General features: G+C 35.6%; 4 protein-coding genes and 1 pseudogene across 4 annotated transcripts; all 5 read right to left on the bottom strand.

Moving 5' to 3' along the window:
• Positions 1–6601: 6601 nt before the first annotated feature.
• LOC143536301 (axial regulator YABBY 1-like) lies at positions 6602–13022 on the bottom strand. Its single transcript, XM_077030326.1, has 7 exons — positions 12400–13022; positions 12034–12210; positions 11646–11757; positions 10372–10420; positions 7576–7651; positions 7402–7476; positions 6602–6867 (listed from the first exon to the last, which is right to left on the bottom strand). The coding sequence occupies exons 1-7, from the start codon at positions 12502–12504 to the stop codon at positions 6799–6801; spliced, it is 663 nt and encodes a 220-aa protein (XP_076886441.1). The 5' UTR covers positions 12505–13022; the 3' UTR covers positions 6602–6798.
• Positions 13023–45098: 32076 nt separating this feature from the next.
• On the bottom strand, positions 45099–46996 carry LOC143536298 (pectinesterase 2-like; annotated as a pseudogene).
• A 5811-nt stretch (positions 46997–52807) lies between these two features.
• Positions 52808–61846, bottom strand: LOC143536328 (tubulin-folding cofactor D-like). Its single transcript, XM_077030348.1, has 16 exons — positions 61428–61846; positions 60100–60647; positions 59901–60003; positions 59099–59275; positions 58843–59016; positions 57981–58097; positions 57630–57905; positions 57334–57549; positions 56693–56891; positions 56394–56599; positions 56087–56311; positions 54778–55272; positions 54438–54704; positions 53826–53870; positions 53547–53732; positions 52808–53243 (listed from the first exon to the last, which is right to left on the bottom strand). Exons 1-16 carry the CDS (start codon positions 61755–61757, stop codon positions 52962–52964), a joined length of 3846 nt encoding a protein of 1281 aa, XP_076886463.1. The 5' UTR covers positions 61758–61846; the 3' UTR covers positions 52808–52961.
• A 3197-nt stretch (positions 61847–65043) lies between these two features.
• Positions 65044–65692, bottom strand: LOC143536297 (pectinesterase inhibitor 9-like). Its single transcript, XM_077030325.1, has one exon. The coding sequence runs from the start codon at positions 65668–65670 to the stop codon at positions 65071–65073; it is 600 nt and encodes a 199-aa protein (XP_076886440.1). The 5' UTR covers positions 65671–65692; the 3' UTR covers positions 65044–65070.
• A 1952-nt stretch (positions 65693–67644) lies between these two features.
• Positions 67645–68220, bottom strand: LOC143536288 (pectinesterase inhibitor 9-like). The gene has a single exon (XM_077030320.1). The coding sequence runs from the start codon at positions 68218–68220 to the stop codon at positions 67645–67647; it is 576 nt and encodes a 191-aa protein (XP_076886435.1).
• Positions 68221–72089: the final 3869 nt, after the last annotated feature.

Genomic DNA, 72089 nt, shown 5'->3' with positions numbered 1-72089 from the left:
TAAATGGCAATTCTTGAAGTAATAGTATCTATATTTAGCTAAGAGTAAATTGCGGTTTTCATCCATGTGGTTTGTCCAAATCTGCGGTTTTAGTCCAATAGTTTCAAATTTACAATTTTCATCCATGTGGTTATTAAACCCGAATTCATTAACCCCGTTAAGTCTGGTCGTTAAACCCTTAGCGTACCCTTCACATGAGGGCAGTTTTGTCCTTTTTTTCCCAGATACACCCCAGTCCCTTATGGGGGGGGGGGGGGCTTGCGAATTACGACTAGGGTTTATTTGGGTAAAAAAGGACAAATATGCCCCTCACGTGAGAGGCATGCTGATGGGTTTAACGACTAGACTTAATGAGGTCAATGGATTTGGGTTTAATTGCAAGTGAAATGAAACCACAGGAACGAAAATTGCAAATTTGAAACTATTTGACTAAACCGCAGATCTGGACAAACAACTGGGATAAAAACCGCAGTTCACTCTTTAGATAATATCATAAATTTTAGTGTCAAATACATGTATCAAGCGTTCTTCTTTATCTTTCAAGTAAAGTTTTTTTAGAAGTGAGGCTCCTCAAAATGTGTGTGTAACAACAAAAAAATCCGAAGAGAAAAAAAAAACAGTTGGCTACACTTATAACCAATCAAAGCTTTTTCTTAACTAACCATAAATTCCCTACCTACTTCAGTTCTCAACATAATATGTGTGCTCAAATTATCCTAAACACTTAACACAAATCTTAAAGATAAAACTGAAGATCTATGGACAGTGGCGGACCCAGGATTTTTGTCAATAGGGTCCCAATTTTTCCGGTTTACAAAATTTTTGGGTCGGTCGTTATTCGGGTCGGGTCGAGAGGAGGAACATAATAAAACACGAAAATATGGTGTCATCGGAAACAAGTAAGTAGAAAGAATATAGATTAGAAACTAGATAGAACATACACTTTTAATTCATTTTTATTCATACCCGAAAAACATAAGCGTAAGCTATATATATATGGTCTTACATGAATAACCAAGACATGAAAAACTAACTCTTACACAAATAAATGATTAATTATAATATACATATACAAGATAAATAATTTAAGTATATGTAAAACTCATGTTGTCATTATATATGTTGCATGGTGATAATGGTTATATGGGATAAACTAAAGAAAAAACACAAATACCCTAACTAAATAACTAATATTGACTAGAATATTTAAAAACAACAAAAACTGGGTATGGTGAGGCTTGAACCTGCAACCTCTCAAAGAAAAAACAAGAGACTTTCCACTAGACTAGTTCAGCCTTAATAGTATGGGTTCCAATTATTAATTTTTATGGGGTCCTTACAAAATTTAATATATCGTCTCTAAGTAATTTTTAAAAAACATTAGTGTCCCGGGATCCCGATGGGAACTATGTGGGTCCGCCCCTATCTATGGAGATGAGTAATCAGTAATAGTAAATAACACCAAAAAAAATCATATGTTTCTTTATATTTTAGAGAATTAATGTTCTTGTAATGCTACAAACTTGGTTTAAGTCAAAGATTCCAATGTAACGAGGATTACCTCTGGTATTCGGAGGTGTACACTGACGGCCGGAGTTGTTTTGGTTCGCCGGAAATATGAAGTAGATGATGTTATATGTATAACAATAACATAATTGTAAGGTGGTTGGTGAAGTAAAGTAAGTAGTTGGTGCAAGATAAGATAATTTTATGTTATGTATTTATGTTTTATGGTTTAAGTTTGAAAGTGATGGAGGCTAAGCATGCATAACTCTTTTTGTGTTTAGTCACTATCCAGAGAACTTTAACCATGGTGGTACTATGTTGAGTTAGATAGGTAACTATAGTTTTGTAACTTTATTATATTGTTCAACTTGGCCTTATAGAGTACATTTTTGTCTAACATTATTATTTTAATTTTAAAGTTAATCTACCGTTAGAATTTTCCGTGGCTGCCTTATTCTAATTCTTGTATCAAACTGATAAAAACGAACACGACACGATAACTAATGTATTATTTTTTTAAAACACGAACATGAACATGTTTAGTAACAGGTTAACCTGTTAAGACCTGTTAAGGGACATGTTTGAAGAAACAATGAATTATACATGTGTAATGAAACCAAAATTTTCAAAACGAGCATAAAAGTTTTAATTAGTAGATGATCCATAACATAAAACATAAAACCGCAAATCCATAACATAGTAGAAACAAAACACGACAAATACATAGCATACTTGAAACAAAAAACCATAGAAGCAAATCATAATATACATAAAAAATATAATATCCTTTTCTGACGGCCATTAATGAAATTTCTTTTGTAAGGATGACTTTAGGTTTAAGACTTTAGGAGTGTATATATATTTGTTTTTTTAAAAATAAAAATCTACATAGGCGGGTAACCTGTAGACACGAATTTAAACATATCTTAAACAGATCGACCTGTTTAAGACACGAAACATGTTAAGCTCAAACTCAAACCTATTAAAACACGTGTCGTGTCGTGTTAACATGTCAGTGTCATAAATTGACAGCCCAACATGTTTTGTGGTTGAAGAGTATATTTTATTTTATTTTAGGTGGAATGTAGTGTTGTTTATTGCTGGGTTTGAAAATTTTAAATCTTCAAAATTTGGATGTCTTTTTTAATTATTTGACTTGTTGATTATAATCTAGTCAAGTTTACCTATTTCAAAACAATATATTGGCTTTATTCTGTTCTATGGTAAACAGTACAAATTATTTATATGTATTTGGTACTTGGAAGTCATTTGAACTGGTCAGCTGCCTGCAGCTTGAGACACTATTAAGATTAAATTAAATGCATCAATATATGTCAGTGAATATAATAGTAGTTGAGATTTGTTGTATGCACTTAAGCAATGTGTAATGGGCGAGAAAAGAGGACGAATTTGGGCGATTTTGGTGGAGCACACCGCCCCTCTGGGCGAATTTGGGGCGAAAAGGGGCGGTGGCGAGATGTATTTGTCGCCTGTTCTTCCTTTCTTTTTATTATTATTATATTCTAATGTGTGTGAGTGATATATATACATACATATATATATGTATATATTATTATTATATTACTATTGTAGCCCCTACACCATTACACCCCAAAAACAAATTCTCACCCTTTGTTGACTGGGCGCCACACGGCGCAAAACGCCCCAATTTGTAGCCCCTCTACTACACATAGCCTTATTAAGGTTGTATATAAGAAACACAACCACCGTAATGCAGTCAAATTGGACTCTTTTCTATATTATTAAACATGTAATTATTTTTGTATATGATATAAAGAGGATCAAAAGAAAAGACATTCATAGCCATGACATGCACGACAAACATGTTGAGTATACGCACTTTTGCTAATGTATCACGTGGATCTTCTATGCGATCATTGGCCGTGCATCAACTTTCACTAGCGTATTTTTCAATATAATACTTTTTTTTAAAAAAAATTATGCAAGTATTTGTATGATATTTTCAAATCATTCAGATACACACACTTGGTAGCTTTCTTTAAATCTTCATGTTTCTTAAATTTGATCTTGAATGATATGTTCTAAGTGTATATATGTCGATAAAATAAGTACATGATTGATAGTTTGTTCCACTGACTCATAGAGGTCTTTAAGAGTTATAGAGAGAAACTTGAACCTTATACTTCAAAAGAAATAATTTCTAGCATGTCACAACAAAGACAATGCACTTACTTATTCAAGCAACCGAGGTTTATAATCTAGCAATAAAGCGTACACACGAAGAAATCAATGTCTACATCAATACAAAAACATCATAACCCACCTTACTAGAATTACATGCTTCTTAATGTAACTGGCTATGTAACCCAAAATATCCTTTACAACTTACAAGTGGTAAATCATGTCATTCTTGTATTTTCATGACCCAATTAAGTTGTCACTTGGAAAATTGCCTCAAACACCAAGTAGTTTGGGTATTTAAGCATGATTCATTAAAAAGGATTAATATGCTATCAATTGAGAGAGTATCGGAAGAGAAGTTACCAATCATCATAAAAAATATAACGGCTAGAAATCTACTAGCGGGCAAGGTGGCCTAGATTATTTTTAACAGCTATGAACAATACTCTCTCTGATCATAATTCTAAATCTACACTTTTGTCCACCGTATGACTTAACACACAATCACAAGTTGTCCTATATACTATGATTTTTGTTGCTGGCAACGTTAGGATCCTTTCTTGTATCGTGTGCAACGTTGATACTTTGCAACAAGTGTCACTTTCCTTTTAAAATTTGGTGGGAGGAAAATGCTCAAAGCATCACACCTCAATCTCTTGATGTATTCGGGCACACGATTTGCCAAGAAACCTCCTAGCTAGTTGTTTTTGTACTGGGTTGATCTTTTGTTCCTTAGGTCGTGGATTTTCTTGATTTTGCTCAAGTTTTTTGTTTTTTCTTTTGAACGCATAGCCATATCGATCGATACAGATAAGTGGTGTTAGACTTCTATTCGGACTAGCTAGATAAAGGAAAACAGAAAATGCACAAAAACATAACTTGATTAGTGAGTAGAGTAACATAAACTTTGACAGGTTATATAAAGTTATCTTAGTCATATAATATGTGTTTAATAGGTAAGCAAATATGGGCTTTGGGGCCGAAATGTTAACCCAATAGATCCATGTTTATCATAATTGATTCTTTCATGAGAAATTATCTTGGGCTGCTTGTATAAAATAGTTCTCGGGCTTTTTGGGTAATTAAGCTATTGGCTAGCCGTAAGCCCAATAAGCACACAAAGGTGAATGTTATGTACTTATGTTTAAATCAGTTGTTTGCTTAAATATAAATTATATTTTAAGTATTTCTTGGGCTTTTGATCCAAATTAATATGAAAATGGATCATTGGGCTGGCTTGACCCACTAAATCTTTTAATTAACAAATCATTGTTTTAAATGGTCCACTTTACATGTAAATCACTTAGAAGCAAATAATTTTTTGTTACGTAGTTCACGGGCCAAAATATTCTGTCCAAAATGAACAGTCCCGACCTATGAGCTCGTTGGGCCATTTTCGGCCGAAATGAACCATTCGATTAAAAGGTTTACAACATAAGGTCTTTGATGCATTTGACATTTTGAATCATTTTACCAAGTATTTCAAATCTTGTTGCGTGTATGTTGTGGTGTAACGATCTTAAAAATCTATGAATTGTGTAAAAGTAGTTATCGGGAATTTTTCTAGTAACTCGGGTGGTTTTCCTCATCACTCATAAGGCCTTTGATGCGTTTGACATTTTAAATCATTTTACCATATGTTTTAGCTTTTCTTCCATCACGCATCATATCGATCTTGCCAGGGTCATTGCCCTTGGACCTCACTGTTGGTAGACCGGACATTGCCACGGGTGTTGCCCCTTGGAAGCTTCACGGTCTATGGTCTTCTCCCCTTAAAAACCATTGAGGTTCCATGGTACTCGAAAGAATCAAAATAGTATTGATCGAGTATGAACGTCACACCTCTTAAAACTCAATATAATGTTTATTCCATTTTCTCATCTGTTAGTTACATAAATCCACATTTCCCAAATAGCTTCATAGCACAAAAATGACCAACAACCAACCTTGTGGTTCGATAGTTGTCAAGTATAACTTGAAATCATGATGTCTCAAGCTCGAGCCTATTGGTAGAGGAAGAGCGAGATAAAAGAGACAAAAATGACCAACAACAATGGGTCCTTCAAGATGAGTGGCCGCCGGCCGGGCAATGTAAAGTCTATTCTCATTAAATTTGAAATGGGCAACGATGATGGTGGTAAGTTTAATATTTCAAATGCAAGTCCTAGCAAAAGAATGGGTACTCATAAATGCTAGCTAGGTATTCAATGACATAAAAAGATAACCTAGCACATGCCCATATATCCATCTTCTATTAATGCCATCACTTAAAAAGAAACATAAGCCCCAAACCAATGTCAAAAACTAGGAGATCAATTATAATACAAATTGCATGAGATCATGAGTTAGGGCCGGCTCCGAGAAGACAATTTTTTTGGGGTCAAAAGCGAAATTTTTTTAGACCTTAAAATAAAAGTAACATATACAAATAACTTTGAACTTGAAGCTCCGTGCATTGACTCCACATATACATGAGTTTGTACAAAACGCGTGTTCTGTTCATGTCAACGTTTTAAAAACCAAACGAGCCATCATACCGATTTTGTTCAAATACTATGGGTTGTCAAAACTTGAACTTTGCCGGTTTTGGGTTTAAACAATTTAATTTTAAATAGGCTTAATTGATTATGATTTGAGTTGTGTAAAAACTTTTGTAAAAAAATGAACTTAAAAATGTCTCAAATAAGACTACAACCCCACAACCTTTTGGTTAGATTTCATACCCCTTTATCACTAGAACAAACTAGTAGTTATGTAATTTTATTAAAACATTGATTATATATATTATTTTCCAAAAAATACATATAATTTTTTTTGAATTTTTTTTTTCAGGCCTAGCAGGGTGTCGGGTCTGCGACCGTCGACTACCATGTCATAGGCCGGCCATGTCATGAGTCATCATGGAAAGGCTTTCAATTGTGACTAACTACTAAACCTTACATATGATCCTCCTATTAATATGAAAAATTATTAAGAGACTACTCTAACATGAAGATGATCATATATTATATTATAGGATAAAACAAGAACCCCTAATAATTAGGTCTTTATTAGACTTTCAAGCAAAAGGACACACCAAACTTAAAAACCCTAGCTAGCCATTTTATCTTAGCACTTAATCCATTTCTTTTAATAAGGTGTAACACCCACATTGGCAGTGCTCAGAAATCCATCTTTCATGAGCAGATCCTCTCCTTCCTGCATAAAATCAAACACAAAATTGTCAAGCAATCCAAGACAAGAAACATAAGAACATAAATGATAAGAAATAAAATGTTTAACGTAGGACCAAGGCGGACCTACCCTAGTGATACAGGGTCGGCCGCACCCTCTGAAAAAAAAATTAGTTCTATTATAGTGTAAAAAAAACCCCTGACGTCGTGAGTAGAGATGTACAGAAAAACTGGTTTGAGACCAGTTAACTGAAAACCGGTTTCACCCAAACTAACCCAGCCCGCCGATTTTGGGACCGGTTCCCAAATCGAGTTGGACCAGTTCGACCTCTCTTGTTCCTAAACTGGTTTTTAAACCAAACCGGTTTGGACCATGATTTGACCAAAAAGGTTCGGTTCGGAAAAAAAACCGGTTTTGTACACCTCTTTGTGTGAGTATACATTGATAGTTAATTGACAAAAACTGGAACCCTTATGTATGAGAAAATTTTCTGGAAACGACACTACGCAGGACAAAAGATAAATGCGTATGAGAAGTGGTTGTGTATAAAAGGAATACCTGTTGGCACACATTGGGTTTCTTCACGGGTTGATCAGGCATGAGTCCGAAGTGGATATGAGGAAAATGGGCCCACTAAAAAACAAATTATTAAATAAAGGATTTAGATAAAAAAGGAAACCCTAGTTCAAATATTAAACCTAAGGTAAAAAATCAAGATTATTTTAATGCTACATTCTTTGCAGCTGCACTGAAGGCCTCTCTGTGACTGATATCAGGGTTTCCTGCTTTGATACGTTGGATCTCTTCCCTGCAATTTATATGTTTGAATTAAAGTGTTTAAATTTATTTATGGTTTATAATGCAATGGGAGAGTTGACTTGCTTTTTAGCTTGGATCAATGTTAAATGAGTCGGTTTGGTTTGACTCGTTAATTATTTCTTGATGAGTTAAAATTTGAGCTTGAACTCAGCTCGTAAGACGGTCGAATTAACCAGCTCATTTAAGTTAATGATATATATTAATATTGAAGTGAAACTTAATATTAAAATGGTCTTTAGTAGACTCATGAACCACATTGTTATGTGGGTTATTTTTAAATATAAGTAGGTGATAATTTATAAATATTTAAATTCAGGTTTAACTTAAACAGGTTAATTGATCGAGCTAGCGAACAAACATTTACAAAACACCTAAACGAGCCGCATCAGAACGAGTTTCAAAGTAAAAGGCTCTGCACAACACCAAGGAAGATTAGACTGAGGGGTGTGGGGCTTCAACGGGGGCGCTAGAGCCCCTCCGCTCGCGCCCCCAGGCGCTAACACCACACCACCAGGGCGCTAGCGGGGGCGCTAACGGGGCGCTAGCGGGAAAAACAAGGCAGGCGTGAGCCGGTTAGCGGGAGAAGAGAGAGAGAGCTGCACATCTTTTTATGTTTTTTGGACCGTTGGGGAGCCAAACAAACCAAAAAAAAATATTTTTTTTATATAATTATACTCCATTTCACCCATTTTTATACCAAAACTTCAAACCTTCATCTAAAATCAATTCATCTTCTCAACTTTTTTTTTTAAAAAATGGCTGGAAATTGGTTCCCAAACCTTGATTCAGATTATCTTGACGACGATTTATGGTCGTCACCGCACCAACTGATGTTTTATTCGGAGCCGCAAGAATCATCCGGTTTTCAACCATCCAACACACAACCGTCTCCTAACTTTGTTGTTCCGGAGACACAAGAATCACACAGTGAAGCTACGGGACCAAAAAGACGCGTCCACCGGAAAAAACCAGTTGCAACGGACGGGTCGGGACCGGCTTCGACTCCGAGGACGAAACGGAAAGCCACTCCGTGGTCATCGGATGAAGGAAGCCTTGTGTCGGGCTTGGATAGTCATTTATGAGGATCGGCGTTGCGGTAATTGTTTTAACGTTTTTAAAAAAGATTTTTAATAAAAAAGTTAAATAAAAAAGTTAAATGGAAATCTAATTTATTTATTCATTTTGCAGCCGACTACCAACAGAGAAAGATTTTTTGGACAAAGGTTAGGGAAACGTTCTACATGCTCGCTGGGAGTACAGAGCGAAACCCCGATATGATTTCGGGTCGGTGGTCCGAAATCAGAAAATTTGTCGGCTTGTTTACTAATCTTTTCAACAGGAACAGCGGTCGTATGAGACCAAGTGGCAGTGATGATTTGGCGGTTTACAATTTCACGGTCGAAGAGTGGAAGCAGGAGTGTTTGCGGAGGTATGTGGTGAAGACGTGGGATGATTTAAAGTTGCGGGACAGGTTGAAAAGGTGTTCCAAGTGGGTTGAACTGGTGGCGCCGGACTTTGATGCGGAAGTAGGGCCGAAACGGACTAAAACTAGTTCGTCTGGAGCGTATAGCACTTCAACCGGGTCGGATTGCCGCGTTAGATTCGACCTAAACATTGCGGAGGAGGAAACATCTTCACCACCGAGGAGGCGGCCATTGGTAAGGGACGCCAAGGGGAAAAAACCGGCTGAGGGGGAAGCCGTAAACATCACCAATCTTGTTGAATCCCTCAATAAATTCAACAAAACCATGAAGGTGGTCTCTTATGACAAAAAGGAAAAAAGTCGAATGAGAGATTTGGACTTTCTTACTAGAGACTTCAGTAACCTAAATCCGGTCGATCAAATGCTAATGGAAAAACAAAATGAACGTATCCGAAAGAGGTTGATCGAAGAAGACCAAGCCGAAGAATAAGAAGAATGTTTCTTTTTAGTACTTTAATTTTTATTTTATTTTTTAGATATTAATTTTTTTTTTTTTTAAATGTTTTTTATTTATATAATTTACTATAAAACGATTACAATAAAGTGGCAGGCAAACGGGCAACAAGCTGCGCCGCAACCCCCTTTTGAACAGCAAAGCCCTGATATTAATGTGTTTTTTAATAATTTATGAGTTTTTTTATTAATACGTTGTTTGAATATATTTATAAAAAAATAAAAAAAAAATTTCGCTGGAGCCCCTCCACACCAGGGTCCAGGGGCTCCACCAGGGGCTCCAACACCCCCCTTATTCAGTTTCTTTATCTGCCACACGTCATAATATTATTGGTTCTTGGCTCTTAAAGCCTCCACTAGAGCCCCCACTAAAGCCCCCCACACCCCTTAGTCTTAGATAAGTTTTGTAACCTCTGCACAGTACAAAAAAATCTTTTTAAAAACTGTACCATGCTGTCTAAACAGTACTCATTTAACTTTTAAAAAAATAATAATCAAATTATGGGTGCTTCAAAATATTTAGATTTGAAGTTTGTTTTTGTTCTTTCTGTTCTAGTATGTTCATCATATGTTCTTTGATCTGAAAAGATTATATTTTGTACCAAAAAATAATAATAAAAGAACTCATTTGATCAGCCCTTTATATGACAAATAATATTAAAATCATAATTCCCTCATTTTTTATACACTGCTATATATGATGTATTTTGCCCTTAAATTTATAATTTTATTTTATTTTATAAAAAAAACAAAAAAAACAAAAAAACACTTACTTTATGAATCTGTTGTAAGCAGAAGGCACTCTTTGGCGTTTCTCTGGAGCTGCAAATAGAAGACAAAGAAAGCGACAAATTAAACAGACAAGACATTAAAATCGTTTCACTGCTGACTACTTCTTAACCCCCTATCATAACATCATCATTATTATATCTTTATCCATCACCATTATATTTTCTCGGTAGTAACACTTTCTCATTTTAATACACTTTATAACTTAACATTTTTTTTAACAACTAATTTTTTTACTTCATGTCAGAACTCACGACCATTTGATTTTATGACATACACATTTATCCTTAGACCAAAACTAGTATTTGTACTTTAAAACATAAAATTGATAAAAGGTTGAAAAAAACCCTTTAAAAGCGAATATTATTAATTAAGAGGTGTTTGGCCTAGCTTTTATTTTTGGGCTTATGTTTCTATCCTTACACAAATAAGCTTCTTTAAATAAGTTAAAAAACTATTTTCAAACAAGCTTCTTCAAATTAGTCTATATAAGCTAATAAACTTAAGCTTAAAAAGCTAAACCAAACACCAGATTAAGCTTATTTTGTAAAACAGTTATAAGCTTTGTTAAAAAAGCTAGGCCAAACACCCCCTAATACCACGGTTAAGGTACAAACCGCTTTAGAAAAATTAATTTAATTAATGTAAAAATATGAAGAGAAGTGAAGAACATTATGTCATGATTTTTTAAACAAGATCAACGCGTTTACTTATGTTCGTATGGAATATATGTGAGCTGCTTTTTATCAAGGGCACCTCGCCTGTTTTGAGTAATATTAGGGTTTCTTCAACAAGTAGTAATGTAAATTGGTGCATATTTAGTTGATGAAGAAAAGTTGCCTTTTGGTTGCAGAAATTATCAATTTCATAACCAACAAAGAAAGGAAAGACATGAAATAAAATCCAGAGAAAGAGACACTTTTTTCTTACCAAAAACATAAGTTTTTGAAAGTACCATTACCACTGTAATAATTTAGTAATTATCTTGCTTCATTTTCTCAAACTACTCAATATTATTTAGAAGCACAAATAGTATAATTTTGTACATTATTATTAAAACAAAACAAAAAATAATTTGGTAATTATCTTGTTTCATTTTCTCAAAATTATCAAGACTAGAAGCACCAATAGTTTATCATTCACATTATTAATTTACTTTTGTATCTTGTTATAATAAGTTAATGAATAAGTTAGTAAAACAAAAAAAAAACAAAAAACATTGAACTCAAAGAACAAAAGTACTGATTAAAAGTCTTACGTCTGTTTGCCACCGGAGGCTTTGGAAGCTCATCAACTTGAACAGGTGCAAAGTGCTCATTTGGATTTGGTAGATTCATAAACAAGTTAGATGGTGTGTTTCTCATCTCCTCCTGAATTATTAATATTATTAATATTATTATTATTATTATTTTCATAATTTAAATTTAACATTTATACACTTTAGGAAATTAGGTCATGATAATATCAGTTTACAATTTTAAGAAATTCCTATGATTCCAAGATTCCAACAAAGAAACAATTTAAAAAAAAATCCATAAGTCAAGAAAACCCTAACCCTAGATATCCATTTTTTTAAAAATAAAATAGAGGCTATATATATATATATATATGTTGATGATAATATTAATAAACTATTAAACTTATACCATAATATTTTGAGGGGAGAAGAAATTATGGCCAAGGTGGAATTGAGTGGCGGCAGTGTTGGCGGCGGCGGCTGCCGGAAAGTGAAGGCCACGCATGTTGACCGACAAGAGATGAGTGCAGTGACCACATCGGACTGTTACAGTAGTCATGTACAAACTACTTGTAGGAACACTCACCTACAACATCAACAAAGATATCATTAATAATATTATCCATTTGTCTTTAACAAAAAAAATCATTAATAATAATAATATTAATAATAATAATAATAAAGTAATTTATGGTTTACTTGTCATAATCCATGATATGCAACTATGCATCTGATACAGAAATTTATATCGAAACATAGATAAAAATATTTATACCGCGAGAACGGTTTCACAAAAGTTGCATTGGACATAGCAAAGTTGCTCGGAAGGAGGAGAGAGGTGGTGATGGTGGTCCGGTGAAAAAGAAGCTGAAGATGACATATTTTTTATCACTTTCTACTCTCTATAATTTTTTTTTCTCTCTCCTGAATGATTCTCTCACAGTGTGATTTGATTGATTGATAGGATTGACTGAACAATGTATAATTTGGATTTGATTGATGGACAGATTAACCACCTTTGGGATCTGACTTCCTTCTGTTTATGTTTATGTGTGTGTGTTCTCAAAGACATGTGAGAAAGAAGTTGCAAATGAGAATGTGAGAGAAAAGAGAGAGACACATTATATAATGAATATTATCAAGCCCTACAATCCTTTCATCCTTGTTTTTTTCTTTGATATATTATTATTGTTCTTTTGTTGTTTATGACCCATGAATCATTGTATTATTATGTTTTTTTTCAAACTGTTTTTTTTTTTTACTTTACCCCTTCCACTTGCATCTTATATATATCTTCATTGCCTAGCTATAAGGCTACATACAACCTCCACATATCAACAACATGGAATATATTATATTTGTCAAGCCTATATATAACTAAGATGAACAAATTGATTAACACCATCTAAATATTGTTGTAAGTCTGTAACGTTTTTAAAGATTGCATTCTTTCTAAAAGCTTGACATAAGCTTTATTTGTTTTTTGAGATAAAAAAATACATCTCGACATCTAAGTTGTAAGCTTTTGAGCCGAACCTAGAAGGGTTATATAAACTAATATGACCATGATATAGTGAAGGAACATATATTGAAAATACCAAAGTATTAAAGTTAAGTACTTGATATGATCCAAGCATCATATTAAACCAAACGATAGGCACGGTAACAAAAAGATATTAGCATCAACATAGTAGACAAAATTAATTAATCTAAATCGTGTTCTTTCCCTTTACTATATATAATTAAGGTTTGTGAGAAACACATTTTTATTGCTCATTTGGTTAGAAAATAAACATTAATTGAACATCACTTATAATGATAGAATTCTATGTAACAAATTACTTTATCACACATTCAAATTGGAGAATAAAAAATGACCGAACTTGTATTTAACTAGTTAGCTAGGTCTACAAAATAGTAATGAAACTGATTATTTGTTAGTTATTTCCGCACTAGTAATTAATATCATAGAAACATCCAAATGATTTACAATGAAGTGGCAGGTAAGCGGGCAACAAGTTGCGCCGCAACCCCCTTTTGGATAGTAATCAATCAACTGTACAAATTTATCTCAACCATGGGGATTGGCTACGAATGAGAAAACTATATCTTCTACGAATTATAGAATGAAGAAAGCCCGTTTAGGTGTTCAATATATGGATAATTCGACTTGAATGTGCCTTAAAGTTTTCTTGTTAGACTCACTACAAGAAATTAGGGTGTTTACCCACACAAAATTTACCTACGTATGTAAATGTGTGGGTAGTTACCTACACATATTTTTATATGTGTGGGTAATGGTTGGTTATATCTTTGCGTAATAAATAACACTTAATATGTGTTGGTAATACCGTTTACCAACACCTAACGTTGGTGGGAAAATTCTCCCCAAAAATTGGCGATCAATAAAATACTAAATTACCTACGCATGTGGCAAAATTTTGTTATGTGTAGGCAAGTTATCTACACATATATTCAAAACTAATATATGTGTGGGTAATTGGATATGTTTACCAACACATAATATTTATAAAAGAATGTGTAGATAAATTAAGTAGATAAGATTTTTATATTATTTTTTGAAAATGACGTGGCAATATTATTACCTACACATATTTAAAATTGTACAATATGTGTAGATGTTTGATACATATGAATTAAATATATTTTATTTTATATTATTTTTTAAGAATGATGTGGCAAAATTATTACCTACATATGTTAAAAATGGACGATATGTGTAGATATTTGATAAATATGAATTAAATAAATTTTATTTTATATTATTTTTTAAGAATGACATGACAAAATCAACACCTACACATATAAATTAAGTAAAAAAATATGTGTAGATATTAGATACATATAAATTAAGTAAACACATATTATTTTAATATTAGTAGATATGGGATACACACGCAATAAGAAAATGACTATTATGGTCGTTATTGGTCATTATTGGTCAACTACGGTATTGGTTAATTAGAATAAATGATGGTCAATTGGGTAATTAAGATCATTGGTGGTTAAGTGGTTTGACTTATTGAAGAGGTATGCACCCGCCTTAACATCGAGCGGGGCGGGTCAACCTACAAGATATAGACAAGAGGCTTGAAATCAGGATGTCATGAAGGCACAAAACCAAAACCTATGCGCATGGCGCATATCACATATGCTCACGCATATCACATATGCTCACGCATCACATATGCTCACGCGTATCACATATGCTCACGCATCACATATGCTCACGCGTATCACATATGCTCACGCACCATATATACTCACGCATATCACATCTGCGCGTGGCGCATCTGCGCGTGGCGCATATCACATGCTCACGCATCATATATGCTCACGCATATCACATCTGCGCGTGGCGCATCTGCGCGTGGCGCATATCACATATGCTCACGCATATTACATATGCTTGCGCATATCACATCTGCGCATGAAACATCTGCGCGTGAGAATAAAGAGAAGACTTCGCGCATCCCCAGGATAGGCGCATATCACACATGCACATAATCAATCACATCCTTATCCAAATCAGGATAAGGACAACCATGATTGTGCTCATCAGACAACCTTCCAGAAGGTATCCTTTAAGGAATAAAGAATATGCCGATGTTGACAGCTGCCAATGAAAGGTGGACAACTCAGCAAAACCCATGTGCTACCACGTGATTGCACATGGGTCAGGTGAAATACCTTGGTCAGAGAATAATAAATGAAAAAGCACCAGGTGTCCTAATGACACGTGGCGCGAAGCAATAGGAGGAGGCCAAAAAGGCCCTAATTGGGTCTGAGCCCAATCATTGGAAACCCTAACACTATAAATACCACACCACCTCCACAAGGGGAGGTAAGCAAGAAAATACACTCTAAATCCTTACTCACTCTCAGATTATTATTATTATTCTCCTACAATCTCTTATTCTCACACCGGAGGGTTACCCCAAAGAGGACCCCTCTGTCCCTTTCTGAGGGGTAAGTTCACGGTGCTGCTCGTTTTGTAGGTGGAAGATTTCATACTCCGGAAAACCATCGGTGATATAGCACACTCATACCCGAGGAAAGTTGATCGTCTACTAGCGAGTCGATCCACGTTTCTTCATTGGCGCCATCACCTGTTACAACGGCAACAAAACCACTATCTCATCAGTTCTCTCTGAAAATCTTCACCATGGTTTCTGGTGTTCGAAACAGCGATCAAGTTCTGGAGGATAATGAGCTTGAGGATGTTAATGAGGGACATCAGTTTCTGAGGTCGCCGCGTGATACTGCGCGCACCACCAGTAACCATCCCTTCATCACAACACCTCATAGCCAGACTGAAACTCCTCCAGACGATCTCACGTTTCCAAATCTGACTGGTGCAAAACAAAAAGGACCAATGGGTCCAGAAGTTGAAACCAACGACCCTAAAGAATGGCTCATAAACGAACAACGGCGTTTAATGGACAAATACAATGAGCTGGTCAAACACAAAAAGTTAGCCGACTTAACACAAAGGCTCGCATTTGATAAGCAAACCATTCAGGGAACAACAAAAAGGGCGCGCGCGCCGGAAGATGGTCACTCTGTTCACACTGAACACGCTGATTTTAGTGATGAGGAAGAAGTGCACAGCATGAGGAAGACGCGAGATACTCATGCAGGAGGTTCACAGCTTCGCACGCACGTGAACATAGCGCCTGGAGCCAAAGTTGATATGGATCTATACACACCGTACAACCCGCCAGCGAGAGGGCAAGTGGACGTAACCACACCATATAGGCCAGCCATCTTGGTGAAGCATTCAAAATTCACTGAGCGCATTGCGAAGGCTCCCATTCAACACAAAACCAAGATGCCAAGTGGTCTAGGCAAGTACGATGGTACAACGGATCCAGATGATTTCTTACAAGGTTTTTACAACACCGGAAAGCTAGAAAGCTGGACGATGCCAACATGGTGTCACATGTTTGCTCGCTGCCTCACGGGCGCAGCGCGTGTCTGGTTCGAAAGCTTGCCGACTGGACAAATCGATGGGTTCGAAGAGCTATTGGAGAAGTTCCAGGCTCACTTTGTACAGCAACGCAGACACACGCGCGACCCCGATGACATCATGCACTGCGTGCGCAGGAATGATGAAACCATTGAAGACTACATAACCCGTTTAAATCAGGAATCTCTTGCAATTGGAGGTATCACTGAGCAACTCTTGCGCGTGGCCTTTATACAAGGTGCGCGCAGTGATCAACTCCGCAGAGCTCTCGTGAGCAGAGATGGCATGCCAACCACTTGGGCTAAGCTAATGGAAGCATCGCGAGTCTTCGCACGAAATGAAAAACAAATTGCCCAAGATAAAGCAAGAGATAGAGGGCATCAAACAGAAGCATCACGCAACAATGAAAGGAGGGGCAAACAAAACTCCGTATGGTCCAGGTTGCAACAAACCAGTTTTTCTCCCGCAGAAAAGCAAGCGCAATAAAGTTCACCCCAGCCCCAAAAAGACATTCGTAATCGCGGAGAAGGTGACAAGAGGGAAGGCGGCAGAGAGCCTAACAGACCTCTACCAAGAATATGGACTCCCCTCACCAAAACGCCTTCGCAAGTGTTAAGCACAGAGAATGTCCAGTTTAAAAGCCCCAAGCCATTACTCCATAAGGGACCACCAAACAGTGGCAAGTATTGTGAGTTTCACAAGTCCACAGGGCACAACACCGATGCATGCCACCATTTGAAGGATGCGATTGAAAAAGATGTGAAATCAGGCAAGTTGGCTCACCTGGTGAAAAACCCAAGACCAGAGAATGAACAACCAGATGGAGCCTCAGCCAGTAAAAAATTCAAAATAATCTGTGTAGCCGAGGGAGGAAGGCAAGGGCAAAGATCGAGAAAGAGAAGCGCGCAAGTCCAAGGAGATTGGCGCGAGCAACAAGTAATCTTCCCAAGAATCAGAGGAGGCCCGTCTATCAGCAGTCCGCTAGTCATCACTACACACATTGCTCATTATGAGGTGTCAAAAGTCCTGGTGGACACCGGCAGTGAATCAGACATCATGTGAGCAATGTTTCAGGAAGTTGGATCCAGCAGACCAAGCAAGGCTCGAAATTGTGAATGCACCAATCTCGGGTGTCTCAAATGAAATTATTCACCCCCTAGGTCAGATACAATTCGAACTAACTATGGGGGATGAGAAACACAAGCGAGCTGAAATTGTCAACTTCTTGGTCTTGCCCACCACTTCATGCCATAATATGATCTTGGGTAGAGGAACGATTGCCCAATTCAACGCCATACCGTCACCAGCGCACGGCGCATTGGGGTTCCCAACACCAACAAGTGTAACATTTGTATACCGAGATCATTTGTGCGCAGTAACAAGTATACCGCGAGAAGGGAGAATGAAGCTTCCAATGGCAAACAACGCGCCAGAGGAATGGATTCTCAACCCAAAGTTCCCAGAACAAACAATCACAATTGGAGCTACGATATCAGACGACACAAGGGTGAGAATGAAAAGATTGCTCACAACGTATATATCGGTCTTCGCGTGGCAACATTCTGATATGACTAGGGTTCCGCGAGACCTAGCGCAGCATTCTCTCAACACATTCAAGTCTGTAGAGCCAATTGCTCAAAAGAAAAGAGTCATGGGGGATGAGAAGGCAAAGGCCATGAATGAGCAAGTAGAAGATCTACTGCGCGCAAATATCATCCGCCCAATACGATACCAAACATGGGTAGCCAATCCTGTGATGGTAAAGAAGAGCAATGGGTCATGGAGAATGTGCATTGATTTCAAGGACCTCAACAAAGCGTGTCCAAAAGATTGTTACCCCCTCCCAAACATTGACGCGAAGGTAGACTCTGTGGCGCCATTCAAGCTCAAATGTTTCCTGGATGCCTATAAGGGCTATCACCAAATTCAAATGGCACCACAAGATGAGGACAAGACTGCCTTCAGAACTGACAAGGGTGTTTTCTGCTACACAAAAATGCCCTTTGGTTTGAAGAATGCAGGAGCCACTTACCAAAGACTCATGGATGCAGTTTTCAACGAGCAAATTGGAAGAAACTTAGAAGTCTACGTGGATGATTTGGTGATTAAAAGCAGGGAGGAAAAACAAATGCTCAAAGACATCGAATAAACCCTTTGGCGCCTAAAGGAAGTAAACATGAAGCTCAACCCGAGCAAATGCACATTCGGCGTAGAAGAAGGGAAATTTCTCGGTGTAATGGTCACTAAGGATGGTTTCAAGGTGAACCCAGAGAAGGTGGAGGCTATCCTTGACATGCCCTCACCATCCACCATGAAAGAAGTTCAAAAGTTGAATGGTAGATTGGTATCAATTAACAGGTTCCTAGCGAACCATGCAAGCAAATCTACCCCATTCGTTAACACATTGAGAAATTGCTTAAAGAAAAGCCAATTCAAGTGGACGCCTGAGGCCGAGCAAGCTTTCAGTGAGATAAAAGAATGTCTGATAAATCTGCCTGCGCTCACAGCTCCACTACCTGGCGAAACTCTAACGTTGTACCTGTCAGCAGGAGAGCGCGCCATTGGCGCAGTGTTGTTGGTGGATCGCAAGGGAATCCAAACACCAATCTATTATGTAAGTCGGATGCTGACAGATCCTGAGACGCGCTACACCATCATAGAAAAGTTAGTTTTATCACTAACACACGCGTCGCGCAAGCTTCATAGATATTTCAATGGTCATCCCATTGAAGTCCTGACTGATTACAACATCCAGCAAGTCTTGCGACGTCCCGCGCTCTCAGGAAGGCTGACAAAATGGGCGCTGGAATTAGGAGAGCATACGATCGCCTATAAGCCTCGTCCAGCAATCAAGGGACAAGTCTTAGCTGATTTCATCGCAGAAATCCCTGAAGGAAAAATTGAAGAGGCTCAGCGCGAGGTAGACCCTCCGCAAGCCAATAATGAAGAAAATGTTTGGAGATTATTCACTGATGGAGCTTCAAACAACGAAGGGTCCGGCGCAGGCCTCAAACTGGTGGATCCAGAAAATCATGAGTATACTTACGCAATCAGGTTGGATTTCAAGAGCACCAACAATGAAGCTGAGTATGAAGCCCTGCTGGCTGGTCTGCGCATCGCGCACAAGTTCGGAGTTAAAAAGCTAGAGGCCCATGTTGATTCATACTTGGTAGCAGCACAGGTCAATGGCCTTTATGATGCCAAGGAGAACACCATGCCTCTGTATCTAGAGCAGGCGAAAAAACTCATCGAGCAATTTGACTTCTTCAGAATCATACATATTCCGCGCAGTGAAAACAAGTCTGCCGACGCGCTGAGCAAGATGGCATCAACCAGTTTCGATCACTTTGGCAAAGATGTCAGGGTAGAAGTAATGAGCAACCCGTCGGTGGGAGCGAAGTCTGTCCTTGTAATTCATACAACACCTTCATCATGGATAACTCCAATAATGGAATTCTTGAAGGAGGGAAAGGTACCGGACGATCGCGCACAGGCGAGGAAGATAAGACACAAGTCGCAAAACTATGAACTGCTTGATGGTACGTTATATCGACGCTCTTATCTTGGACCGCTCATGAAATGCCTGGATGCCGAGGAAGCAAGCTATGTGATCAGAGAGATACACGAAGGAATCTGTGGAATACATGCTGGCCCGCGCATGGTGGTTGCCAAAGCAATGAACGCAGGTTACTATTGGCCAGGCATGTACTTGGACGCGTTAAAAGAGATCCAAAAATGCAAAGCGTGTCAGAGCTATGCGCCAAACACCATGCGGCCAAAGAACAACTTGATTCCGGTGACCTCCGCATGGCCTTTCCACAAATGGGCAATCGATATTGTGGGTCCCTTACCACAAGCGCAAGGGCGAGTAAAGTTTTTGGTAGTGGCAGTAGACTATTTCACAAAATGGGTTGAAGCCAAGCCACTAGCAAAAATCACAGCCGAGGCAATGAAGCAGTTCATTTGGAGCCACATCATATGCCGTTTTGGCCTGCCAATGGAAATTGTGAGCGACAATGGCAAACAATTCACTGACAGGAAGATATCCAGTTGGCTCAAGGAATTGCGCATCAACCAAGTCTTCACTTCAGTATACCACCCTCAAGGGAATGGCCAAGTGGAGGGCGCGAACCAAAGCTTGCTGAATGGGCTGAAGAAAAGGTTGGAGGGAGAATCCCATTCATGGGTCGAGGAGCTACCTAATGTCCTGTGGGCGCACAGGACATTAAGCAAAACCAGCAATGGCGAATCCCCGTTCAGCCTAACCTATGGAACGGAGGCAATGATCCCAGCAGAAATTGGATGCCCATCCCATAGAGTGCTCATGATGAGTAAGATGGATAACGAGCGCGAAAGGAGGTTGGATCTCAACTTACTTGAAGGGCGCAGAGAGGCGGCTATCATCAGTGAAGCCAAATACAAGAAAAAACTAGAAAAATATTACAATCAGCGCGTGAAAGAATGCCATTTCAAGAAGAATGATTTTGTCCTTCGGAACAATGAAGCTAGTCGCGCGATACCCCCGGGAAAGATGTCCCCCAACTGGGAGGGACCTTATCAAGTCTCGGAAGAATTGGGAAAAGGCGCATACGCTTTAAAAGATTTGAATGGAAAGAAGATCCCGCGCGCATGGAACGCAGCACAGCTTAGAAAATGTTTCATGTAAAAATTGTCAAGTTTGTAATCAAGGCTTTTTAAGCCATTATGAATAATGATACGCGCTATTTTCTCTTAATGTGTGTTCTATTACCTTTTGCATACATGTTTCACACTTCCCTTTATTAATTTTGAGCAATATGACAACATTGTATTGACATCAAAACTAAAAATAAAACGAAGTAAAACATACATGCGCGAGCTCCAAGCTCAAACGCGTTAACGAGTTTTAACTCTAAAACGTCATGGCCTTTGCCCAATAATATGAGCCTTAGCTCAGGGCCTTCGCCCAATAATATGAGCCTTAGCTCAAATTACTCACAACATTCATCCTACATGCTGCACAGCTAGACCATAAAAATACCTAAGCACAGCTAAGGCAAAGCGCATGCCAAAACATAGTTGTTAAGGTCTCAGGTCGAGGTCGCGCATGAGATTGTAATGGATATCAGAGTAACACATACTGACACGTAAAGGCTAAAAAACTCATAATTCCCTATAATAAATGCGCGATAACGTCGCGCAAAAGAGGAATAATGAAATGCCAAAGCACGTGTCAACATATTCGGAATATTGCAAAATAACTTGAAATATGGCAAGGACTAAGTAAAATAATTTCCTTACAACCTTGTTCAAGTTTCAATGTGCAAGCATATCTTATATTCAACAAGCAAACACATGCAATATAAAGAGATGAATTAGGAATGCGCAAGATGCAAATAAGGGAAAAACAAAATCTCATTCCAAAACATAGAAGTTTACAAATTTACAAAATGATGAGATAAAAACTACAAAAAAAAAAAAAAAAAAAACATGAAGGGCTCTTCAAGTCTCTATATCAATATCAGCCTCTTCACCGTCCTCATCATTACCCCCTCCCTCAGCATCTGGCGCAGCCCGCTCCTCGTCATCTCCAAACTTACCATAATCAAGCTGTTCGTCTTGAATGGAGTCGTCTTCTATCACGATAGTGTCAGGAGTAGGTCCTTTGGCCACGCCAGAGCCGCTAGCAGAGGCAGCATTGCCCGCGCCATCATCGCTGCCACCAGTCCCTTCACACTCGTCAAGTAATTTCTTTAGCGCGCCGAGATCGGGCTGGTCAGCAAGCGCGGCTATCTGCAAGTCATAAGGAAAAGTATGACTACAAAAGACTAGGAAAATAAGTCAAGGTAAACTCATTAAGGTTAAAATACCTGCTCAAGGATGGGAATTGGAGTATTCAAGTACTTCTCCCCCACCTCGGCCATATCAGCGCAGACAACGTCGAGCTGATAAGGGTAGTCAGATGGATTCTTCTTCAGCATGCTATATTCATAGCCATCCTTAAACCCTTTAGCTCGACCCACCAAGCGCGACGCAGCATTGCAATCCAACACAAGGGTCTGAAACTCGTCTGAGTATTTCATCGCGTAAGCGCAACGAGTCACACCCTGTGAAACTAGCCATTGGCGATCCTGCGCGAGGGAAGAAACAGACGTCTCAAGAGCAGGAATCTGAGAGTTTAACAACTCAACAGTTTCCTTGGTCTGTTTTAGCTCTTCTCTGTCGGACGCTGCTGCCGCCAAGGCCTCATTTCTTTCCGCTCGCGCAGCATCGAGCTCTTCGCTGTTAGACGCTGCTGCCGCCAGGGCTTCATCCTTTTCTGCCCGCGCAGCTTCGAGCTCTTTCTTCAGGCGCGCAACCTCACTCTCTAATAAAGATTTGTCAGTGATAGCCTGCACAAGAGTTTGATCACGCGCCTCTGCCTCCAACTCCAAGTCACGCGCTCGGCGCGCGTACCTGGCCGCATCTGCCTCTGCCGCCTGCAGCTTCTCCCGCGCAGCCTGCAGCTCATGCCCGCGCTTCACAAAGGCAGCGTTGGCACTTGCTCGGTTCTCGCTAAGTTCTGCTTGGAGTTTCTCAGCTCTCTCTCGAGCGTCAGAAAGATTCCAAGTAGAAACCTTAGCCTCTTGCTTGGCCTCCACAAGGGCATCACGCACTTTTATATAATCATTGCGAAGCTCTTGGGAGGCAGCAAAGAACGCAGACCCAGCAAAAAGGTGGTCATTGAGCAAGTCCACGCGAGCGCGGTCCTCCTGAAACCTCCTTTCAGCCGGAGGCACAGAGTGAGCCCAGAAGTCTTCACACACACCCATGGATTGAAATGAGCTATCCTCAGTAATATTCCATCTCGGGCGGTATATGTGATCGGCTTCCTGCAAACACAAAGCAACGCAAAAGCAACATTTTAGTCATCTAAACATTAATATGGAAGTCCGCATAGCGGAGCAAAACAAACTTATACCTGCGGAGAGCCAGCAGAAAAGTCAGCGCCAGCCCCACGAGAAGGCTGCGCCACGAAATCTCGTGGCGCTACAGGGCTTGCACGGCCGCAATCGGAATCTTCAAAATTGACCTCCTCATCATCCTCTGTAACAGGTCTTTTCTCCTGCGACTTGGAAAAATCAAAAACAGTCTCGCGAGGAGGGCTGCGCGCAGGAGGAGGTGAGGGAGGTCTCGACGCCGTTAGATCAGCGCGTAAAATGGTCTCCTGCTCCTTAGTAATCCCAATGAGAGGAGATTCAGTGCTTGTAGAAGCAGGAGCAGAACTAACGGCGCCGGCGCTGGCGCCAGCAGTGCCACCAGCAGCTTGTGTGCCAGCTATAATTCCTATGAAAAAACCAAAGAGAAATGATTCATGACTTGATCTAAAAAAAAAAAAGTCAGAAAATCAAAAGCGCAATAAATACCTTGGCGCACCGCCGTCGGCGAATTGAGCATCGCCATGAAGTCCATTTTCCCCCTTTTCGAGGGTAAAACAGGGGACTTCAAAGCAACCTTCGGCGCAGCCTCGGTACCTTGCTGCTCCTGAGGTTGATCCACAAGGTCGCCGACTCTACAAACATTTGAGTGAGCAAAGATTCATTAATAACTCTATCGGAATCACGCTCATAAAACCACAAAATATAAACAAAGTATACCTGTTGGAGAAGATGAAACAGCAGACGCAGCGCCGCTTCCCTTGTCCGCCGCGCGAAGAGATGAGGTGGCGGCACCATACCTCGTGTGGACAGGAGGATTGCCCACACCTCGAGGCAAAGAAGACGAGGAAAACTTGGAGGTAAACCCCTTGGTTTTCTCAAGTCCCTTCGCTTGAGTAGGAGGATCCGGAGCAACAGGGGCAATATTTTTCTTCTGTTTTTTACTGGCCCCTGCGCCAGTTTTGCCTTTAGCTTTGCGCTTGAGTTGTGGCGCCTCAGCTTCTTCCTCCACCTCTTCTTCCGCGAGCTCCAGCTCATAGTTCTCGAGCGCATCTACAATACGTGCAACAGAAATGTTAACCAAATTTGGTATTCTAAAGGCATAAACATAAGTACAAAGGCTTACCAGGCGCTGTCAAAGCAAAATCCCAAATCAACAGGGATGAACATATCATCGAAGCGATCGGGGAAAGCAACTTCCCCAGCGCCCAGCGCGACAGAGCCACCCTCCATATGCTCATCATAGGCGGCGTGGACGTATTCCTTGCTTACTGCATAATACAAGACAAATGATATCAGCAAAACGAATTATATTCGCGCAGAAATAATGCAATGAGCTAATAACTCACCTAAGCCATCAACTTGAATGACAGGCTCAGTCGCGCTGTCGGTCCACCTCTTGCTCATACCAACCCCCACCAGCGCCTCCTCGCAAATATTCTTGGCGGGGGATGGTTCAGCAATTAACTTGTTAACCCACATGCCCGTGGGGTTCTAAAGAACATTCTCATCCGCGGGCGCAGAAGTGATTGCGCGCATGGTCATGCGGATGGGAATCACACCAGCCTTAATATAAAAAAATTTCTCAGACCAGTCATGAAGGCTTTTGAAGGAAACAGTGCAGCACTTAACCTTCTGACTGCGAGGTATGAATGAGAACCAAGAATCTTGGATTTTTGGCTTGTAAAAATATTGAAAGCGCCGAGGGGTGGGCTCCTCGCGCTGAGCTTGTCATGCGCACTAGTCCACAAGGATGGACTTGGGATATGTGAATCCCATAAAACTGAAGCAGCGCACCCATAAACCTTGTCATCGGGAGACGAAGGTTACAGTGAGTGAAAAAGTGACAGTATAAGGAGATATAGCCGGTGGGCGGATCTGCCGCCGTTTGCCCGGCCGCCGGGAGCAGACAGCCGTACTCAGGGAGAAAACCCTGAGAGGCGATGAGATTGTCAAAATCAGACTGTTTCAGTTTGCAGGGAATCTCATCCCATCTCTTCACTGTTTTGCTCTTCCCCACCTCCTCCGACGAGGCCTCGGCAGCCCGTTTTCCCTTGCCGGTCTTCTTCAAAGTGGACATAACTAATGATTTTACACGGCGTTTGCTGGGGGAGATTGTGGTATCTGGGTTATCAGACATACAACTGTGAATCAAACAGCGGTTACTTCAAGAACGGAAATCTAGAAGCAAAAGACAAAGGCTCTTAATCGGAATGAAAATTGAAGAAGAAAGAGCTCTGAAATAACAATGAAGATGAAGAATAACAACTCAAAAGGCTTGCTTTTATAGGCCCAGGAGAGAGAAAGAAACAGGTACTGATCAGAGTTTACGCGCCCCCACTCGCAGGTGCAGGCCAACACGAGCGCGACACGTGTTCCTGACACTGTGTGAGGAGACATGAAAGGCAACTGTAGCACCTCGAGCACACGAAAAGTCTGACACATGTCTCCATCTCTGACGCATGTCAGCACCAACCAACCACGTACATGGACGATTCATTTCAACCAAAAGGATAGAATTTCGCACAACGCACATATGAGAAACAAAAAAGAAAAGACAAACCCAATTAAAAGAACAAACTATTAAGTCTAATATCTATCTTACCTCGCTCGCGCGAGACAAGACACACATTAGACTGGGGGGGCTTGAAGAGGTATGCACCCGCCTTAACATCGAGCGGGGCGGGTCAACCCACAAGATATAGACAAGAGGCTTGAAATCAGGATGTCATGAAGGCACAAAGTCAAAACCTATGCGCATGGCGCATATCACATATGCTCACGCATCACATATGCTCACGCATATCACATATGCTCACGCATCACATATGCTCACGCGTATCACATATGCTCACGCACCATATATGCTCACGCATATCACATCTGCGCGTGGCGCATATCACATGCTCACGCATCATATATGCTCACGCATATCACATCTGCGCGTGGCGCATCTGCGCGTGGCGCATATCACATATGCTCACGCATATTACATATGCTTGCGCATATCATATCTGCGCATGAAACATCTGCGCGTGAGAATAAAGAGAAGACTTCGCGCATCCCCAGGATAGGCGCATATCACACATGCACATAATCAATCACATCCTTATCCAAATCAGGATAAGGACAACCATGATTGTGCTCATCAGACAACCTTCCAGAAGGTATCCTTTAAGGAATAAAGAATATGCTGATGTTGACAGCTGCCAATGAAAGGTGGACAACTCAGCAAAACCCATGTGCTACCACGTGATTGCACATGGGTCAGGTGAAATACCTTGGTCAGAGAATAATCAATGAAAAAGCACCAGGTGTCCTAATGACACGTGGCGCGAAGCAATAGGAGGAGGCCAAAAAGGCCCTAATTGGGTCTGAGCCCAATCATTGGAAACCCTAACACTATAAATACCACACCACCTCCACAAGGGGAGGTAAGCAAGAAAATACACTCTAAATCCTTACTCACTCTCAGATTATTATTATTATTCTCCTACAATCTCTTATTCTCACACCGGAGGGTTACCCCGAAGAGGACCCCTCTGTCCCTTTCTGAGGGGTAAGTTCACGGTGCTACTCGTTTTGTAGGTGGAAGATTTCATACTCCGGAAAACCATCGGTGATATAGCACACTCATACCCGAGGAAAGTTGATCGTCTACTAGCGAGTCGATCCACGTTTCTTCACTTATGGTCAATAACAAAGCCAGTTATAGCTAACTATTGTTATTTTGGCTTGTTTTACGGTGAATTTCTTAACGTTTTATAAATGTTCATTTTTTTTATTAGTTTTTGTTGACGGTCAGGTAGGATCAATTATGTACGAGTGTGCATAGTTAGAACTTAGAGCCATTTATGATCAGTGTTTGTAATTGTTCGTTATTTAAGGCCAAATATCATCAATTATGGTTAATAATGATCAACTAGAGTCGTTGATGATAGCCAGTCGTTAGTATATAATTAATCATGGTTACTGACTGTTACGTAAGACCAACTACTGTCCACTGATTATATTTGTTTGCCCATGTTAAGTTTGCATTACAAAAATTATATTTGCAAAATATTCGAACCCCTTTTAACCATGAAAATGGTTTGAGATATTTATGAATCTCTTTTAAAGTCATAAATAGTTATAAATTTAAATAACCATATGTGATATAACATATCAAATAAATCACAATATGATACGGGTAATAAGTTACATAACAATAAAAATATATATATTTGAAAGAACATAACATATAAATAACCATACAAGTTTACTTGTCTTACGATCTATATTTGGGTTTTAATTTGAATCAAATAAATTATAAATTATTATTCAGTTGCCAAAAAAAATGATTTAATTGCCAAGAATCCAACCTCTATACGAACGCAATGGTGACTAAAGGAGTGATTTTCTCTCTTTTCAATTATAAGCGATTTTGGTATCTGCCTCCATATAAGGAATGTATTACGATCAAATGAGGTTCTATATTGCCTCTATTTCCTCTTCTTCAACAATAGAAGTTCGACTCCAGAAACCCTAGTTTCTATCCTTAACTCTATTCAATATAGAGGTTAGTGGTTTCAGTTTCACATAGTTCAGTCCGAATATTTGTTATGATATATCATCACGTTGCATGTGTTTTTGATTGGCATAACTGTCATTTCTTTGGTTTAAAATTAAGTCTGTTACTCAATTCGAATTAGGGTATTACATATGCGGTTCATGTAATTTAGGGATTATTTGTGTTTCCTGGTGATTGATTTTGGTTTATTTTATACTACAAATTGGTTTGGGTCATTTCAAAGAATGGAATGTGCAGTGCAAGATTTTTTTTTACTTACTTGTCAATTAGTAATCACTGCAAAATACTTATTTGTTAATTAGTAATCATTTCAAATTATCTTTGCTGAATAGCCATTGTTTATTATTCAGAAAAACTATGTTGAATATTCATGTCTTTCACCCTAACTGTTGAATATTCAGAACCAGAACCATTAGGAACTATCCCTACACAAGCAAATAATACATGTGCAATCTTGAACAGTTCTGTTACTAATGAAATTCAATTGATCATATTGTTGCAAATCATTGAGATAGGTATAATGTTTACTCAAACCAAGTTATTAAAACTCCTTTTTCATTCACACAGAATAGACCGACATCTAATATTTTATTTTGTTATGTTTATTTAGAAATGGGTCATCAATAGGTGAAGAATGAGAATCGATTGTCGACCGAGTATGTAAATGGAGTAAAGGAATTACCTGACGCGTCTCGTATAGTTCGAAATGATGTAGAACCTGAAATATTACCATTGGAGGACGTTCTTGCAACACGTAACGCGAATTCCCACGTGGATGACATAGAAGATACTGATGACGAATTTAATGATGGGGTAAAATTTTTCAAAATATTGAATCTCTACTTAATTCCGAGACCGATTATGATGATCCAAATCGTAATAGTGATGATGATGACTCTTTTGCATGATTTTCTTAGTATTTTTTGGTTAGTTTTGTGCAACAATCTTTTTTTCTTCTTATTATTAAATTTAGTATTATATGTTGTCTTATAAATTGTTTTCTTTGTTTCGTATTTCCAAAGAGCATAATGATAAGTCGTGGTTGCTGTGGTGGAAGACGAGGTGGCTGGGGTGGACGGCTTAGAGAAGATTGACAATCTGCTGGTATGTGACTGTGTATATGATGGTTTGTTTTTTTTAAATGGTTACATAGGTGTCTAAATGTGTATTTTTTTAATAAATTAACTAAATATATATGCTCCATGCAACAGATTCAATCATTGCATTCTCAAGCCATGAACCTCACCCAACAAACATGGTTACCAGAGAAACAAATTCATAATGGTATGACAAGCACAAAAAAACATATTAATACTTTTCTAGGAAACGTCGTAAATTTATACTTTCTTGTACTTGCTTGTAGACACAGTTTTTGAGACCGAGGAAGAAATTTGTATGAGGATAAAATGTGGCAGTACGTGTAGCAAGGGAGCTCTAAATGTAAGGAAAGCATGAAAGAAGAAATATGTTTTTGGTAGTTTAACTAATTCAGTTTCTATAGCTAGTACTTTCTTTTATTGTTTGAACGATTATGCTCAACATTTTAATTATGAATGGTACTTTGGGTCACATTTGTTTATATTTGAAGCTACATTTTTTGTATTTGTTTGTTTGTATTTGACGATCATTACTTACACATATTGTGACTAATGTTTACACATAAACATATTTTTACCAACACGTCTAATATTATTTCTACACATGTTGAAATCAACGCCTACACATAGACAACCTTTACCCACACATAATATTACTTTTACATACACATATATTTATGACATGTGTCAACGTCATCATCCATCACTGTCCACATCACCTGCCATGTCAGCGTCCACGTCACCTGCCATGTCACATGCCACGTCAGCATCCATGTCACCAGCCATGTCAACGTCCATGTCATCCGCCACGTCAATGTCCACGTCAACAGCCATCCACACATCTAACCACACATATTTATTAGTTTTAGCCACACATATATGTGTAAGTAAGTATGATATATACCTACACATAACAAATGTGTGGCTAATAATCTATATCTACATGTCTGAGGCAACACATCATAACATTTAATTTATGTGTAGGTAAAGACAATTACAAACACATATAGCTTTTTACCAACACATACTATATGTGGCTAATGACCCAAATTTCTTGTAGTGACTATTGTTGCCAAAGATTCGCAAGATGTACTTTTCATAGTTGTGACTCTTGTCAATTGTAAAGCCTAAACCTTTCATCTAATCGGCGATGTATCACTATCTTCAATTAATAACTTTGTGAAAGGTCTTAGCGCTTAAACTCATTTTCTTTCCGTATCTATTACGATGATCATAATATTAGTATAAAAACTACAACCAGTCATATCAAAATTCACTCAAAGGCTACTAGTAGATTCTGGGAGTGAGATTGGAAAATGATTCCAGAGAGTCCCCGACTCCAAACCATATCAAAAAATAAAAGTATCAACATTTGTATCCCAATGACATTTAGCTTACGTGCATGTGCCTTCTTGATGACCTAATAATATATTTGTATATCATAGTAGCCGAACAACAACATTACTAAATTTCCTTTTTAAATAGTTGGGAACTCATATTGCGCAATACCCATATAGTTGTTCTCCTCTTACACCATCCTACATGGACGCGGTTGTTCTTCTATCATTTTTTTACTTTAAGTAAAGTCTTTCAATCAAATGCCTATTATAACATGACTTCTTTAATCTGTCGTATAGGTCTTTTCTATCTTTATGCTACTTCACATCACTGCCACGAGCATTTGCAAGCGTCAAAATGATTGTAACGAATAGCTGATTAAAATTTTAAAAGCCATGCGTATATATGGGAAATTTATTAAGATGTAAAATATCATTTAGATATTGACAACCCTTAATAAAGATGTAATTTAATTCTCATAGTTTAGGCATATATGGGAAATTTATTATTATCATCTAGTTAGAAAGAGGGCTCATTTAATTTGTTCTTTATAATGTTTCTATTGAATTTATAGAATTCTTGACTTACAATGACAAACTTAGCAAAGGTTTGATTAGAAAGATGATAGAGGCAAATGGTGTGTTAGATGTATCAAACCCTAGACTTTGGGGACCCTAGCATGCTTGATTTATAAACAAAATCTTTGGAAACTATTAAGGTAATGCTAAGATATTAATGATTACGAGGAGATAGGGTGACACAGGACTTTAGAGAGTGAAACTTATAGAGAAAAAGAATTGAGACCAATTAAGAGAGCAACATTTTTTCTTTGAACTTATGTTAAATTAATAATTAACGGTGGTTTTAATCATCTCAAATGTGGGTTCCAACCTCTTGAGATCTAGGGATCCAAGTGGATTTAAACCTAAATGATAGTTTATAGAAGCTAACATTAAATGTTGCATCCGTTTTCATAGAACACGTACTTATAACGATGATTTCCTAAAAGACCGGAATGTTCATTTGACTAGACAATATGATCAACATAAGAGAGATAGGGGTGCAACCCGCACGTACCCAAGAATTCATCCTATCATGATTCGATAGGACGTAGGTCCCTCTTATCCAACCCCCGATGGTGTTCCTTAGGTACCCGCCCTTCTCTCTCTCCTTTCCACATGACTCAAAAGCTCTCTCTTTCTCGTCTCAATTGATCATGTTATATAACCCGTTTTGTAAACTTAACTACGATGACTACCCTTGGGGTCGTCGGTGGTTTTCCCGCTGAACCCACATAACCCCATCCTCACTACCCGCAAGAGCTCCTACTTTCCTAAGCGATCGAGTCAATTGGTTTAAACTTTTGTATGGATAGTTTTAAAAAAAAAACATCATGTTTAACCGTATATTCTGTTAATTTTGACTAATCAAATGGACATTCATATCATTTTCCCTAAAACATTCTAGACTACCTTCCATCCTCTTGTTTGTTTGTTTGTGCTATCAAGATAATAATAATTCAATAACTATTATGTTTGGAACAATAATAATTAAATTATGATGACAAGTTTCAGCTGATGTCAATGAAGGAGATTGGACAATATCTTGTTGTGTATTTGGTCTCTTGTGGTCGCATAGATCGAAATAAATGAAGGATAGATGGTGAAATGTACAAGTTGTCCGTGTACCCACCACCACGCACCACCATGCATGAGCTAGAGAGAGAGAGAGAAATGAATGTATGGTTGACATTTCCGATGAATGTGTGTTTGTGGGGGGTTACAGATGCGGCAGAGGTGGTAAGAAAGGGACCTTTGCATGGTCTCTCACCTTCACCTGTTGCTTTCAATACTTAACACCTTCCATCCTCTTTTATTTTTCACCTTTTTTTCTTTTTTTATTATATTATAATAATAATAATTATTATTATTATTATTATTATTATTATTATTATTATTATTATTATTTGGAATTGAACCCTGATTAGAGTTAAACACCAAACCCTCCTTGCCAGTTGTCACATATATATAGGTTTTTCTTTTTAAATAGTTATGTAAGTTTTTTTTCTCTTATTGGAATATGAAAAAAACCAGATATAAGACCTGAAAACCGAACCAGTTTGAAACTGCTTGAAACCCAAGGTTAGAATCGTAGTTTGAAGGTTTACTAGTTAAAAGTTAAAACGATTCACTAGATACCTGATACTGGTTTAAAACCATTTTAATGTGTTGTAAATTATAATGTTACTGGTGAGGATCGATTAAATCTATGGGGCTCGTGTGGTTTTTTTATCATAACAATGTCATCTTCGAATTAGCCATTAGGTTCGTAGCTTGAAAATGTGAAACATATATAGGAGCAATTTTGTATTTTACAGAAGTGAAAGCGGTGCATGTAATTAAACCTATACTTCCAAGAACTATTTATATAATAATAAAAGTGGGAGAAACATGCATTAGTGTTTTGTACATTATACATCTAAGTTTGTACAATGTAATATTTATTTTTATACAACTTTCGTTTTTTTTTTATTTTTGGTCCCTACACTTTTTTATAGTTTACAAGTATGTTACAAAATATATTTTTCCAATTTCATATTTGATGTCCTATATTTTTCATCATTTACATTTTTTTTGTTTAACGTTTACGTTTTTAACGAGTTAACACGCTGCAACACATGTGTGTGGTTGAACGTCATGTCTATTTTCCCATTTAACAGCCCCATCGCAACGCGTAGATGTTAAGTTGACTTAGTTATTTTTTTATATATATTTTATGTTTCAGTCTAATTATCGTGTGTTAACACGATGCAATGAGCGTGTGTGATTCAACGTTTTTACGTCTATTTTTGTCCAGTTTTCTTAATGGTTAACGTAAGTTACTGACTGCGGGAGAGGGGATGACGAACGAAGGCGGTGATGGTGATAATTTCATGCATTCGAGTGGAGTGGATATGTAAATAAAAGGTTTTACACCTCCGCCGCAACGCGGGGGTTGTAAATACTAGTTTATACTAAATTTAGGAGGCTAAAATGGTCCAAACCCGGTTTAAAACCGTCACAAACAGGTAGAGAACGTTGGGAACGGATTCAACTATTTAAAGCATTTTTTTTTAATTAAACCGGTTTGAAATCGGTCCATCGGCTCTATATAGAAACCGTTTTCGAATAGACCTTAACCGGTTTCATTAGGTCCAGTTTTTCAGTATCTCAAACCGGTTTGTTTTTAACGATTGTTTGGAACTGGTTTGGTTTCAACCCGAACCAGTTTACGCTAAATAATCGGTTTGTGCACCTCTGCATTACTTGAATGTTCCCCACTATTAAAGCTAAAAGATGAAAAGTTTTATAGAAAAAAAAATCATATATTTTTTAATGTGTATTGTTATAGTTTTTAGTTCAATATACTAGCTAGTTTAACTTTTGTATGCACTTGATCTAAAAATTAGTTAAATCATAAATAGAGAAAATTATTTCTTTATTTTATTTTAATAAGAGCGGAAACTCTTAACTCTTATCTATTTTTTAATTTTAAGAACAATAAATTAAACCAAAAAAACTATATTTACACCAAGGCAATATATATTTAATGTTGACACATAAAGAAGAAATAAAGCCTTATTTGGCGGGCACCTATTACCAGCAATCGCTAGTCCTATATATTTGTCACCTTTTGTACGTCTGAAATTGCCAACTTATCATTTAGCCCTTGAGTGCTTTATCTATGGTCCAAACAAACCTATCTATATATTTTGTATTTTCTGTATATTACAATTAGTTATTATTTATTGAGAAAACTCTCAAAATGTCCTTTTGAGAATAGAGATTATAAAAATGTCCTCGCCTTTATAAAAAATTCCAGAAAAGTCAATTACAAACCCGTCGCTTGCGACAATTTAGTATTAGCGACGGTTGTTTTTAACTCCCAATCAGAAATTGGCGCGTATTCGCAACCCGTCTTCTCTGGCAAGATTTGAAACAAACTCGTCAATAAAGGAAAGTTTGAGAAAAAAATTAGAAATCTTTGACGTCGACAACCTTAATTTGGTATTTTCCCATTGTCGACTGGTTTACAATCCCGTTAAAAAAAAGATTTTCTCTAAAGTTTCCGTCAAAGACACATTTAGATTAAAACTTACATTTTACGTCTAGTTTTAGTTTAGAAGTGTTATAAAATTTAACATGAATATATTTGAATCAGTTCTTTAAAATCTCACATATGATCTTTATCTACAACAATGAAATTCAAGAGGGACGATAGAATTAAAGTTCATGTGGATATGAGATCTGGTTTCCTTGACATCATTGTTTTTTCGTTTGCCACCATACAAACTACTACCTTATCAAAATCCATGTCTAATGAACATTAGCAATAATGAATGATACTTTCTTACTAATTGAGACAGATAAGTTAAGATGTCAAGATCTTAGAACCCTTAATTGAAATTAATTTGATAATGATGCAAAAACGTCTTCATCGACAAATTTGGATTCAAATGCTATTTCGCCGACAAGTTTGGAGAGAATAAGGTTATCGGCGGGATTGGGAAACCCGTCGACGTCGTTGAGAACATTCCAAAGACAGTCGCATATGACGGTTTTTGAATCATCCTAAGAGTTGCCTTTATTGACGGGTTTGGTTCAAATATTGCCAAAGAATACGGGTTACAAACACGTCTTAAGTTCTTATTAGGAGTTAAAAGCAGCGTTGCATGTGAATGGTATGAAAGGAATTTTTTCCAAAATTTCAAAAAAAAAATGGGGACATTTTGAGAACCTCTCCCCTGATAAAAGAGACATTTTGGAATTTTTCTCTTATATATATTGTTTTTCTTGATAGCATTAAAAGTTAATTAGGTCAAATTTCCTAGAAGTGGAAGCTTTAAATGATTGTACTAATACAGAAAATTAGATCGACTTTAACTCCGATTTGGTTAGTTAACTAACCTTCTCTGTTCTAGTTTATATACATATATACATTTCAAAAGGCAACATCTATATGTCGTCGTTAGGAATAGAGACCTTACCTTTTAAAAAGACAAAGTTTTATTTAACTCATTGATATTTATATGACATTGTTATCATTACGTAGTTCTCAAATTACATTCTTGTTTTATATATACTTTCCTTATGGTACGCACGTATGTTCTCCGGTACAGTACTCATTAGCCTGGCGTTGTATTCTCACTAAATTTTTAATAAAATTTCTCAGTATTATTATATTTACTTCATAAATTAAAATAGAAAATCACTTTCAAAAAGCAGTTTTGCATGATTTCCACATGTGTTTCAGATGTTAATCTTGCATGTACTGACCATCTGAGATGTCGCTACTTTATGATTATGGTGTCTTTGGACACACTTTAATCGAATTTGAAATTTATTAAAAATAAAAAATGTTTTTTTGAGATCCATATATAACTTAACTAATAGTCACGTAAAAGTTTATAATTAAAAATAAAAATAAGAAAATAAAACTCTATTCATTGTGATATGAAGATGTAATTATTTTGTATATTTCATAAAACATAATAATATAAGGATATAAACCTTGAGGAATATGTAAGAAATTTATCAGACCTATAAAAATACAAAAAGTGTTTATAGATAGTTGTAGCTATGGGTGGTGGGCCGGAGTTTAGTGTGTCTTGTAGTGATGGGGAAAAGTGAATAGTCAAATCAAGAAATTTTTGTACAAAAAAAGTTATTTTCTAAATATATATGATCTTTATTGTATTTCCAATATTACAATCAACATCTTTCTTCTTTTTTTAAGCCATAAAACTTATTGCACATAATCACGTTTGCTTCACTTGAAGATGTGGATACGTGGATCAAGTTTCTCTAGACTCAATCTACATTGTGCCCATTCTGTATTGTGGGCGTCGAATACGTGGATCAAGTTTTTCTTTTTAATTCGAAGCGAGAATGATTTCTCAAATGCTATATTCATCCATAAACTTGTGTACAATATAGATAGTTTACACGGGTGAACATCAAAAAAATAAAATAAAAAATTCATGTACGCGACCGTGTTTCTAGCTCCTCTCTTTGAGTTGTAGAAATCTCGTGATACCTTGATTTTCCATAAGCTCAAGTTTCCTATTTCTAAGACTACTAAAGATTTCATATTAATTGCAACTTTTCTCATTGGTGTCTCGGAGTACATACTTCTCTAGTATTATTGATCGTCTTCCTACAAAATAATAACTTAAATAGTTATAAGTTTATAACTACGAGTTGAAATGTTGTAATGGTTCGCCCATATAAAAGAATAATCTAGTTTTTTTTAAGATATCAAATTCGTAGAATCACACAACTTGAATGTTACATAAAAGAAAAACGTGTTCTTCTAATTAATGGTTTCGTGTACGTATGGCATATATTAAAGAAAATTTCTCAAAATAGCCTAATTTGATCAAACTTTTACACAAATAGCTTAGATTATACAAAAATCCCCCCAAAATAGCCTATTTTTTCCGTCTAATCTAACGGAATTTCAGCATCGTCTGACGGAATTTTTGAACATTTAAAATCGCGTCATGTGTCAACGTATTAATGGATCCGACAAAATTTCTTAAAAACCGTCGGATCTGATGAAATTTTAGTGGGTCCAACGAAATTCTTAACCCTAAACATTTATAACCAACTTTAATCTCCATCTTTTTTATTTCTCCACAAAATCAAGCAAATCAATAGTGTAAATCGCTTAGTTTTTTGAGAAGAACACAACCATAGTATTCAATTTCACTCTGAACTCAAAATCAAACACTCTCGAACTGAAAAATCTAGGGTTCGTCGAACAAATTAAACAATCGGGTCTGACAGAAGCATGAAATGAACCATCAGATCCGATTGTTTATTATTACCTCGGTTTGTTTTATTAATCCATCAGACAAAACCGTAAACCATCGGATCCGATGGAATAATATGCTTAGTGGCACGTCCTGATAGGGTCATTAATCCGTCGGATCATGAACGGTTTCCGTCATATCCGACGGAACTTTAAGCTAGTTTTGGAATTTTGACTGATTTTAGGATATTTCTGGAAAACATCGGTCAATAAAGGTTACTTTGGTATTTTCCCCGTATTTTAATCTGAAAGTTAAATAAACAAGACTCACAATTCACAAAGCTATCTAATTAATTAAGTAGATTGAAATTGCGAAACCTACATATTTTAAGAGCATGCACTAGTTTGATCTATAACTTCAAGATTTATGAGTGTTCATAATCACTTATAAATTCACCGAATATTTGTCGAACTAGAAGTTGTTGGACACCGGAAAAATATTGTTGTTGTTACATAAAAACACATATTCCAGTTACTTTCCCTGTCAAATTTTGGTGAATATTTTTACTTAAGATAGTCATGTGCATATATACCTTATTGATGGGATTGATTTTCCAACATTCTCCTTCTATTCATCATTCATTTTCCTTTGTTTTCTTAAGATCAACTCAAAGGCATCATTGTCTTCTTATACACCATTAGGCATCTTTCTGTATTTATGTTTTCCCATCTCAATTTAATTAAGGTACACATTTATAATTTGCTCATTAATTAGTTTTTTTATTGTTTCGTTGAACCTGAAAAAAATATTTTAATATGCATAGAGCTTTGTTGTTATTATTATTATTATTATTATTATTATTAGGGAAAGGAGTTTAAGCATGAAATATATAAAATCGATTTTATAACTAAAATGGACCGAAAACGAGCTATATAACCCGTCCATTTGCGTCTATTTGACCCACTAATTCACTATATAACCCTAAAACAGGCTGGATCCGTTGAACTGACGAATCGCACCCAAGGGCGTAGCTTAGTTGGGGCCTGGCCTCGACCCCCTCCGTTTTTTCGCTCAGTGGTGTACAGATATTCTTTTTCGGCCGAAAATTTTATACATAGTGTCAATTTACCCGTTTTCGACCGAAATTTTAGAATTTACCCCCTCAGTTTTTTGCTCGGTAGTGTAAATTTATCATTTTTTGCCCGAAAATTTTTATACATAATGTAAATTTACTAGTTTTCGGCCGAAATTTTGAGCCCAGCCTCCTTTTTTCGCTTGACAGTGTGAATTTATCATTTTTCAGCCGAAAAATTTTATACATGGTGTAAATTCACCTGTTCCCAACCGAAATTTTGAGCTCGCCCCCCTCTAGTCTATGAATTTTTTTTATAAATATTAATTTCGGCTCCCTCAACGTGTATGTCCAAGCTTCGCCACTGATCGCACCGATGTTGGAAATGATTTTCACATTCTTTTCTTATTTCTTTTAAGAAATCACATTAACCATTTAATTTACCATATCTAATTCAATACTTTGTTTTCTTTTGGCTTCATATATTATATAGCAAATCCGTATAGCATATACAAATATTATATAGCAAATACATATAACATATACAAATATAATCTAAATATTATATATATAGCAAATACATATAACATATACAAATATAAATTTTGATATATTATTTTAACAAATACTCAGTTTCTTAAAACCGGTCGGTTCAACGAGGGATGAAGTTATAAAAACATTGGTTTTAAAGTGAAGACAGCTTAGGATTTCCTAGTTGTTTTATTTGTCATGTAAAAAGAAGTTTAAATAAAGTGAGCTAGATCCACCACATAGCAATGAATGTGACAACAAAATTGAGTAAATGAGTTTATACCAGTTTGATGTTTAGTGGTTGATGGAAGTCAGATTAATAGATGTTGGAGCTTCTAGGATGAAAGCTTTTGTCTGCTTATGTTGTTAGAAAATTGACAAGAGAGACAACACTTTTAGGATTCAGTTAAAGCAGCCATTGTTACAAGTCTACATGGTGTATAGCTACTTCTGTATAAATACCTATGCCGCCCACTAGCTAGCTATATTCATGTACATACATACATACATACATACATGTGTGTGATGAAGAATCAAATTAGAACCACAAATTGTTTTAGAAGAACCAGATATTTTAAGTGAACTTGACAATAAATATATAAAGCATTTAATGAATTAGAAAAAAGAATGAAATATGTGTAACTAATTAAGTTTCCATGAATTGTTCAATGATTCTATTAATGTCTAAAAGATAATAGTATTTGTAAAATTAAATGTTCGTGAATTGTTCAACGATTTTATCATTGTCAAGAAAAACAATGAAATTTGTGTTACTAAATAGACGATTATATGGAAGATGAAAAAACAGTATGGAGATTTTAGCCTAAGTTGTTCTGTTTGTTTTTCGGGTTTTAAATCTTGACCTGAAACCCAACCCAAATCTCTAACAGGTTTTTTGAGTTCGGTTTTTCGGGTTGGGTTACTCGGATTTCAAGCATCCAAGAAAATAAAACAAAATTTTTTTAAAATTTATAACGCTAAATTTAACCAACATATTTTTCTTTGCTTGTAGCATAAATAAGCAAATAATAAACCAACATAAGCTTAGAAAACATTTCAAAAGAAGAGTAAAACAAACTCCAACCATAAACGTCTTTAATTAGACGTGCTTTGCCTATTTGATTACGGCTGTTATTAGTTATATACGAAAAAATCATACATTAACAATAAACAATTGATCCATAATATGTGAATGACAAAATCGATTAGGGTAAGATATCGATAACTATAGTGGCTAAAGTTTAACCTATTATACCTAAAATTTAATTTAGATATCGATTGGTTTTAAAACTAAAAGTTTATTCGGGTTGACCTATAATTCATAAATCAGACCCAAGAACCAACCCGGTAGTCTTTCTAAGATTCGTCCGTTTGGGTTTTTCAGATCATGTTAGTTTAGGTTCCGGTAATGTTCAATAACAAAATATGGATTAAAATGCACATGTTTTTTTTGGGGATGGTGACCAAAGCTTTTTGTACTTAAAGTGGACACTGAGATGGTCATTGATAAAAAAAAGTAGTACATTATTATTGCATAAAGTACAAGATAGTGAAACAACATATCACCATGGAAAGTAGGATTTCTTTTCTTTCCAAAGGGATGAAATTGAAATAAATCATTATATTTCAAAATTAAATAATTCTTTTAGTAAAAATACATGTTTATGACATGCAAACATGTACCCATAGTTCTTCCATCTATTCAAACCTATGAACAATAGTAACAAAATAGAGCTATCGATGAGAATGAGATTTCTAAGCCCTAAGCGAGTACTAAAAAAGGGAGCCTTATATATAACTTATTTTCCTTTGAAAAATCAACGATAATTGTGATAACATTAAAATAACAACAATCGATGTTCTAGCTTCTGGTTCGCATAAGCGCATGTTTGTTCGATCATTCTCAAGCCAGGGCATGAAACAAAAAACAGGTTCGTTCAATCTAATATCTTAACAAAATGGGTATTCAATTTTCACTATTGGGCCCTATTAGTTTATTAAAAATCATATTGGGCTTATAAGTATGTTAATTTATTTGCTATTGTTTTTAAGATTTTAATTTTATCTATATAAAACTATATACATACACATAATTTTTTTTAAAATTTCAGGGCTCGGCGATAACAGACCTAAGCAACGGCATAGGTCTGGGCCGACCCTACAATATTGTTAGCTTGAATTGTACTAAAAAGAATCATGTCTACCATAAAATTATCTAGTTCTATCATCTACTCACGATTGAGAAACCTAGTTTGTCTATATTTACAAAAATGGAATATATATTTCGGGCATGTTTGTAAACGCTTAACATCATTTGCTACAAGTATCAAATCTCAACCACGTGGTTTTAACTATCAAGCATTAAAAAGAAGCACATGATGTTTGGTAAGTTCATGTCGATTATAAGATGATAAGAGTTTGGGCTAGAAAAATGTACTATTTAATATGAAAATGACAAGAAAGAATATATGATATTAACCCCAAAAAGACTTTTTAATTTATGTATTGATCAAGATCTTTTTTTGTATATGAAGTTATATATTTTATGGATAAGGTGTAACTAAACAGGCCAAAATAAATCTATAGTTGTGTGATATGCAACGTAAGAGTTAGCATCCACAACCTTAAAGTTCTACAAACTGACACGTTAGATTTCTAACTTCTTAAAAACACTCATTTTTTCTGCAATAACAAGCTCCATAAACTATCATATCAGCACCTACTTTTACGATTAATTTATATAAATTAAACTACTTTGTTCAAGTTTAATATTTTATATTTTGTTTATATTTGAATGATAGAATAAAAATAGCTAAAAATAGAAAAGTGAAAAATAAAATAAATGTTACATAAATAAAAATAAAATGCTACATAAATTAATAAAAAATTTTACATACATGAATAAAAAATAAAACACCGCATAAATAAAATTCAAACGTTAGATAAATAGTTAATTACTTTCGACGGTAATCTACATTAAAATATGAATCTCATTAATAATAATACCAACCATATGTATTATACAGGACTATCGTAATCCGACTCATCATCTGCTTACCATCTTCTTGAACCGCAATGTTGTAAGGTTTAACAACCCGTGCTTCGAGTAACTAATGGGGTAAGAAAACATCTTTTTGGTTGTTTAAAATCAGTAATATATTTTGAAACCTTACAAAAAAAACATCTTTAGGAAAGGTTTATAGGTTAAATCTATATATTTTACAATTTTACAAAAGTAGGTCAAGATGATAACTGTATACAGTTTTAAGGAGCTATGATGACTTTTTGAATAACAGAACTAGAGAACAAGCAGATCAATGACTCGTATATTGGACAATTTTGTAGGGCTGTAATAATGGACACATGTTTAGACACGATAAAACTTGTTTAGCAAAAAAATGCGCCATACAATTTTATACATTTTTTAAAATAATAAAAATTAAGAGGCTAGAGTAAATCATTTTCATCTTGGTACATTAAACGTGTAGTGCACTGTCATGCTCAAATCACCAAAGTCAATTGTTAAACAAGTCGTTTTCATGTTTGATACTTGTGTTAATCGCGTCGTCTCTAGCATGTTAAACACGTTAAGTCACGAACCGGCAGCCCTACAATTTTGTTCAATAATCAAAACAAGAACATGCAGACTTTAGATATTAAATAGTAATAAGTGGATCAACTTGAACATAAAACTAATACGAAATAGATAACAACAACTAAGAAACTATCATCCTTGATTTTTACGCATGATCCAACCTTTAAACCGGTGCTACTAGCAGTTTGAAGCGGCCAAGTTAAACGACAAGCGAGTAGTCCAACTGCAGCTCCCACATCGAACGATAAGGGTATCAAATAAACTGCTAGGAGGAACATTCACCTACAACACCAACATTAAAGATATCATCAAGAATATCCATAAAAATTGTTTTATGAGTATCTGTTTTATACCGCGAGTACAGTATCACAAAAGTACCTGATCCGGTGAAGAAGAAGCTGATGACATATGTTTTCTTCACTTTCTATACTTTACTCGACTCTATTTCGTGGTGCTATCATTTGGCCTTCGAGTGCTTTTATTTATGGTTCAAACAAAATCTGTTTAATTAATATTTGTATTTTTTATTAACAAAGTACTTTTAAATTCACCATATTTTCTATCACGATAGGACTTGAACCATTACTATTCACACTATGTTATGGTTTGGTTATTTAAAGTGTCACGTCATTGTCACACAGACAGTGGGCTTTAATTAACCAATTCAAAAATAAAATACTTTATTGAAAAGGGAGAATTTCAATGGCTCTTTGCATGTTTGGAGCATCATTCATTTGGTGTGGGTCATTGGCGGCTTGGCGCCCACCTTGCCCGTGTGGCATGCGGGTGGCGCCCAAACAACCATGATCCACCATAACACTTAGTCTCATCCCAACTTTTTGATACAAGACTACGTACGTTATTATTTATTGTTTTTCTTTAGGATGTCTGAAGTTAGGTTTAATTTCCTGCAAGTAGAAGCTTTCATTAAATTAGTGTATACGAATATAAATACAAGAAAGTACATAGTCTTTAACCCAATTTGATCATGTAACTACCTGCCTTCTAGTTTGTATTATTGCATTTATATATATATATAATTTCTATATTGTTCTCAATTTGCATTTTTTGTTTCATTCTTTGTTAATAAAACATTTGTTAGAAGTATTATTCTATTTACTCAAAATTCAAAAATCAGTTTTGCATGAATTTCACATGTGTTTTAAGATGTTAATCATTTTCTTTGTAAAGCAGTTTTCCTTTGAATTTAAACTTCTTTTCTAAAAAATAAATTAAAAAACAATTATATTTGTTTTTAATAAAAAGGTCCATAATTTTAAAAGTACTGTCATGAAAAATTATACTTTAAAAAAAATTGTATTCACTATAAACTTGTAGTATGAAGATTACACTTAACCTTTCTACCCAATAGTTAATGTATTTATTTTGTATGTTTCATTAAATAGAATATGAACATGTAAAAACTTTATGAGACTACAAAAAGCCACACACACGCGCACATCAAAAAGCTTATAACTAAGGAGCTGAAATATTGGTTTAGCCAACACCACGCTTCATTGATGTAAAGTCCAGACATCCAGTTTTTTCAATTAGTTTCGATCAAGAATTATTGGTGATTTTGCATTTTGCTAGTACTAGTAACAATAACCTAAGTACGATACACGATTTAATATCTACAGGCACAGTTCTATGTTAAAATTAAATATGATGATGGGGTGAAAGAACAACCATATATACTACCTGCCAGGCTGCCAATGGCACATGAGTTGTAAGTTGGATCTATTAATCTTTTGAAACTAGAATGTTGGATCAATTAATATTCGCTCATATGCACACATTTTATGATGTTCGTACATATTCATTTTGGAATAAAACACTAATTTTACTAAGTAACTTATTATTCTTTTAACATGAACAAGTCATCAAAAGAAAATAAATGAAAAAAGATATTAGCTTTTACCACAATACAAATGAGAGTAGGGCTGTAAATGAGCCAAACGTTCAGTGATCACTATTCGGCGGGAAGTTTGTTTATGTTCGTTCGTTTAATATATGAACGAGCATGAACAAAGAATTTCATTTGATTAGTTAAACAAACGAACATGAAGAGAGCCCCCGTTCGTTCGATTGTGTTCGTGAACGTTAACGTTCGGTAATGTGTTTATGAACGTTTTTGAAAGTGTTTTGTACCTTTATTTATTTTAGGTAAACATTTTGCATTCCTTAATTTATTACCCCGAACATAAAATTGGAAATCATATTCTCACATAATTTTCGCACTGTTCCCATTACCTTCCTTATTATTCACATTGATGAATACACCAACCTCAATCTTTTTATAGCACGTTGCAGATAAAAAAATGTAAATCAAAAATATTGTTTACATTGCAAATATAACATAAATCTATTCAGTATGACCGACAAATATTAACATGTCTCATTTTAGTTTCTTGAAACAAATCCGTAGTTTGAAGACAAATGCAAGAAATTTACTTAAAACTCATCATTCAATGAACACAACCTATAAGAAATAATTAAATCATTTGTATACTCTTCATAACAAATACATATTACAAATAAATTGACCGCATAATAAGAACAAATAAGTACAACATATAAAAAAAAATTGAATTACAAACCAGAAGTAAATGGCACATTGGTTGCTGGCAACCAATTACCTCCACCGATAAACTTCCCAACGGAGAACTTTGTCGCCTCAGCACTACTAGTGATCACATGAAAATCTTTCCAGTCAACCCGTTTCGAGGTTGATGAACCCCAGTGTTCTTATACTCACCATAATACAATAATTTAAGCGCGGAGTCATCACCCAATGACATCCACCCCGCGGGGTCTATCAATCTATCTAGATTCAATTTCATAAAAATCGCCCTAGAGTATGGCCTCCATGGTCGCCCGAGGTATGTTCTAACTCCCGTGACACCTTTATGGTCACTAGGGGCCGCAGTGATACGACAATTGTGGATTGAAATGCCTTTGTTTTGGTTTTTATCTGATCGTCCTTGAGCGGTCAACGTGTTGGTCTTCGTTGGTCCTTTACGAGAATAAATGTTGCAGTTTTGAAAAACGACGGCAGCATTGCCGAAAATGAAGTCAATGGTGCCGTAAATGTCACATTGGCGGTAAAATTGTCGGTTTGAGTGGGCGTATATTGTGTCTTGGTAACCCTCGAAGCTGCATTGGTAAAAGGCTGAAAGATCAGAGCCGCTTCGGACTGCCACAGCTTGGCTTTTTGGACCCGCGGTGTTTTTGATGGTGATACCGCGGCAAATAAATCTGTCTCCAACCACGGCTGAAATTCGTGATAAAATGATAATAGTATTAGGCTAGATCTCTACAAACATTAATACTGACACGCTATCTAGAACCACTATAGCAAGGTAAATGGCCATACAGGTCGTATGCAAGCGAATATAATCATATGGGTTATAAGAAAGTCAAATCATATTGTATGTATGATGTGTTTGGCTGGCAAATAAATTACTTATGTAACTACTGACAAATTAGTCATACGACCTGTATGATTATATTATGCCCTATCATACAACAAGTATGATGTGACATATTCTGTTGTGCAAACATGATTTCACATCATACGACTCGTATGACATTATGTTTCTCGAATTTGTGTTTGGCTTACCAAGAGTGGCTGATTTATAGGTAGTGCTACCACCTCTAACGCTTTTACTACCGGTTATTATTGTTTTGCCAATACCATCTCCTACAAGCATTATGTTCTTCAACTTTGAACCAATATCGATATTCTCCTTATAAACACCCGCCTTCACATGAATCACATATCTCCGGCTCCCAGACCGCTTCCCTACCGCAGCTAACGCGGCTCCAATTGTCTTATAGTCAGCCGACCCATCTCTATCCACCACAACATCCGCCTTAGGATTTTTCGATTGCAATAGCTTCCTATCACCTAACTTCACCCAAGCTGGAAACCCTAAATTATTAGGACTCGGTGCACCAAGCACCGACTCCCCTCCTACATTCATCGCTAACGTGTTGCTAATCAATGCAGACACATTATTGTTGATCAGCGGCCACATGTGGCCGCTGACACCTAGCTCTTCGAGCCCAGACTCGCATGTGTCTAGATTCGTGAGAGCAGTGCTAAGCCAGGTTTGCATGTCAACCTGGCTACACTTATGGTCAGGGTCAACGGTCCTATTGATGTTCATAACCGTGCTCTCATAAAGTTCTAAGCAGTCGGCCCAAGCGGTCTTCTCTTTATCGTTACGGCATTTTGAGCCTAGCGTTTGGGTGTTAGACCGTGCATGTTGTGCACGGTCTAATGCCACCTTTAACAAATCTTTTATAAAGTCTGGCTTTTGCTTGATGGGACCATGGTTCGAGTTAGTGGTTGTCAAGATGTGTATGCATGGTTGTGGGTGAGGTGTTTGGCTACACCAAGATGTGATTTCGGACTTTGTGTTACCACATACACAAGGATGAAAAACACCCACAAGAAAAGTTGCTAAAAATTATAATATTTTCATTGTAGAAAAGTGAAGAAAGAATGATGGTAAAGCATTCCTTGGGTTGCCTTTTATAGGAAGTAAATTGAACAAATGGATGCACCAACACATTGGTTTCTATTTTTATACAATGATGTGTATTTCTATTAATAATTATATGATTTTATTCCCTTTTTCCAACCATTATTCTTTTTCTAATTTTAAATACTAACTTGTGATTATAAATTGAACATTGTACATTTGTGCTTTTACTATTTCAGTAGTATTTCAGTTTTAGGCTCACAATTTTGCAAGAATGTTTATTGTAGTTTAATTGTGTGGTTGACTTTGTTAAAGAAATTATAAATAAAATTTGACCAACCACCACCACAACTTGTCGCGTGTGTTTGACTCTTAACACTCCTTTCCTTTTCAAATTTAAACCATTTAATTCTATTAAAAACAAATAGCCAAATAGGATTTGCAAGAAACCGAAAAAACATATTCGAAACTAAGAAAATTGAAAAATCCAAACCGAAATAAAAACCTATGTTTTTGTAAAAACTGAACTTATGGTTCGGTTTTGGTTTTGCATGAAATAAAAACCGAAAAAATCGAACCAAATTTCTAAATATTTATATTTTTTATTTTAAATAACTAATAAGAATTTAATAAGTAAATAACTCGAATATTTTTTTATCACATGTATAATTATCAACTAGTCAATTAACAAAATTATTTATACTTATATTTATTATTTTTCTCCAATTTTTTTTTTGCCTAAAATTTTCAAGCTCGAATGAAAAAAACCGAAAAACCAAAACGAAAACCAGAAAACTGAAACCGAAAAAACCAAAACCAAACGGTTTCAAAAATCCAAAAACCGAAGTTTTGGTTTTTGGTTTGGTTTTAGCCTAAAACCGCACCACGCACACCTCTATAGTCACCCCTAAAAAAATAAACAAGCAAAATAGGGTATAAAATATTATATAATGAAAATGGTAGAATTATCATATGGTAAAACTTCTTTTTAAATTGGGCATATATGATATTTTATGTTTTGGTCAGATATATATGAGGCATATGCAAAATTCTAGGGATGACAAAAAAACCCAAACCCGATGGGGAAAACCGAAACCCGCCCCGAACGGGGCGGGTTCGGGGACACTTAATCGGGGACGGGTCCGGGTTCGGGTTTTCCCCGTTTAAGTTAATCGGGTTCGGGGCGGGTATGGTATAGCCTGTACCCGCCCCGTATACCCGCCCCGTATACCCGTTTAAAACCCGTTTAATTAAATATAATTTTTATATTTATATATAATATATTATTTATTATTTATTTTCCCAATATACCCGTTTAAAAATTAAAACCTTTTTCCTACTTTCCCAATCCATTTGGCCATTTACCCTAACCCTAGAACAACCTCCCGCCCGACTCGCCAATCGCCATTCTGCACAGCCCGTTCCGGCGTTCCCCATTCTGATATTGTGTACGTGATATGCGATATTCTTATCATAAAATCAGTTTGTGAATGTGATATTGTGTACGTGATATGCTTTTCTAATGTGTTATTATTATTATTATTATTCTTTTGATTTTGTTAGTTGTGACCTAAGTTATGTTTTCGTTGTGAAATTAGTAGGAATGTACACGACTTGTGTATGAGTTTGGATTATTATTATTATTATATAGTTGTTAGGCTTTGTATATTGCAAACGCTTGCTTGCTTGTATACAGTGGCACTTGTTACCTAAGTTTTGTTTTCGTTGTGGAATCAGTAGGAATGTATGAGTTTGTGGATATGGTGGTGTTGTTAGGGTTTATTTGGAGGATAGTGCGGCTTGTTTGTTTGTTTGATTTAGTGTAGTTGTGTTCATGTGACGAGAGTTTTTGTTTTTTTTTAAATGAAAATTTGAAGTGAGATTGTGAGAATGATTTATTAAGTGATGGTTTAGATATAGTTCAGTTTGTTCGCATTTTGTAGCTGTGTATACTTAGGCCTGTGAATGAACTGAAGGTTCAGTGAACAATGCTGGAGTTTAGTTTGTTGACGTTTGCTCATTTCTGTTTGGTTTTATTTATGCTTGTTTATTCCTGTCTGCTCATGTATGTGCGCTAAACTATGCAATTTAGTTGGGTGATTTTTGATATCGTTCTTCATTTGAAGTCACCATTAATGTAATGAAACATTAGATTTTGTTTTTAGTTTTCCATTGAGTAGTAGTTTGCAGCTGTTTTTATTTATTGCAATATTCATCATGATAAATGTTTACTCATGAACTATTGTTTGGGTATTAAAGTTTGTAGTTACTTGGATGTTTTTGTAGCATATCCGATGCTAAGAACATTTTCATTTTCATAATTATTCGTAGGATTTATGGAAGGACACACACAACAACCACAAACATCTCCGGGTGATAACTCACAAGCCGATAGCAATAACTGTATGAACCAATCTTCACCAAATACAAGCAATGAAGGTCCATCACACACAACCACAGGAGAGCAAACCCAAACCCCAACCCAAAATGATGATAGCAACATGGGTTCTAGGAAGCGAAAACTTACGTCAATTGTATGGAACCACTTCGAGAAGATGACGATCAATGGTGAAGACAAGGCGGAGTGCCACTATTGCAAGAGAAAATTAGGAGCTAAGAGTGAGAATGGAACAAGCCACTTACTTGATCATTATAACAAATTTTGTCCAAAACGAAACCAAGGAGATATACGTCAACAAGTATTGGGGATGGGACAAAAAACAACCGACGGACAAACAAATCTAACTTGTTTAAACTTTGATCCCGACAAGTCAAGGAAAGATCTAGCCGAGATGGTTATTGTTCATGAATATCCTCTTGTGATTGTTGAACATCATAAATTTAGAAAGTTTGTGACCGGACTACAACCTTTATTTAAGGTTCCATCACGAAATACCTTAAAGAGTGATATTTTGAAGATTTATGACTTTCAAAAAGAAAAGACAATGGGGTATGTTTCATTAATTATTTGGTTTTAATATAATTAGTTATTACTTAATTGCCTTTTAATTTATATCTTTGATTTATTAAAGGATCTTGGAGAAAAATCAAAGCCGGATTGCAATTACCACGGATATGTGGACATCAGGTAATCAAAAGAAAGGTTTCATGTCAATTACCGCACATCTAATTGACGAGAAATGGGAAATGCAAAGCCGAATAATGAGGTATACTTCAAAATTTGTTTTATTAATTGCCACTTTAATATGTTGAATGTTTTATCAAATGTACTTTTACTAGGTTTATTTATGTACCTTCTCCACATACTGCTGAAGTTCTTGCTGAGGTGTTATATCAATCAATGTGTGATTGGAATATTGATAGAAAGATATCAACAGTAACAGTTGATAATTGCAGCACTAATGATTTAATGATTCACTATTTATTGGATAAGTTGTCTTTAAGCTCTTTGATTCTAGGTGGGGAGTTGTTTCATATGCGATGTTGTGCGCACATATTGAACTTAATAGTTCAAGATGGTTTATCTGTCATTGGTGAAGGAATCGAAAGAATTAGAGAGAGTGTTGTTTTTTGGACGGGAACACCAAAAAGAGTAGAAAAGTTTGAGGAAGCTGCTCGTCATTTAGCAATAGATTGTTCAAAAAAGTTACCTCTTGATTGCAAAACACGTTGGAATTCGACATATCTAATGTTGAAAGTCGCTATTCTTTACAAGGAAGTTTTCAAACGTTTAAAGCAAAGAGAAACCCAATATAAAACTTTGCCAACTGAAAGAGATTGGGAATTAGGTTCAAGCATTTGTGATAAGTTGAGTTTGTTTTATGAGCTGACTTTGATGTTCTCGGGTACTAAATATCCGACAGCGAATGTCTTTTTTCCATCAATATGTGAAATTAAATCTTCTTTGGGTATATGGAAAGAAGATCGAGACCCTATGATCAAGATGATGGCAGAGAAGATGATTGTTAAGTTTGATAAATATTGGTCGGTTATTCATGGGGTAATGGGAGTAGCAGCAGTTTTGGATCCTCGTTACAAATTGAAAGCAATGGAGTTTGCTTTTCCAAAGATATATGGTTCTGAAAAGTCGGAGAGTGCGATAATAAAACTTAAGGAGCTTGTATATAGGTTGTTTCAAGATTACGAAAGTTACAGTCAAGGAACTTCACGGGATGATGGTGTGAGATCAAGTCAAAACAATGCGGGGGGTGGAAGATTTTTCAACGAATACTTCACATTCGTTGAAGAGGATAATCATTCGGGTATGACTTATTATTTACATTAATTTAACTTTATTCATTAATTGTATTAACTTTATTTATATATTAGGTGTCACAACGGAGCTTGATTTGTATCTACAAGAGAAAGTTTGGATAAAAGAAACTGAGATTGACCTTTTAGCTTGGTGGAAAACAAATGGTGTCAAGTACCCAAGGTTGCAAAAGATTGCTCGAGATATATTGGCGATTCCAATATCTACCGTTGCTTCCGAGTCCGCTTTTAGTACAAGTGGTAGATTGGTAAGTCCACATCGTAGCCGTCTTCATCCAAAAACATTGGAAGCGTTAATGTGCGCCCAAAGTTGGTTGTTGAATGAAATTAAAGGTAAACAAACATTTTATTTTTTATTTTTAACTTAGCTACTATATAAACTTTTGACTTTTGTGATATGAATATAGCAACTTGTTCAGAAGAATCCGAGGCATATTGCCAAACTATTGAATATGATTGTGACGATGGTATTGAGGTAATACATATATATATGGTTTATCGTTTACATTTTAATATGGTTTAACATTGATTCTTATATAGTTTCCAATTAATATGTTAATGTTTGATTATCATAGCAATCCGGCGTGACAAGTGTTTGAATGGTTGAATGGGTGCGGTATGGACGTGTAAGAAGGATCAATCATGAAGTTAATTTCCGTTGTGATGGGAGAAATAAACATTTTTATGTATTAATAATGTCTTTTGTATGTGTAATGTGTTTGGATATTGAACTTTTTGTGTATTAATATTGTATTGTAATTTTGTATCATTTTCTTACAATCGGGTTTTAAACGGTGAACCCGACGGTTAAATGGGGATCCCCACGGGGAATTTAGCCCGTTTAAAAACCATTTATGCTAGACGGGTTCCCCGAATACCCGCGGTTTTCCCCGAATCCCCGATGGGGATTCCCCGTTTAGTCCCCGCGGGTTTTTAGACGGTTTTGGTAATGAGTTTTATAAACCGGGGCGGGTATGGGATTGGCATTCCCCGCCCCGAAACCGCCCCGTTGCCATCCCTACAAAATTCTACCAAATAAAGGATTTAAACTATTACTCATTAGTCAAAAAGATTCATGTAATGTGATTGTATACATTTAAGTTTTAACTTTCACTTTTGTTGTCAAAGAATCCATTAACAAAAAAAATAACCGTATTTTATTTTCGTTTAAATCATTTCATCGCAATTTAGAATATTATGAATAAGATAAAAATTACTCAGTTGTTCATTAGTGACAAACATAGCTTTTGTTTCTTTAAGAGTGATATTGGTTATATTGTCAATATGGATATCTATATTTGTAACAATAGTATTTCTTATTTTTTAAAAGTGTAGTTAATAATTTAATGTACTATTATTTTTCATAAAATTCTTTGAACAATAATTAAGTGAAAAACAATTTTATAAGATATATTATGATTTATGAAATACATATAGATTGGAAGAGCATAAGAAAATATTTGGTAAGATACTCAACACCACAATTGACAAACTTCTATTTACTCTACTACATATTAGTATATTACAATATTAATAATAAGTCATATGTGTTATAATAACTTATATTGTAGTTATAATACCACACTATTCCAAACCCAAGTTTCATGACACAACAAAAACCATAACTCAAAACCAACATCGTCTAACACGACCCCTTTTAACCTCATAGCCATGATTCTAACGTGCATAAACAAGACGCGTACAACAATTTCAAAAAAAAAAATACAAAAAATCAAAATCCAGCCGATCCGACTAATGATGAGTAGGACGCATTTTCATCATCACGTCTAGGCTTTTGTTGTGACCCTTTTGCAGATGTCTGTGTAACAAGTTGTCCCGTCTCTATATTGGCTATACCGCAAAGTTTAAGCTTTTGGCGTTTGGCTTCCTCCACATCACCTTCCCAACTACATTCCGACACAATTTCAATTGCGCTTTCTAAATTCTCCTCGGCTACAAGATCCCCGTTTTGGATCAGAACCAGATAAACTTGTTCGGCACACGCCTTTCTAATCTGTTAACGATAATAACACATAAAAAAATAAAAAAACTTTTTTACAATTTTATCAACCCGCCTTTCGAATCTGTTAACGATAATAACACATAAAACTCATTAAAAAAAACTTTTTAATAATTTTATCAACCCGCCTTTTGAATCTGTTAACGATAATAACACATAAAACTCATTAAAAAAAACTTTTTAATAATTTTATCAACCCGCCTTTTGAATCTGTTAACAATAGTAACACATAAAACCAAAAAAAAAAAACTTTTTTATAGCTTTATCAACTAAAAAACCAGTCATGGGACTGCATACCTTGGGATATCGATGCGTAAGGAAAGACACGAGATAAGAGAAAGCTTGGATAATAATCGGTTCTGTAATAGAAGCAATGTATCCAAGTATTGCAATTCCAGCGTATAACTTGCTAAAGTCTTTTGTTCCTTTCAACTCGGTACGCAAACACTCCACAACGCCTCCACAAAATACTCTCGTCTGATCCTGGAGATTATTATTATTCAAATAATATTATTTTGTACTAATTTGTTATTTATAGTTATACACTAAAATAAGTGAACTAATATACTAACTAACCTCCATGTGTAATAGCATGCTATTGCAAAAGAGAATATCTATAGTCTGAAAAAACACCACATGATTACAAATGTATAATTAATTCATAAAAATTTAATATATATATATATATATATATGATTGGGATCATGTGAGAACTATTTTGAAAATTGAGAACTTTGAGAACCATTTTGGACCACAAAAAACCCAAAAAAAATCATAAAACAAAAAGAAAACGCAAAAATAAAAAAAGTAAAAAAAAAACAAATTTCTTATTTATCATCCCGGTTTCATAAAAAAAACGTCTCGGTTTAGCTAATTATACATATATGTATAATATGTACATACATGTTTTTTATTATACACATGTACAATTTAAGGTAAATGATAATGTACATAAGTATAAGTGTACATTACGTAACTAGAGATTAAATGAAATTATACACATGTGTATAACACGATTTTTTTTTTATGAAACTGGAATGAAATATAAGAATTTTTGTTTTTTTTTTTTTGTTTTATAATTTTTTTAAATATTTTTAGTGGTCTAAAATGGTTCTCAAAGTTCTCAATTTTCAAGTGGTTCTCTTAGGATCCTTGCCCTATATATATATAAAATGGAAACAATGATACCTTTAAAGTGGGAATTATAACTCGGTCGCGTTTTTTATACTTCTGAAGAACCCAAAGTATGTCATCAGATATACTCAACTCTCTAGAGTTCGTTTCACTCTCGTCTTTAACTTTAACCGCTTGAACATAATCTAACAAAGCACTAAGTGCAGCCTTCTTTAAAGATTCTTCTAATCCACCGATCGAAATTACTAACCCGGACATAATGTATTTACTGTAACAACTGAACTGAAGCAGCCGAATGAACCGAGGAAAAGAACTTGGTACCTAAAATATTGACCCGTCAGAGATAAAACATAAGTAAAACGACACGTTAATATAAAAAATAACTACCACTTACCCCCCACTTCAAATCATCATCTTTAGGAATAATTTTTTCTAGCTTTTCTCGGTGAGGAATTTGAGGAACGAAAACGGTTTCGTTGTATAATATTCTTTGTAGAATCTTTGCAGCCACGTCTCTTAATCGGTCCATTTTTTCAACTGCTTGTTTTGCAAGGCCTCCAACTAAACTAGTTGCGATATCGGCATTAAAAGGTGATTCGTTTTCAACTAATTTATCTCTCTTGGATAAAACGTATGCACATTTCTCGAGCCCGTTCATGGCAGCTGTACGGACCCACGAGCCCACATCACCTCTGTTATCAACGGAGTAATCTTCTAAAGCGTTGAACAAACTCTGCATTACTTCGGTTTTTATTGTGATGAATAGAGATGTGTAATCATCCGGTTGTAAGCCTGAAGAATCTGTTGTTGAAGTTAGTGTTTCGCACACTGATACAAGTCCTTTAACAGCGTTTACACGAGCTTCAGCATCCCTATCTTCCGGTTTATCCTAGTCAGCATAAACAATCTTGTCGTGTGAGTGAGATGTTCATCTGCTAGTATAGGTGGCAAAATTGGCAACACTTTCTTTTCACCAATTTGTTCATTTTTTTCAAAATAGTATTAATCTATTATATTAAAAAGCATAGTAAACATTTCTTTTAAATAAATGAATAATAATACAATCATATCCCTGTTTGCATTCGTCAGTAGCATATGCTCGAAACAGAACATCGCATAAGAATTTAGAGAGTATGTATAAAACAAATATTGTGATAAAACATCAGAGAAGACTTTAATCTGTGCACACATTGACTCATATGTTTTTCTTATTAATAAATTAAATTATAAAATTCTATATTTAATCTCTGCAATAATTTGGATTGGATGAATATTGTAATGAAAGAAATCACATGTAACAGCTGAGATCATGCATTTGTTATAACATTCAAAACATACTGAATCAAAGGCAGTCCGATTGATTCTTTTTTTAAAAAACAGCCCGTTTGTCCGAAACCCAGTTTGACCTAACACCGCTTGACCCGTCGTCCAACTTAACCCGACCCGCACGGTCTGCAAGGCTTAATAATGAACGTCTAAAATAAATTAAAGTTATACTATCTCAGTAATAATATATAGTTTTGAAAATATATAGTTTTGACCCGACCCGCACGGTCTGCAAGGATTATACACCAGTTTGAGCCATTAAACCTATCCAATTCATATTTAGCTTTTTCTTTAACTCTGCCCGTTTGACCCATTAGAGAGAAAAAAAATGGATCACAATGTCCACCTCTACTAGCAATTTCATTAAAAAGAGTTACCTCGATCGCACAAGATTTGCAAAGTTTTTGAAGCACTAGTTTCCATCTTGAAGCAAGAAAGTCAAAAGGCAAAACCCCTAACGCCAATGCGGATCCTCTTCTCACAGCTACATTTGCATCATTCAACTGCTCTACGTACTTAAGCGTAATATCAAAAGTCCCCTTATCATCCATTTTTGCAAAGTACGTTGGAACAAATTGTTTGAAAGCTTCATTGGCAGCATTCTGCATGTATTAGTGTAAACACGAAGAGTTAAAAATTGTAAAATTTATTAGTTGAAAAAAGTTATAAGATAGAACTAATTACCTGTATTTGAGCATTAGGATGCCTCAAATTCTCATTAATAGTCTCAAGCAGACTTCTTTTTACTTTTTCCGTTAACGTTATGTTAACGATAGAAATACACTCGATGAACCGTGAAACTGCAGCGCGCATTATCTCTCCACCTTTTCCACGGTATAAACGTGCTTTCTCAATAGCAGGTACTACACCAGCAACGGCTTTTTGCTTATCTGGAATCAGAAATTTAAATTAAAATGTAACTTTTTACATAAAGAAATAAAATAAAAAGAAACTTCGTTTGTTAAGGATTACAGTTCACGAACCGTTTGGAAGAGTGTAACCACAGTTGTTTAGAGCTAATACAAGCTCGCCAACTGCCAATGTTGCACCGTGACGCATGCATAGATCAGTAGCAAGAGTGCATGGAATCAGTTTCTCAAGCACAAAATTTGCAGAATATTCGGGATCGTATTTTACAAGATTGGCTAAAGCATTTGATGCAAGTTCTCTTAATCCTTTTTCCTGCAGCATCAGTAGTTAGTTAGTTAGTTAGTTATAGGCCTGTACATGAACCAAACGAACACGAACAACAGCATGTTCGTGTTCGTTCATTTAACTTTAAACGAACACGGACACTTAATCAAGCACGTATTTTGTGTTCATTTTCGTTTATTTTTAAAATGAACATGTTCGTGTTTGTTTATGTTCGTTTGTTAAAAATCTAAACGAACAGTTCACGAACATAAATGAACATATATGAACAAATGTAAATGAACACAAACACACTTAAAGGAACACAAGTGAACAAATATAAAACAATTACATAGATGAGCCATCTAGATAATATTTAATTATTCGTTTATTAAATTTACGAACTTCCCGCCGAACAGTTCGCTGAACGTTTGGTTTGTTTACAGGCCTAGTTAGTTAAAATGCTCAGAAATCTTGTTAGATAAAAGCATACCCAGTGAGAAATCTTGTTAGATAAAAGTTCATCCATGAACGGGTGGAGATAACCTTCATATTGGGCTATACTGACAGCAACATTAAGATACGAATTCACACGTGAAGAAAGTGCAAAATAATCAGCCGTGTTAACGATGTCGATTCCGTGAGGATAGTTTCCTTGTCTACCAACATTTTCTTGAAAAGCAGCCGCAGCCGCTCGCCTACAATTAACCTGTGAATCATGTTTTATATAAGATTAAATATGCAATGCAAGTAATAAATCATAAACCATGCATTAGAGTTACTATATACCTCACGGTCATAACATGCGATTATTAAAAGATGTGGCGCCAGCTCGTCCAGTATTCCCTTCATGTCAGTCTGATTATACGCACGACCGAAAGCCCAACAAACGTAAGCAGCAGCATCACGAACATGAGATCCAACACTGTGTGGGCCCCTTCTTACATCATAATGCAGTGCCTTTATAACAACAGGTACAACATTAGGTAGGCTAACGGGTAAGAGCAGCCCTCGACGTGCCAACTCAGCCAATGCCAAGCATCCACCGTGCCATGATCCATCACCCTGTTACATAAAAAGTCAAAAAGTCAACCGGAAACCAATATACAGGAAATAAAGACAAGTGGATGTCTGTCATACCTCACCAGGTGAAAACAACTCTAATACAGACAAAAAGACTTCCTCTGCTAGAGTGTATGTGAGACGTGAAGTTATACGCCCGATACCTTTTGCAGCAGACCAACGAACAACGGTATCCTGAAAGTTGAAGGTTAAAAATGTAAATTACAAAAAGGTTTATTGGATTTTAATAATCCACGCCCTGCTTGTGGTGCGCGCATATAATGTATATATGTGTGAACCCTCGGGTGGGTAAAAGTGAAATTGCACTAATTTTGACGTTATTTTACTAATTTCGTGAAAATAACGTTAAAAGTGGTGGAAGGTTAATCAGGCATCATGTAGTGGCGTTGATAGCCGAAAGACAAGGGTACATGCACCAATCAGCCGGTGTCCCGATGATTGAGTGCTATGTGCCTTATGTCCAAGGCTTGATGCAAAACTACTATCGAGTCGGACGTCTCATTGGAAGCAGCCTCTCTATCCCTATGGGGTAGAGGTAAGGCTGTCTACATCTTACCCTCCTCAGATCCTACCATAGCTTTGCTATTGGTGGGATACACTGAGTACGATGATGATGATGATAAATTTTAATAATCCCTATTGAACAGTACTGGCCGATAATAATCCCTATTCATTTTATCGCCACTGGCGGTCCCAAATTTAAAAAAGTTGCCCCCCCCCCGTTAAAAAAGACTTAACGCCGTTAAGTCCTATTCAACGGGGGACCATTGGAGGCTAACTTTATTAAATTTGGGACCACCAATGGCAATAAAATGAATAGGGATTATTTCGGCCAATATCATTCAATAGGGATTATTAAAATCTAATAAACCTTACAAAAATAAAAAAAATGGTTTTTTTGAAATAGCAGCAAACATACTGTATCTTTTAAGCCAGACAATAATAACTCGATGAACTCTTCAATAATATCAGGAACATCCATTTCTTCTTCTTGAACAGAATAATCATGACCTGTATTGGATGACCCCGAACTTGATACAAGACTATTTGGATCCTTTTGTGAAATATTTTCTCCAAGCGTACTATGTTTACCCTATATTGAAATGATAAAAGAAAAAATATTAAAAAAATCTTATAAATAAAACTAAATGATTACGAAAGATATGTAATCTTACCACATAGCGCCATGTTGTCGGACGATGAGGCAGACAAGTGAGCCCCATTCGTTGTGCGAGTTTTATCAAGTTTTTGCGAAGCAAAGGACTACGAGCTGCAGGGGTTGACTTTATCAAGACTGATGTGTCGTTCCAAACTACGGGCACGATATCAAGTAATGCCTTCCGGCTTCCACTCTAACATATATATCATAGAATAAGTTTAACAAGACAATGCAAAGGAAAAACATATAATCGTTCAAGGTGACATTAAAAGTAGGGGTGGCAAATGTGACCCATTGGGTTGAATGGGTTGTAATAAAATGTATATAATGGGTCAGAATGGGTCAAAGTAAAAAAGAAAATGACTGAAACGGGTTGACATTTCTCGAGTTTTTTTTTTGGAACGAGAAAAAGGGAGGAAACTTTTTAGTATTTTTACTTTTTTTAGTTTTTTATTTATATTTCGAGTTGTGATTTTTTAATTATTTTTTTTTTAATTTTTTAATGAGGGGTTTCTGGAATGTCAACCCATTTCAAAAACCCCTCATTAAAAAATTCAAAAAAAATAATTAAAAAATCATAATTCGAAATATAAATCAAAAACTAAAAAAGTAAAAGTACTAAAAAGTTTTCTCCGTTTTTCTCGTTCCATAAGAAAAGAAAAAAAAACTCGACAAATGTCAACCCGTTTTGACCCGTTTCAATCATTTTCTTTTTTTAGTTTGACCCATTCTGATCCATTGTATACATTTTATTACAACCCATTCAACCCAATGGGTCACATTTGCCACCCCTAATTAAAAGAGATTCAATAGGAGACCTTGAAAATAGCAGCAAGAGATTCAACCGCACCAAGTAATCGAAAATGATGTATTACATCATCTGTAGCAGACGATAGAACTTCATGACTCCATTCAATAAAACTGAAAACAAACAGCATAACATAAACACACACACACACACACAAAAAAAAAACATAACATTTGGTATTTAATAACTGAGAATTCCTACATACATACCTGGTAAAAGCAGGCGACATATCTGGACGCGTAAGAAGCTTTGAAAGAAGCAAACTAGCTATTGTTTGCATGGGACCCGCACTCGAAAGGTACTCTTTCGATATCTTTAATATCCTAGCCACCAACGGAGGCGGTTCATTCGCATCAACAGACTTAATATTTACAATACTTGTATCCACAGACGATATATCAAAAGGAACCAAAACCAGTATCGATAGCCACAATAATATAACACATTTCGTCTCCATTTCTCCGGTACTTTCTTGCCTCAACGCGGTTCCCGTACTTGTACCGTGGCATTTCTCTAAAAGCGACACGGCCGGTTCCAAGTCCGAAACTTGATGCGGAAAGAACCGTATTACGGCTTTGTAACCACAAACCGTGACTAAAGTGTATATTATTATACATATAGGTTTGATTATTTTGACGAGCTCGTTGGAATCTGCGCCTAGTTCGATTGTTTTCGTTCGAACGATAAGCATTAACGGAGATATTATGCTCTCTAGGTATGGTTCTAACAACTGTCCTTGTTCTTGATATTTGTCCATCTGAAGAAGTCACGGAAATAAGAACTTAGCGTATAAAGAAAATATCAGTTGCATTTGTGAAAATGTGAGTGAGTAATTAAAACGTAGGGGTGCAAACGAGCCGATCTGCGAGCCTAAACGAGCCTGTCATTTATATATTTTTTATAGATATATATATATATATATTAATATATACATATATATTTAATAATTATTAATTGATATATATAAATTTTTGAAAAAAAAACTAAATAACATATATTATTTTATATATAAAGTTATAATGAAAATAAATACGCAAATATAATTGTAAATATAAAAAAAATTAACTAAAAAATATTATACGAGCCGAGCCCGACCCGTGCTCGAGCTCGAGTCTAAAATAAAGCTCATTTAATAAACGAGCCCGGGCTCGAGCCTAAAATAAAGCTCGTTAATAAACGAGCCTGAGCCAAAGCTTCACTTATCGAGCTTGAGCCGGCTCGCGAGCCTAAACGAGCCTGTCATTTATATATTTTTGATAAATATATATATTAATATATACATATATATTTAATAATTATCAATTGATATATATATATATAATATTATGAAAAAAAACTAAATAAAATATATTATTTTATATATAAAGTTATAATGAATATATATACACAAATATAATTATAAATATAAAAAAAATTAACTAAAAAATATTATACGAGCCGAGCTCGAGCTCCGTATAAGTTAAACGAGCCGAGCTAGAGCCTGGTCAAGCTCGGGCTGGGCTCGGCTCGTTTGCACCCTATTAATAATAAAACGTACAATTGATCTGATCTTGCGAACAGATGAAAGATCTGTGACTTGGCCATTGGAAACGATGTCGTCCAGTATAGATTTAACGAGTTTCCATTCTTGTAGAAAGTATCTCTGAAGCACCACTTCTTTTGAATCGTGTTCGTCATCCTCTTCGACTTCTTCACCCGCCGCTAAAGGTTTTGCTTTATCTTCTACTTCTCTTGCTGCCATCAGAGAGAGGGTACAGAAAAGATCTACTTCCCGTGCTGCTATGCTTTGACTTGTTGACTTGTTGACTTTTTGTCTTGAAGGCCTCGTTTGGTTCGCAGAATTCACTGAAACTGGCAAACATTCCATCAAGATTCAAGATTCCATCATGCTAATGAAAAAAAATTATTACTTTACTTGCAAACCTAATAAATCACGATCCTATGGTCGGTCTGATGTGAATACAGAGGTAATGTGCACTTCTTAACAGTTAAATAACACAAAGGGTTATTTTTATGGCAGCTCTTATGTTTTTGTTGATGATGCACATTGCAAAGTTTCGTCTTTTAAACCATTATTGAAAAGGGTTAAGTAGTTAAAAGCTGTATAATTTCCATTGTATACATCAAGATTCAAAAGCACAAATAATCCAACAAATAATCTTGCGGGCTATCCCAACCTAGAAAGTAGGGGTGTGTGTGGTGCGGTTCAGTGCGGTTTTTGGTTAAAACTGAACCGAAAACCAAAACTTCGGTTCGGTTTTTGGAGTATTTGAAACCACGTTAAATCCTAATGCTTTCGTGTATGTGTTTAGTGCGCGCGTGTGCCAGATCCTAACAACAAGATGGTCCTAAATTCTGAAACTGCAGCTCTTACGTTTTAGTGAATAATGCATATTGCACAATTTTCGACTATAAAACCATTACTAACAAGGGTACGCAGTTAAAACCTAAAAGTTGTATAATTTCCATTGTATGTATACATCATGACTCAATAGCACAAGTAATCCAACAAAAATGAACCTGAAAAGGGAATTAAAACTAAATAATAATACATATCTGAGATCATACAGAAACAAACTATAACAAAGAACACTGAACACATACAGAAAGTAGAAAAAGATTTTATTATATCCAAAGCAGGTCGGTCGGTCGGGTAATCGAAATATTTTGGGATTTTGATTCAGGTCATTTATAACTGCATAATGGTTTTTAAATGTAATTTCAATTTGTTCATAACATTCATCATTATTGCAAAAAATAAAAAATAAAAAATAAAAAAACTTGTGTACAGAATGCAGTAAAACTAGTAACTGGATCATGGTAATTGGAACAAACACTTTATTTTGTTAAAAAGCATATAAATTTAAGCAAAATCTTGAAACCAAAAGTAATAAAAATTTATAATTGATACTGTTAAACATTCATCATTATTGCAAAAATAAAAAACAATAAAAAAAAATAAAAACTTGTGTACAGAATGCAGTAAAACTAGTAACTGGATCATGATAATTGGAACAAACACTTGGTTTTGTTAAAAAGCATACAAATTTAAGCAAAATCTAGAAACCAAAAGTAATAAAAATTTATAATTGATACTGTTAAACATTCATCATTATTGCAAAAAATAAAAAACAATAAAAATAAAATAAAAACTTGTGTACAGAATGCAGTAAAACTAGTAACTGGATCATGGTAATTGGAACAAACACTTGGTTTTGTTAAAAAGCATACAAATTTAAGAAAAATCTTGAAACCAAAAGTAATAAAAATTTATAATTGATACTGTTAAACATTCATCATTATTGCAAAAAATAAAAAACAATAAAAATAAAAAAAGATTGTACAGTATGCAGTAAAACTAGTATTTGGATCATGGCAATTGGAACAAACACTTGATTTTGTTAAAAAGCATATAAATTTAAGCTAAATTTTGAAAGCAAAAGTATTAATTAAAATTGATTGATACTGTTAAGTAATAAACAGAGAGACTTACACTAATTAATTATACTCAAGGAAATTGAATAAAAGAAATTGAATAAACGGATCGGACAGAATAATGGGTCGGGTTCGACGGTGGCGATTGGGCGGTGTACGGTGGTGATCGGAGAATCAAATGGCAGGAGTTGAGAGATCTGAATAATAATTTAGGGCTGGGGAGTGGAGTGGAGTGGAGTGAGGAAGAAGCGCTTAATGGTAATTTTGTCATTTTATTTCATTTCTAAGAAGGTGTCCTTCAGTTCGGGTTAGTTTTTCAGGTTTTTCGGGTTTCGGAATTCGGGTCGGGTTCTTCGGGTTAGTTTTTCCGGTTTCAGGGTTTTCGGGTCGGGTTCTTCGGGTTAGTTTCTTGGGTTTCAGGTTATTCAGGTCAGGTTCTTCGGGTTAGTTTTTCGGGTCGGGTTCGTCAGATTAGTTTTTCGGGTTTCAGGTTTTTCGGGTCGCGTTCTTCGGGTTTCAAAGTTTTAAATCTAGACCTGAAACCCAACCCAAATTTCTCACGGTTTCTTAGGGTTCGGGTTTTTTCGGGTTGGGTTAATCAGGTTTCGTGTATCCTAGGAAAAAAACTATGTTGCTAAATTTAAATGCAACGTGTTCTTCTTTACTCATATGTAATTAAACCAACAACGAATGAAAAACAAACCGATAAAACATCCTAAAAAGAGTAAAATTTAACAAGTTCATTCATAATAAACAAGACCAGCATAATCTTCTTCAATATGGCGTGATTAGAGTGTTGAATTATAATTGTTTTTAGTCATAAATTGGAATAAACAATCGATTCATAATAGTTGGAATGAGAACAGTCAATTTGGACTAAATTCTAAATTCTGATAACGTCAGCGGCTAAGGCTTAGACTATAATACATAAAAATATATATGGTTTTAAAACTAAACGCTTATTCAGATTGACCTGAAACTTAGCCTTTTCTCGGGTTCCGGTTTCTCGGGCCGGGTTAGTCCGGGTTCGGGTATGTATTTTCTCGGGTTGGGTTTCGGGTAAAAGTGGCATCCCCATAACACACTTGTTACAAAAGCTAAAATGGGTTGGTTTGTGTCATATTTTGTAACAAAAAAGGCTAAAATAGGTCACTTGAAATTCTACTTTGCTATTTTCAGGTTAATTCAAAGAAATAGGTTGATATGTGTTAGTAACCGACAGGTTCAGGTTGAAATGGGTTTTAGAGTGGCATAGATGATTTCCACACGAGATAAGTTTTCGGCAAAAATGGGTTTGTGCATGTACATCCATCTCGCGTAGGGGCAGATCTAGCATGGGTTTACGGAGTATGTATCACCCCTTATTTTTCTTTGCGAAATATAGTTTTGGTGCAAATTTTTTATCCTTCATTTTATGTATTGGCTACCGTTGAACAGAAATTTTTAAAACTCTCGATACCTCTTAACTTTTCCTTTAGATTCGCCACTACTATGATGCTTCTGAAGGAAACGAGTTTACACTGGTGTCTGGTAATGATAAAAGTTATAATCGATCATGGTGTATGTTTCTTAACATTATTTAATCATGTGCTTTAGTAAACTTAAAAATAGATTTGTATATTTTTCATAACTTTATATTCATAGTTATCACTTATCATACAATACATCATAGTAACAGAATGATATGAACTATGCTACATTGGACAAATATATGATATACATCTACATGTGTAAGTAAAACTAAGTTAGGGATTCTTGACAATATGCGACGCACGATGTCGTGAAGCAAAACGATTAAACAACGAAAGAGAGTTACTAGCGAGTTGCTTCACATTCAAAAACTTCGCTTTGATTATAGCCTTTTCCCTACCCTTGATCCCATCCCCTAACAACCCATCAATGCACATATCAACATCAGTTAAACCCGCACTAACCCAACTTTGAACATTACCCTCGTGCAACACGAACTTTTCCTCACCGTCTATTCCCATTCGTTGAAACTCCTTAACCGATAGCGTTATTTGATTCACCCCATTGTTGATATGGTCTAAACACTCTTCAATGGCTTGGTTACTTTCGTTTAAATGTGTCGCAACCATATTAACATACTCCTTTGTTTGCTTAGCTTTCGATAGGCACACTATTAACGAAACTTGAGCTAATTGTTGCGGTCCAAGTATAGTTTTTGACACATAAGGTAAAAGAGTTTCTACACATAAGTCACGATACACAGATGTTCGACACTGTGCCTCGAGATACGCTCTTGCACTTGAACTAGAATCGACCGTGCCTGAAAACCCGAAAATTGTGAGAGAGATGAATAAAGAGAGAGCAATTTGAGCCATTTTTGTGATATGAAAAATAGGATAAGAAGTGAAGAGTTAAATTATATAGAGGGATGTCACATACTCACATAGTCACATGCACTTGGATGAACATTCTATTAAAGAAATTAAATTCCTTTACGTACATACGAAAGTTTGTGTCACGTTCCACATGCAACTTGCTTGTGGATATATATGCATCAACCTTTTTTTATTTATTTAAAATACGTTAATATCGAAACTTTGGAATCGAGAAACTTCATTTTAAGTTAACATACCAAGCGATTGAGCTTTACCCCAATTGGCATTGAAAGAAAAGTAAAAGTTTGGATTAGAGACTATAAGGTCTCAACTTTGAATTCGATATCAACCGGGTTTTATTACAGTGAGCCTTCAAGCGGTAGGTTTTCCCTGAAACAACAAATGATGGGCTTTGGCTATTTAACGTTGTCAGCAATCACGAGCATATGGGGTCGCCTATTACCATTGGGTTACCTCGGGTAGCCGGACTTTATTCGTTAATCGTTAAAAGAAGTTCAACGTTACCATATTTTTTGTTCCATTATACTTCATGTAATAATTAATTAATTACATGTTTATAAAGCTAGTTCAATGACTATTTTAGTTAAACACTTGACTTTTAAGTCAAGTTAATTAGAGATGAGTAGATGACCAGATAAAATAGACATGTTATCGTTACGTAGTGATATGCAATTTTAATATTTAATGGTTTAGGAATAGATGAGAAGATGTTTTAAAACGTTATACTCGTATAATATATACTTCCATTATTTACAAAGATATATAAAATAAATACATTAATTGATTTTAGAACATGCCATAAAGAAGGGTCGGTCATGACTCATGGACTCATGATACATTGTATGGGTCATATTATTAACATCATAATTCATAAGGTCATAACTGATAAGCGTTTGCTAGTTGCTACAATGCTACCATTTGATAAACCAAAGAATGAACACCCATGAACGAACTTATGATGGTGGTGTAAGTGAATTTTAATGTTTGAAAAAGCAATTAGAATAATATTAATTAATTAATATATTCTTTTAAAGTTTTAATTTCATCCCTTATAATATAAACAATGCTTGTCTTTAACCCATTTAATATCTTGATAGGTTTATTTTTCTTTAAAAACTTGTGTTAGTAACTTTTTAAATATAACGTAAAGCACGGTTGTAGTTTTCTTCTCAGCATTTTAATATAAATAAATTTGAATAAAACGAGGTTCAATTCAAAATAAAACATTTAACTGTTTAGTATTTGAAACTATATTTAGTGTTGTCATCGTACCAGTTGGTCCATTATTATGACAACCCGAACCGATACTGAATAAATATGTATTGGTGTTGGTAATTATCATGATTAATATCGGTACTCTTTTTATGATTTTTGACCCTTTAAATTTTTTAGAGTATCAACGATATACATCTTAACACATTTAAATTTTCAGTAACTTTTTGTTTCTTTAATATCATGTGTTTGTTAACTTAAAAAAAAATATGATATTGTGAATTGAATAATTTTTCAACGTTCCGATATAAATAATATTAAAATGGCGTTGTATTCGAAAAAAATCATTTTTAGTCTAGTAAACTATACCGAGTGTCGTTATTATACCGATACAGACAAAACAACATTGGTAACAATGTCAGTGTTATCAAAACCAGTATCAATATTCATTTTTATGTTTTTCAAGCAATGTAAAACACACGTTGATATACTTTAAACAAATCATGACTTTATTTCTAGATTACGAGAGACAATTCACTACGATGATGCTGAAAGACTAACTTATAACATTATGTTTGTAACTTTTATTTATTTAGGCTTAATACTATTATTGTAAACATTATTATTTTATTCTATGTTCTATAAGTATATCGATTTCCATGGGCAACTTATAATCTCATTAGTTATCTACTACATACAATTACAAGAAAATACATGACTTCCAATTTCAAGCAACACACTTTATGCTGGATTCTTGATACCACGAGAGGCACGATATCTTGTCGCAAAACGACTAAACATCGCAAGCGAATTGCTAGCCAGTTGCTTCACATTCAACAACCTCGCTTCGATCATAACCCGTTCCCTCTTACTAATCATCCCACCCATCAATATCCCATCAATACATGTTGTAGAATCAGTCAATGCAGCACTCACCCAAGTTTGCACATTACTTTCATGCCACATAAAGTTTTGATCACCATCTTTACCTATTTTTTGTAACTCCTTAAATGATTGTGTAATTTGACTCACTCCATCATTTATTTGTTCAATACATTCTTCTATTGCTTGATTGTTTCCAGAGTTAACCTCGGTTTCGTTTAGTTTCTTTAACACCATATTCAAATATGTTTTGGTGAACCGCGCTTTGGTTAGACATGAAGCGAGTGATATTTGAGCTAGTAGATCGGGATATAATGCCGATCTACATCGTAGATCGAGATACATTCTTGCACGAGAACGAGATTCGACGATGGTGGAAAACTCTAGGATTGTGTGAGAGGTGATTAATAAAGGGAGAAGAATAATATGTGACATGTTTGTGATATTTTTGTTTGGGTTGTTATATGAGAATGAGAAGATACAAGATGGATTATATATATAGGGGATATGTTACATATGTAATCAGTTGTCACCTGGATTGTGAATAAACTCTGAACTAAATTATCTATCAAAATTATTCCTTTACGTAGAAAATATGTCACATATCACACATGCATCATGCATGCAACTTGATTATGATATCAAGATAGCTAGTTGCATTAGTTTATTCCCAAAACACTTTTTCAAAATACTATACGATTGAGTATATAAAATTTAAACCAAGTAATCTTGTTTAACTAATTTAATTGACTCAACCTTCCCTAAAATATAAAAGCAACCTAGCGTTTATTAGGCTTGCAAACGAAGTAACGAACCGGATACTTTTGTGTTAGTTTGTTTAACTTCAACTGAATAATCAATCAAAAATGAACTAATGAAGAATAGGGTTTTCTTGTTCATACTAGTTCATGAAGAAAATGAGTATGCATGTCCGTTTGTTAATATATAGTATAAATGAACGATTCACAAACATGAACGAATAAAAATAGATGAACAGACATAACCAAACGAACACCGATTAAAAGTAGTTGTGAATATCGATTTGTTGGACCAAAAAATTGTTAAAACTAGACTAAATTGCTAAAGGTGATATTTTAATTTCGTAAGATTAAGTCATTAAACTAAACTATATAAGGGACCTAAATACTTTTGATGAGCATATAAACGAACTCAAATGAATGAACTTAAAACAAATTAACAACGTCATAAACTAACAAATATAACTGAACGTAAACGGGCGCGCATACAAGCGCATAAACGAGCAAACATTCACGAATATAAATGAACAAACGAAACATGTGCCCATGTTTAATTAAATGTATAAAAAAAACTGTCATGTTCTATCGTTTACCGTCCAACAGTAAGTTGCAATGAATCTGCTTAAGATGTAAGCGGAAATCCGACTCTTCTCATAACATGAGCTTGAGTCCGGGCAAAGTTCATGGAAGCTTGTCTTGAGGAGATGAAACATTAAAATTGCTTGACAAACTAATTTATTGTAAAAGACTTGACGTGTCACCATAGTTAATGATCATATGATATAAGCTGGAGTGTTAATATAATGGAGTGGTTGTTGAGGATGAAAGTTAAGTTAAATAAACATATATTGTTTTCTAATCAAAGTACTAGCAAAAAGGAGGTCCACGTATTCAAATCTAATTTATGTAAAATTTAAAAATTATTTGGAGCTATAAAAAATGTTGTCATTACAAGTCATTTTTTCTTGATTTAGATAAGAGAATGGAACATAGATTTTAAGGAGTTATGTTATTCTTATTGTAGTTCTTTTAAAACAGTGATTACGTATTATATAATCGTCACATCATAATTTATGAATGTCACCCAAGTATGTTTTGGGAGTTAAGACATGTATTGTTATTAAAATGCTTTCATATATTAACCTACTGTCTTATATGGACTTGCTAGTGAGAATGCGAAATAGAGTAATTACATAATTAAACGAATCTGTAGGTCATTGTAAACGTAAAATGTATTCCATTTAATTATAGTTTTGTTTTAGATTGTTATTTAGTTAACCATTCTATTATGATATTTGGAACATTAGATACTTGAGTAAATTCAAATGGATCATCTCACAGAAGAGTTTGGTATGAACCTTTTCATTATATAACTGAAACAATCAAATTTCATCTTTTTAGTACATTTGAAAATTGTAATGTATAATGTGACCATATGACAGTAAATTAAACTAATAACTACTTGTAATACAGCTTATAAGGACTAAAAAAGGTATACTTGAACTTATTATAAGTTATTAAGTAATTAATTACTCTCTTTCTAGCATAGCTTATCATGATAATAACCAAATTATTCGATTTGTGTAGAAACGTAAGATCCAAAAAGTGAATGGAACAACTTCGGAAATTCAAGGCGAGGCGGTAAAGGTGATTCGCCAATTCCCTCAAACAAAACCAGTCAGAGATGGTGCTGAAAAGATAAAACCCTGGCTCTCCAAAAACCAGTCAGAGATGGTGAATTTCAGTTTCTTTTTAAAAAAATTTTTGAGTGGATGGTACAGGAATTCCTACGAGCCAAATTTGTTGACATGTCAAGATCGTCCTTTTAAAAAAATATCGAATCAAGCTCGAGCCCGAGCTTTTATTTAGTCTCATTTAATGAACGTGTGGCTCGCGAGCTTAAATAGCTAGAATTATATATAAATGTTCTGATAAAAATAATTAAGTCATATATATTACATTATACACATATTAATTAAATAATTAATAAATAATAACGAGATGAACTCAACTTTGGAAACCTACTCAGGATTGACGAGCCAAGCTTGAACCCTTTGAAGTTAAAACAACCGAGCTTGAGCCTTAACGAGCTTAGTTCGCTTACACCCCTAGAAATATGAAAAGAATCTTGGCTAAAACTACCTATTTGTGTCTTGTAGGTTTTTGGTGGTTCTTTGTGAAGTGACTTCCCCATGGGTTGAAGTTGAACATGATAGGGCTGGAAGTTACAGGGCAGGGATTGATGAAAACAATTTTGTGTTGATGTGAACATCTTTATAGTACTTGTTTTATATATTTTGAGTTGATTCGTTCTTGTGAGGGTGCTGGAATAAACATGTTTTTAAATTAATCTCCCTTTCTAAGTTTTAATCATATTTAAAGGTGTAGATTGGGGTTTTTAAGGATGTTAAATATCTTTGTGGATCAAAAGATCATTTTCTTATTAAGGAGGTGGGGGTACAATACGAAAAACCCAAATTGGTTGGGGGCTTCCATCTATATCCAAATATGCTCTAATCAATCACATAGTGTTCCATCTGACACCCCATTGCCACCACCCGAGTTTTCAAAAACAGAGGGTGTGGCAATAGTGTTCCTGAATTACCCAGTGTACTCACAAGGGTTTACCCAAGACCGCCCCCACCTCCCTTAGGGTAGCAGGGCGCACAACCCAACCATCTATTTTTAACCAAACCCTTAAAATTCTACTTAGATTAGTATGGATATCCAATGGATAAGTATCTTTTCATGGTTAGCTTTGAATCCATCCTTGGTGAAAATTACACCCAAGAATTTTCCCTCTTTGGACTCCAAACGTACACTTGCCTACCATAGTTTTCGCATCATGCGAGAACTTCAAGGCATCGCACCATACATAGTATTTTCTTACCATAGTTTCGCTCGCATTCATAATTTTTACTCATATCCATAGTTTTTGCTAAGTTCATGGCTTCACGTAATCCTCTGGTTTTCACTTATCCTATAGTTTTCGCTAATCCATACCTTTCACTTGATAATAAGTGAAAACTGTGTTAATAAGCGAAAACTACACCAAGCGAAAACTACAAATTACGAGAAAACGTATTAAGTGAATACAAAATCCTAAGCGAACAATGCTTTACCTCATATGAGAAAACTATGTTTTAGCTCTAAGAAAACCTTAGATTGTGCTCCAATGGTGGATCTGAATGTTAAAACCTGAAACGAATCAAGATACAAAGTTTATGATTCATCCTGAACAGTTTAATCTCCGAGAATCGTCCGATCTTTGTTGCTAGGTCACCCATGAAACGGGAATACCATCTAGAGTGGTGTCTTTCTCTCTCGTAGACATTGAATAAAAAGGTGATGTAAATGAGATGAAAATAGTGGCTACATTAATACGTAGTTTCCATGTTTAACTTTTTCCTTTATGACATTTAGCCCTCATACTTTGATAATTATCCTTTTCATTTTCAATTTAATCCAGTTAAACTCAACTTACTTTAATATAAAACGAAATTCGGGATGTTAAATTTTTTATGTGAGTGACATGGGATAATTGTC

Source organism: Bidens hawaiensis, unplaced genomic scaffold (genome assembly GCF_021521415.1).
Source record: "Bidens hawaiensis isolate Kalapana, Puna unplaced genomic scaffold, B.hawaiensis_p1.1 tig00010780_1, whole genome shotgun sequence".
NCBI lineage: Eukaryota > Viridiplantae > Streptophyta > Magnoliopsida > Asterales > Asteraceae > Bidens > Bidens hawaiensis.
This window is presented reverse-complemented; position numbering and strand designations above follow the sequence as displayed.

Excerpts from the sequence above, each read along its gene's own strand:
- LOC143536297 (XM_077030325.1), bottom strand. The coding sequence starts at position 65,670 with ATGGCTCAAATTGCTCTCTCTTTATTCATCTCTCTCACAATTTTCGGG.
- LOC143536301 (XM_077030326.1), bottom strand. The coding sequence starts at position 12,504 with ATGTCATCTTCAGCTTCTTTTTCACCGGACCACCATCACCACCTCTCT. Across the intron at positions 11,758-12,033 it reads TCTCCCCTCAAAATATTATG|GAGGAGATGAGAAACACACC; the intron begins GTATAAGTTTAA and ends TTAATAATTCAG. Across the intron at positions 7,477-7,575 it reads TCAGTGCAGCTGCAAAGAAT|TGGGCCCATTTTCCTCATAT; the intron begins GTAGCATTAAAA and ends TTTGTTTTTTAG.
- LOC143536328 (XM_077030348.1), bottom strand. The coding sequence starts at position 61,757 with ATGGAATGTTTGCCAGTTTCAGTGAATTCTGCGAACCAAACGAGGCCT. Across the intron at positions 60,004-60,099 it reads ATGTCGCCTGCTTTTACCAG|TTTTATTGAATGGAGTCATG; the intron begins GTATGTATGTAG and ends GTTTGTTTTCAG. Across the intron at positions 57,906-57,980 it reads AGTTGTTTTCACCTGGTGAG|GGTGATGGATCATGGCACGG; the intron begins GTATGACAGACA and ends TTTATGTAACAG.
- LOC143536288 (XM_077030320.1), bottom strand. The coding sequence starts at position 68,220 with ATGTCACATATTATTCTTCTCCCTTTATTAATCACCTCTCACACAATC.